This window comes from Narcine bancroftii, chromosome 1 (genome assembly GCF_036971445.1).
Source record: "Narcine bancroftii isolate sNarBan1 chromosome 1, sNarBan1.hap1, whole genome shotgun sequence".
In the NCBI taxonomy this organism is placed as follows: Eukaryota; Metazoa; Chordata; class Chondrichthyes; order Torpediniformes; family Narcinidae; genus Narcine; species Narcine bancroftii.
Genome location: NC_091469.1, coordinates 486,371,287 through 486,435,974, shown reverse-complemented (window position 1 = coordinate 486,435,974; position 64,688 = coordinate 486,371,287). Strand labels below are relative to the sequence as shown.

Below are 64,688 nucleotides of genomic sequence, written 5' to 3'. Positions count from 1 at the left end.
TTCGACTGCTTGGACCAGGACAATCATTAACAGGGGCATTAATAGTTCTTTGAATTGTCTATAAAAATCAGGTGGAAATCCATCCTCTTCCAGAGATTTATTAGCCTGTAGGGTTCCAAGGGCCTTTACAATTTCTCTTGTGATGCAAGAATCTAATTCTATACCTTCTCGTTCTTCCAGCCTTGGAAGTTTGTCATTCAGCAAAAATTCTTCCATTTTGTTCTCATCTCCTAGTAATTCTGATTTGTATAATTTCATGTCTAAAAATGCCATTAATTTCTTTTTGCTTATATACTAGAGTGTCTGACTCTGTTTTTATAGCATTTATCATTCTTGATGACTCCTGTTTTAATCTGCCAAGATAAAACTTTGTGCGCTCATTCACATAAATCATAGTATCGTTGTTTAGTTTTTAATATAGCTTTTTTTGTCCTATACGTTTGTATTGTATTGTACTAAGCCGATCAGTTAACATCAGGTTGTTAGGAGGATCGGCTGGTCAGTTTACACCATGTTAGTAGAGGATTGGCTGGTCATTTAACACCAGGTTATGGAGATTGGCTGGTCAGTTAACAGCATGTTAGGGGGATTGGCTGGTCAGTTAACACCAGGTTAGGGGGATTGGCCAATAAGTTAATACCAGGTTATTAGGAGGATTGGCTGATAAGTTTACACCAGGTTAGTAGAGGATTGGCTGGTCAGTTAACACCAGGTTAGGGGGATGGGCTGGTCAGTTAACACCAAATTTGGGGGATCGGCTGGTCATAACACCAGGTTAGGAATTAACATCAGGTTTGGGGGATTGGCCGGTCAGTTAACACCAAATTTGGGGGATCGGCTGGTCACTTAACACCAGGTTAGGGGGATTGGCCAGTCATTTAACACCAGGTTAGGGGAAGGAGCGGATGGTCACTTAACACCAAGTACATTAACTCTGAGATTCTTCTTCCTGAGAACGAGGCAGAATTACCACTTACTGATAGCGCAAAAAAAACTGTACATGACGTACACATGTAAACAAATAAAGAAATGTAAACAAACTGACTGCATTAGAGGAAAAAAATCAATAGCGTGCACAAGTCGGAGTCCTTAAATGAGTCCCTGATTGAGTTTGTTGTTGAGGAGTCTGATGGTGGAGGGGGAGCAGCTGTTCCTGAATCTGATGGTGCAAGTCTTGTGACACTGAACCTCTTTCCTGATGGTATCAGTGAGCGTGTGCTGGGTGGTGTGGATCCTTGATGATCACTGCTGTTGATGGCAACGTTCCCTGTAGATGTTCTTGATAGTGGGGAGGGTTTTGCCTGTAATGTCCTTTACTGTGTCCATTACCTTTTGCAGGGGCATTGGTGTCCCCATACCAGACCGTGATGCAGCCGGTCAGCACACTTTCCACCACATCTAGAAATTTTCCAGAGTTTCAAGTAAAGCAGCCGTTGGAGGTTTATTTAAAATCCTGCTATCGCGAGGCCGGTGCCCAAGATGGCAGCGCCTGTGTTCGGCAGCAGCCTTGAATGGTTGCAGACCCCGGAGAAGCAGAAAACAAGCAGGCACCAGAAAATGAGGAGCCTTCTTCCTGTTTGAAAAGGAAAAGGAAAGGAGATGACCAATGGGACAGTGACCATGACATCAGACCAGTGAAAGTGAAGGGGTCGGCGGCTGAAGGACGCACAGGTGGCGGACTGTTGGTGACCCAAGGCAAGAAACCCATGCAGGCTTTGTGATCCTGATGACTGCGGTCAAGGGATTTATGCCAGGCAGCGGGCTCAAAACTAGCTGAAGGGACACCAGGTATCAAGCGAGAGGGCACTTGAGGCTTCCTGATCATGTCAGGTTTGCATCGGGTCGCGGATGCTTCGGTTTGAAGGCTGTGCGGCTACGGAAGCAGCAGGTTCACTAAAAATGAATCAACAGACACTCAGTGACTCTTGGGGGTTGGGGGGGAGTAACTCTCTTGAAATATCATGTAACAATATTAGGTAATGCTTTTGGGAGGCACTAACCAGAAGGCTGAGTCCAGGGTTAATGGTTGGTTACTTAAGAGCGTGGATGAACAGAGGGACCTTTGGGTCCAAATCCAGACATCCCTCAAGGTCGCTGCACAGATTGAAAGGAGAGTTAAGAAGGCCTATGCCAGGGATGCAGTGATAATTTTTTAGGTTTCAAAGCTCACTGAAAATGGTGACAAGGAGGTGTCAGAACCGTCCCGTGAGGTGCCAGAGCGGCAGTCCAGTGAGCTTCAGCAGCACTGAACCCCTGGCCTATGGGACGCTGGGCTTCATTAATAGGGGGATTGAATTCAGGAGTAGAGAGGTCATGTTGCATCTCTACAAATCTCTGGTGAGTGCACTCTTAGAGCATTGTGTTCAGTTCTGGTCACCTCATTATAGGAAGGATGTGGAAGCTATGGAGAGGGTGCAGAGGAGATGGACCAGGATGTTGCCTGCATTGAGAAACCAGCCTTATGAGGCAAGGTTAATAGAGCTGGGACTTTTAGGAGTGGAGGAGGATTAGAGGAGACCTAATGGAGGTCCATCAGGGAGAAGCTGCAGCGATCAGGTCTCTCGCATGGTGTCTGGGGTTAAGAAGAGAAGGGAGAAGAGGCGAGCTGTAGTGATTGGGGATTCCATAGTTAGGGAGACAGATAAGAGATCTGTGGAAAAGATAGAGTATCTTGGATGGTATTTTGCCTCCCTGGAGCCAGGGTCTGAGATATCTCAGATCGAGTTCATGGCATTCTCAGGAGGGTGGGTGAGCCAGTGAGGTTAGAATAGGAGGATAATTCAGCTTAACACATGTCTAAAGACATGGTGCAGGAAGGGAGGCTTCAGATTTCTGGATCATGTGGAAGGTGGGACCTGTTCCAACGGGACAGTTTGCATCTGGACTGGAAGGGACTAATATCCTTGCGGGAAAATTTGCTGGTGCTGCTCCGGTGAAACTAGATTTGCAGGGGGATGGGAACCAGAGTTACAGAGCAGATAGAGAAGTGGAGGAGGGAAAAGATGATGTGAAAATCAATGGGTTGTACGTGGTGGAAAAGTTCTTAAGTGCATCTATTTCAATGCAAGGAGTATTTTAGGAAAGGCAGACGAGCTTAAAGCATGGATTGGCACGTGGAATTAGGACATTGTAGCTATTAGTGAAACTTGGTTGCAGGAGGGGTAGGACTGGCAGCTCAATCTTCCGGGGTTAGATTGTTTTAGATGTGATAGAACAATGGGGGGATGAAAGGGGAAGAGTGGCATTGCTCGTCAGGGAAAATATTACGGCTGTGGTCATGCAGGACAGATCAGAGGTCTTGTCTACTGAGGCTATATGGGTGGAGTTGTTGAATGGGTAAGGTCTGACCACACTCATGGGGTGGTGTATAGATTGCCAAATAGTCAACGAGAATGGAGGAGCAAATCTGTAGAGAGATAGCAGACAAATGCAGGAAACACAAGGTTATGATAGTAGGGAATTTTAATATTCCACATATTGATTGGGACTCCCATACTGTAAAAGGGTTGGATGGTTTAGAGTTTGTCAGATGTGTTCAGGAAAGTTTTATAAATCAATATTTAGAGGTATCAACTAGAGAGGATGCAATATTGGATCTCCTATTAGGGAATGACACCAGACAGGTGACAGAAGTAGGTGAAGGGAAGCATTTTGGGTCCAGAGACCACAATGCCATTAGTTTCAAGTTAATTATGGAGAAGGATAGGTCTGGGCCTCAGGTTGAGATTCTAAATTGGAGAAAGCCCAATTTTGAGGAAATGAGCAAAGATCTGGAATGCGTGGATTGAGATAAATTGTTTTCAGGCAAGGATGTGTGAGGTAAGTGGAGGACCTTCAAAAGTGAAATTTTGAGAGTTCAGAGTTTGAATGTTCCTGACAGGATTAAAGGCAAAGTTAGAATGATAGGGAATCCTGGTTTTCGAGGGACATTCGGGATCTGGTTCAGAAGAAGAGAGAAGTATATAGCAGGTATAGGCAACATGGAGCAAATAAGGTACTTGAAGAGCATAGAAAATGCAAGAAAAACATAAAGAAAGAAATCAGGAACGCTTAAAAAAAACATGAGGTTGTTTTGGCAGCTAACGTGAAGGAAAATCCTAAGGGTTTCTACAGGTATATCAAAAACAAGAGGATAAGGAACAAAAGAAGATCAGAGTGGTCAGCTTTGTATGGAGCCAAAAGAGACGAGAGAGATCTTAAATGTTTTTTTTTCATCAGTATTCACTCACACAAAGGGCACAGTTGTGGGAAGAGTTGAGGTGCTGCTGGAGCTCACTGATGCACCGCCCCAGCACTTCATCACTCCAGGCTGCCCCTCCCCCACTGAGCGCTATTCTGGACATACAAGGTAAGGTACCTGTTTCTTCCACGAGTGGTCGTCCTCCTTTCTTGTCCTATCATTCATTTTCATTTATACATCGCCAAATACAACATGGCGGCCACCGAGGCCAAGTCTCGTGAGACCTCGTTGTCGACATTTTTGGTGAACTCAGGCGCCTAAAAAATTAGCACTGCTCCCCTGGCCATGAAGTCCGGAAACCAAGCAGTGAGGCCATGGAACAAAACAGAGCAAATAAAGGCTGATAAATCCTCAGGGCCTGACATGATATTCCCTTGGTCCTTGAGAGAGGCTGGTGTAGAAATTGCAGGGGGTCTGGCAGAAATATTTAAAATGTCCTTAGCCATGGGTGAGGTGCTGGAGGATGGGAGGATAGCTCGCATTGTTCCATAGTTTAAAAAAGGCTCCAAAAGTATCCCTGGAAAGTATAGGCTGGTGAGTCTGACGTCAGTAGTAGGTAAATTATTGGAAGGTGTTCTGAGAGATCGGATATACAATTATTTGGATAGCCAAAGAACTGATTAGGAATAGTCAACATGGCTTTGTGCATGGTAGGTCGTGTTTAACCAATCTTATAGAGTTTTTCAAGGAAGTTGTCATGAAAGTTGATGAAGGAAAGGGTGTGGATGTTATCTACGTGGTCTTTAGTAAGAACTTTGACAAGATCCTACATGGGAGGTTAGTCAGGAAGGTTCAGACACTCCGTATTCGTGGTGAAGTAGTAAACTGGATTCGACAATGGCTGAATGGGAGAAGCCAGAGAGTAATGGTGGATGATTGCTGCTCGGACTGGAGGCCTGTGACTCATGGTCGGCCTCAGGGATCAGTGCAGGGACCATTGTTGTTTGTCATCCATATCAGTGATCTGGTTGATAATGTAAAATGGATTAGCTAGTTTGCAGATGACACTAAGATTGGAGGCGTTGTGGACATTGTGCATTGTGCCTTCTCAAAGCTTGCAAAGGGATCTGGTCCAGATGGAAAAATGGGCTGAAAAATGGCAGATGGAATTTAATGCAGTGAAGTGTGTGTGTGGTGAATGTCTGCCAAGCTGCCTATCTCCCCTCTGACGAGCCTTGCTGTACTAACATTGGCTGTCCATTATCTCTACTGTTAAGGATACTCCCCTTGGATATAACTGTATATGCACCTATTGTCTTTCATTATTGTATCATGAGTTTCTGCTAATAAAAGCCATGATTATTGTTTGACCACATCGTCTTTGTCTACTTCATCAACTGGCACTTCAGTGTGAGGTGTTGCATTTTGGAAGGACAAACCAAAAAAGGACATACATGGTAGGGGACTAAGGAGTGCAGTAGAACAGAGGGATCTGGAATACAAATACATAATTCCCTGAAAGTGGTGTCACGTGGATAGGGTTGTAAAGAGAGCTTTTGGCATATTGACCTTCATAAATCAAAGTATTGTAGTAGGAATATTATGATAAAGACATTGATGAGGCCAAATTTGGAGTATTGTGTGGAATTTTGGTCAGCTAACTACAGGAAAGATATCAATAAGATAGAAAGAGAGCAGAGATTTACTAGGATGTTGCTTGGACTTCAGGAACTGAGTTCCAGGGAATGGTTCAACAGGACTTTATTCCTTGAAGGGTAGAAGAATGAGAGGAGATTTGATAGAGGTATTTAAAATTATGAGGGGTACAGTCAGAGTAAATGTAGATAGTCTTCTTCCTCTGAGGGTGAATGAGATACAAACCAGAGGTCATGGGTTAAGGGTGAAAGGGGATAAATTTAGGGGGAACTTCTTCACAAAGAGTGGTGGGGGTGTGGTTGAAGTGGTGAATGTTGGCTCTATATTAACATTTATGAAGAATTTGGACAGGTACATGGATGGGAGAGGTATGGAGGGCTAAGGACTGGGTGCAGGCCAGTGGGACAGGTAAAAAAAAATCATTCAGCACAGACTAGAAGGACCGAAGAGGCCTTTTTCTGTGCTGTAAGGTTCTAGGTCTATAAGATTGTGAGAGGCATAGGAAAGGTGGACAGCCAGCACCTGTTTCCCAGGGCGGGAATAGCAAACACCAGAGATCATATGTACAAAGTGAGAGAAGAAAGTTTAGGGAAACAACAGGAGTATGTTTTTTTTTTACACGGAGAGTTGTGGGGGCCTGGAATATCTTGCTGGGTATAGTGGTGGAGACTGAAACATTAAGGGCATTTAAGAAACTCTTAGACAGGAATATGGATGTAAGAAAAATTGAGGGTTCCAGGGTAGGGAGGGTTTAGTCCTTTTTTTTAAAGAATATATGGATCAGTGCAACATGGAGTGCTGAAGGGCCTGTACTGTGCTGTATGTTCTATCACATTTTCTGTTTTATTATATTTCAATAAAATAATGTTGAATCTGAGAGGACTCTCTTTCACTTCTCTCTCTCTGATTGGAAGGAGCACCAAGCAACACGAATGGCGATTCTTTGTCTGCCTGACAGACAAAGGTAATTTCATGTAATGTTATTGTTTTATTAGATGGCTGAGACGTCGGGGAAATCATTCAAACAAAGGTGGGGTGGGGTGGGGGGGGGAACTAAGTGCTATGGAGGGTGGGGTGGTAACGGTTTATTTAGAGAGTCTTTGAACAGGTTTTTTAAGTGATTAATTTATTGTGAATAAAGTTTATTTTTGCAAAAAAAATTACATGACATTAACTGAATCTTGAGGAAAGTTTCTTGAGCGAGCAGTCCAGCGAGATATCTCATGGTAAGGCAGAAACAGAAGTACAAGAGTTACAAAGGGAGATGAGTTGGTACAGAGCAAAGCAACTCGCCGTGTGCATTTGATACTCAGTCACGAACGTGGAATAAAGGACAATTAGTGGTTTGAAATGGGATCTGAGATTGGAGAACTTCAGGTGAAAAGTTTTGACGCATGCGCATTGTAGGGATTCAGGGAGTCCTTCGTGCGCAGGCGCGGCCTGCAGGGTGCGCAGGCGCGGTCTCTTCGACAGTCGGCGTTGGCTGAGGCGAGTGTGCGGTGTGAACCGGAGTAAGTGACCGGGCCGGGAGGGAGGGACAGGGGCAGGGCCGGGGAAGGCACGACCCCACACGGTCCCCACCGGCACGGGAAGGAGCATGGGGAGCGGGGCGGGAGGGGCGGCCCGTCCCTGCTTGCTGAGACTCACCACGTGGTCCGGAGGGGGGAGGGGAACTGGGGGAGGGGGGAGAGGATCTGGGGGGGAGGGGGAGGGGAACTGGGGGAGGGGGGATCTGGGAGGGGTAAAGAGAAGGGGAACTGGGGGGAGGGGAGAGGTGAACTGGGGATAGGGAGAGGATCTGGAGGGGAACTGGGGGGAGGGGAGAAGGGAACTGGGGTATAGGGAGGGTATCTGGGGGTAGAGGAGGGGAAGAGGGGAGGGGATCTGGGGGTAGAGGAGGGGAGAGGGGAACTGAGGGATAGGGAGGGAAATGGGGAGAGGGGCACTGGGGGATAGGGAGGGGATCTCGGGGGGAGAGAGGGACGAGGGAGGGGAATGCGGGGAGGGAGAGAGGAGGGGAACTGGGGGAGAGGGGATCAGGGAGAGGGGGAAGGGGAATGGTGAAGTGAAGGAGATCTGAAGGGAATGGGGAGAGTGTCTGAAGGGAGTAAGGGCTTTGTCAGAGGAAGGGATCTGGATATAGTGTGTGACAGGACTGTAAGATGGGATCTAGAATGGCGGCTTGAATTGGGGGTCAGGAAAGGAGTCTAGAGGACGTGGGAGATCAGAATGGAAGAGGAAGGGGTCCAAAGGGAGTCAGGTTGTGAGTTCGGAGGAGGATGGGGTGCAGAGCGAGTCAGGAAAGGGTTGCTGGAGGTGTGGAGGGAGTTACGGGATGTCTTGAAGAAGGTGAAAGTGGGGAGCTGGTTCAGTAGAGTTTCTGGAGGAAGTAGAGTTTTCAGTGTGGGACCACAACCTTGTATCAGGATGAGTTAGTAGCACCTCAGATAAGTTACCATCACTTCCGATACCTAAATTTGAGGGAGAGCTCTGCAGTAGATCTTCTTGTGGCTTCTGGGATCTGCTCTCAGCATCACTACCTGACGGTGGAGGGTACAGGTGTTTAAGGTGTAAGGCAGAAAGGGATTTGATGCAAGGAGTTTCCCTCTGCTTCAGAATCTGTGTTGTAGGCCATTTCTCCAGAATTGTTGACCTCTGAGCTTCAACATCTGTGCCAAAGTAACAGCCTCTTTGGTGGCATTGACACTAGATTAAGGCCTTCCTGTGTGGGAGTTGTGATATCATGGCCACGCACCTGGGTGCCGTTGCTTCATCTGTTCCCACTCCTATTTGCTCTAGATTTGTTACTGAATTACCCATGAACAGCAGTACATTCTGAACAGATTCAGGTTTATATTGTGAACATGTATCGTGAAATTTCTTGTTTTACGGCAGCAGTCCGTTGCAGAACATTTCTGCACAACGGTTTTTATTTGGAGAACAGGTCATTTTTTAAAAACAGCCCAGTAGCAACTGGAAATCACTAGCAAAAGTGTTTAAACAACAACAAACAACAAGGGAAGGCTTTTTAAGTATTAAAATAATATTTAATTCTCACCAATTAAAGGCTGGCCACAGCTGATCACCGACACCTCCCCATAGAGGTCCCGCTTCAGTCTTGATGGGAGGCCGCTCTCCTTGATGACGCCGGGATTCTTCCAACCGCTTGCGGCTGGGAGACAGCGCCGTGCAATTTGAGAGGGAGAGTTGGAGAGAAAAGTCGATAGGGGAAGGTAAATAAGAAATGGAAAGAGAGAGGGGAGGGAGTTACCTGAAACGAGGGCCATCGTCGTTCTACTTTCATGTCGAGTTGAAATTTTTTTCAGTTTGACTCTGAAAAAAATTTCAGATAAATGAGGATTTCTGATTTGTTTTGGATATCCTATTTATCTCAAATTTTAAAAAGTTTTCGGAGAGATGAGGATTTTGGAGAATCTGATTTCGGATCATCGGACTTGTACTGTGTTACAAAATGATAATGAACCACAGACACTGCCTTTCTTTTGACTTTTTTTCGTGCACTATTTATTTATTTTGTCAGGAGGCTTATGTAAAGGATTGCAATGTGATAATGCTGCAAAGCAACAAATTTCCTGACGTGTTCATGATAATAAATTCTGATTCTGACAATTGGGTAAATACAAGATTTTTTTAAAAATGTACAAAAAGGAGAAAAAGTGAGGTAGTGTCTGTGGTTCATTGTCTGTTCAGGAGTCTGATGGCTGATGGGAAGAAGCTGCTTTTAGTAATGTGTCTTTTAGTATGTGTCTTCAGGATCAGACTCCAAAGATAGCTCAAAAGAATAAAGGGTGTTTTCAAAAATTTCCAATTTGTACAATATCCTCTTTGTACAAGTCTCGCCTGCTGGGCAGGTCCCAACACCTGCCAGTTAACAGCGCGTTGAACAGAGCGGGAAGGTCACTAGAACCAGAGAGTGCAACTGTGCTTAAACAGGCCCTTCGGCCCATCCTGACTGTGCTGAGCTCACAAACTCCTTTTGACATCCCCTCACCTATCGAAATGGAGCCGCTACTCAACACTATGGGCTTGGGATAGAACTGAAAACCCAGTTCCATTGAAGGGTCACAGACCTGAAGCATTGACTTTTTCTTTCCACAGATACTGTGTGACCTGCTGAGTTTTTTCCAGCATTGTTGGTTTTTGTTTTATGACAACAGGTTGGCTGCAGTTTGATTACTGCAGGCAGTTTTGGTCTCCCCGTTACAGGAAAGATGTGATCGTACTGATGCTGGTACAGAGGAGATTGAACATGTTGATACTGTCGCCCTGGGAAACAGATGCTGGGTGTTTCCCCTTCCCAAGCCTCCATAATCTTGTAGACCTCTGTAAAGTTACCTCTCATCCATCTTTGCTTCAAAGAGAAAAACCCCCAGCTCTGTTAACCTTGCCTCATGATCCCAACCCAGACGACATCCTGGTGAATCTCCTCTGCATCCTCTCCATAGCTTCCACATCCTTCCTGTAAATGAGGCGACCAGAACCAAACGCAGATGCTGTAATGTGGGAGAAAGAAAAATCCAAACCGCTGGAGGAACACAAAACCTGCAGATGCTGGAATCTTGAGCAAATACTGAGAAGCTTCATCACTCTTGATGAAGGGTTTTGACCTGAAACACTGAGCACAGATGCTGCCTGTCCTGCTGAGGTTCCTCAGGCTGCTGGAGGAATTCGGTGTGCAAAAGAGTATAGTCAGAATTTTGGGTTGAGACCCTGTCAGGGAGAATTAACTGAGTTCTACGTAGGAAGGACTTGTTCCTCTGGCAGAAGGATCATAAACTTGGGGTTGTAGATTTTACAAAATCTCCATTGAAAAAAGAGTACAGTGTGCAGTAAACAAGATGTCTGGAAAACTAGGCCAATACACCAAGTGCTGGAGGAACTCAGCAGGTCAGGATTATTGGTGTTCCGGCTGAAAGATTCAAACCTGAAGTACTTTTTGTGGACCTGCTGAGCTTATCTGGGTAGAGTATTAATTAGCTCAGTGCAGGGTAAAGAGAGCTTTCTACTTTCCTATTTTACAGTCTAAGGAGTTCGTACATACTCCCTGAGTTTTCTTCAGGGGCTCCGGTTTCCTCCCACCGTTCAAAACATACCGGAGGTCAATGGGGTATAAATTGGGTGGCGCAGACTAGTTGGCTGAAATGACCAGTAACTATGCAGTATGTCTAATTAAAATACAGTTCGAAGTTTCCCGTTCACTTGATGTAGCAAAGATAAAGATACATAACCAATGTTTCAGATTTGAGCTCTTCATCAAGGCATGAAAAAATGTAGCAGGGGCCTGAACAAAATGGTGGGGAGGAGGGGCAAGGGGAAGAGCACCGTCCCACAGGCAGGAGGTAATAGGTGGATAAGGGAGAGAGGGCACACCAGCAAGCAGGGGTTGGGGGGGTATGGCTCTGAATGGAGAGGGAAGGGGGTGGAGAGCTGGAGGAAGGGATGGGAAAGTGAGGGAGAATGGGGCGTAGGCTCGCAGAAACCGGAGAAGTTTATGTTAATGCCATCCGGTTGAAGGGCACCCAGACGGAAAATTAAGTGTTGCTCCTCCAATTTATGGGTGGTCTTGGTGGGATAGTATTCAGCAGGTCACACGGTATCCATAGAACGTAAAAAGCAGTTGCAGTCGACATTTTGGGTTTCGGCCTTTTGTCAGGAATGGGGGAAAACAGTGGGGTGAGAGAAGAAGGGAAAAGAACACAGGTAAGAGGCAATAATAGGTGGATACAGGTGGGAGGGTAGAGGGGAAATAAGCAATTGGTGAGAGGGACGAGGACTGAGAAGGGTGGCTCTCTGATAGAAAAGTGAAGGGGATGGAAGGTGGTGGAAGAGAGACAGGGGTAGGGAAAGAAAAAAATGGGGGAGTGGGTTTACGGAAATTGGAGAAGTTAATGTTGGTACCATTTGGTTGGAGATAGCTGACACTAAATATAAAGTGAAGTTTCTCCAATCTGTGGGGTTTGGCCATGCACGAGACCACGGACAGACATGTCGGCATGGTGATGCGGTGTGGAATTGAAGTGGTTGGCCACTAGGAGCTCCTTGCTGCAATGGACAGAGTGAAGGTGCTCAATGAAACGACCTCCCAGTCTGTGTCCAGTGCTCCCAGAGCAGTGGAGGCCAGATACAGTAAATGACCCCTACAGATTCACCAATGAAATGTTGCTTCACTTAGATGGTGCGTTCGGAGCCCAGAATAGTGGTGAGGGGGGAGGTGTCAATGTTGTCGGTGACTTTTATATGGCCGCTTTGTTACACATATACAGGGTGCAGATATGATTAAGCTAGCAGGATGTGACACTACCCAGGGATGATGTCAGTGCTAAGGCTGGTACTGCCTGGCTGAAGGATGGCTGCATTTCAAGGGGAGCTTATCCCAATGTATATTTTGGAAGCTGGCTGAGAGAGAGATTATCTGACTGGTGGACAATCAATCCTTTGTTTAATTCAGGATGGTTTGTTAATGGTACCAAGAGAAAGGATCCATCACGGCTGCAGATTTCTAATGCGTGTGTGTGAGTGAGAGAGCAATGCCTGTCATCAAGGAATGGGCAGATTAAGTATTCTTGTAGTGTCAACATCATTCCATGTGAAAAAGGGAGACTCTGTGGGAGAGGAGGAGGGTTTAATGATTATAATCTACACTGGAATGCATGTGACCATAAACATACATAAAAGAAGTTGCAGGGGTAGCAGATGAACCCTCAGACACACAACTGCCTTGCCCCCTCAGCTCCGCCTGGTTGCGATCTGCAGAGCAGGTGATGAGCAATAATGCTGTACATTTGAATCAAGTCACTAAACCGTGTCATTTTCTTCTCTCTTTATTCCCTTGCTGTCATTTGCCGGATAGGAAGGTGAGTACTTCTCAAACTGTTTTCTGTCTTAGATCTTTTTTCTCACACGTCTGCAGTGTCATGGGATTGTTCTCAATACGTGGCAATTTATAGCACCCTTCCATCACATTGGGCCCTGAGATTCTCCACTATCAAGGTTGTTGGACCAAGTCTGTTATAGTTATGACAGGACTTCTTTGAGCAAAGGTTGGTACCCCACCTATCAATGTTGTGCCATCCCCCTCCCCCCAGGGCTCTCCAATGGACTGGGGGAGGACCTCATTGTCATAACCAGTAGCATGGGGTTGCAAGTTGTCTTACATGTGTAGACAATAATACTGGGCAGAAATGAAAGTCCTATCTGTGTTAACTGGTTTCCCCTTCACACCCAAATCCCTCTTGCTTTGCCCCTATCTCAACCCTCATTTCACCCCTGTTCCTTATCTGTTCTTGCCAAACCTCGCCCATTACTCCCATGATCTGGCATTCCCATTCCTTGACCCTCATCCCTTAACACTTCTCACCCCCACCCCCAATCCCAAGAATCTCAACACAGAACTTTTTCATCACCCTGAAAGCCCTTATTCTGCTAATTCTGGTCCAGGGAAAGGAAGTCTTGTTCGTGATGTGACCTGAACCCTGTCTTTCTGATTCCCCATTTGACTTGAAATCTGTTCCTCAAAACTTGTTTATTCTGGCCTCAGTGATATAACTAAGTGTGAATGCTAGTTCAACAAGTACCATTGATACTTGTTTAATCATGGATACTGTGTAATCGTCGACCCCCCCCCTCCCCCCAATAGCCTAAAAATCTTGTGTTTTTGTATGATCCGTATAAAATTCAACCCCCTCTTTTTTGGCACTGACTACCCGTCATCCAAGCTCCTGATGCCCCAACCCTGCACTCTTGCCTAGGCCCCGACCACCCTTCCATCCTTGCTCCCACCGGCTCGACTAGGTTCTCAACATGGCTGCATGCCCACCGGAGCTCCCGGTGCCCGCAGATATCCACTCTAGCCACCCGGCCATCAGAGTTCCCGACACCCTGACTGCAGATCCTCACCCCAGCTGCCTGCCCACCGGAGCTCCCAACGCCCTGACCGTGGACTCTCACTCCCCCCAGCTGCCCACTCATCTGAGCTCCTGGCGCCCTGAATGCAGACTCACCACCCGGTCCTGGCCATCTGATCTCCCGATGCCTTGGATGACACATATACTTAACATGGTCAAAAGTTTGACCTGTGTAAAAGTCAGCCGCCCACCAAATTTGACCTGAAAAGTTGGTCCAAGACATTCGATGATTACATGAGTATATACTCTGTAAGTCTGCAGATGCTAGGGTTCAGTGCCATACATATACATGCTGGGGAAACTCAGTCGAGGGAAACCAATGTTTCTGGCGGGAGCCCTTCATCGAGGTATGAGCAAAAACTGGCAGGCTCTTGAATAAAAAGGTGGGAAGGAGGGAGGAAGAGCACAGGCTGACAGGTAAGAAGAGGTTACAGGTGGATGATGTGGGAGGGTAGAAGAGAAAATTGAGAATGATGGGGAGAGGGTAGCTCTGACAGATAGGGCGGGGAGCTGGAGGAAAGGAGACAGGCATAATCAGAGATGGTCTCGGGTGGGGGCGGTGGGAGTGGAAATGGGATAAGGCAATGGTAATGCCATCTGCTTGGAGAATGCCCAGACGGAGTTCCTCCAGTTCGCGGATAGCCTTGCTTTGGCATGGGTGAGGTGTGTGGAAATGTTTTTTCATTCAGGCACCTGCCAGTTTTTTTGCTCACACCTTGATGAAGAACTCGAGCCAGAAACACTGTACCCTTTGCTTCCCATAGATGCTGCATGGCCTGCTGAGTTGTGTATTGCAGTGCCAATGCTAGACTTGTATAAAATCAGTTGCCTTCGGAAGCAGGATTCAGGGACATCAGGAATGCGGGTTCTCCTTGAGGCTGGCGACTGCTGTGCCACATTGTCGGGTTACTGGGTGCTGGGTAAGCAGCGTTGCCTCCTTTCCTGTGCTTACTGTGAGCTTTCTTTCCCTCACCCCCCCCCCCCCATTGCTGCATCCTTGAGGATGACGACTGCAGAGCCCCGCTTCCTGCTGGAGACCGTGTGGATGGACAAGTGGAGGTTTGATGAGGCCGAGAGGCTGTTCTGGGAGGGTCAGACCATGCAGCCAGCACCCCCGCTTCCATCGGTGGAAGAGGAAACTGGGAGGAGGAGGAGGAGGGGGTCCAAGCCAGCACCCAGAGAGGATCCCAATTGGCGCCTGCCGGATGAGGCTAAGGTGGTTGTACCTGGCCGCGAGATCCGCCCTGCAGTGGCCTGTCACCACCTCATTGCTGGTGCTTGGCTCAACAAGGGTGTCTTTGACGAGGCCGAGCGCCAGTTTGTCATCCGGACTCAGTCATGGGATGTGCCTCGCTCCCTCCCAATACCCAGCCCCCAGAGAATTCCGATAGCCCAGGCCACCCCGGATGAAGGGTACGCCAGTGCCACTCCAGCCACCCCGATGACTCCAGGTTTCGCTGGCACCCCGAAGGGGGCACCCCACATGTCGATCTGGCACCCACTGGCGCGCGAGGTGTGGCTGGAGAAGCCGTTGTACAATGATGCCAAGCAACTGTGCTACAGGGTTCTGACAGCGGACCCAGCCCAGTGTGACCCCAGTGCCACCCATTCCCACCCTCCTCCGTCCCCTACAGGAGTTGTGTCTTCACTGTCGGTCAATCAGCAGCTGGTTCACAGGGACAACGAGCCAGTATGGTTTGATAAACCCACGTACGATGCCGCAGAGTTACGTTATCACCTGGATGGAATCCACAGAGCGCCCAGCAAGTCTCAGGAGCCAGTAACAGTGTCTACACACACACAGCCTGCCGAGAGACTCTCCCCTGCACCTCACGATAAGTAGGCTTGGATTGTATTTAATGTACTCTTACTCGACATGGGTTCCATGAAGTTTGCAGCATTTCCAGTGTGTTTGGTATATCCTTTAGTGGGCACCTGGTAAAAGTTGTATCTTTCCATTAAAGTGGTGGAAATGGGTTGGCGGGGGGGGTGTTGGTGGTGGTGAGGGTGGAGCTTAAAGCATACCTGAACTAGCTTTGTATTGATCACTGGGTAATGCGGCCTGCCTGACTCCCGGCTGCCATGTTAAGTAACGTTCCACATCACCATCAGCCCATGTGATATCCAAGCGGGGTTGTATTGCTGCTTTCCGACTCAAGGAACAGGGGCTATTGTGAATATTGGGGATGAATGCTTGGCGAGCTAGGAAAATCCAGAGAGATGGCTGTGATCCAACCTCATTTCCTGATTGGGAATGATGACTACATGTACTAACGACCTGAAGAGGTTGGGGGAGTGCGGCATCAGTGAGACTATTTTGTCTGCATCTGGAGTGCGACCCAGTGAGGAAATACGTAGTTGTGGCAGTGAGTTTTAGACACTGGACAGCATTCTAGCACTTTATAAATGAGGTAACAGGCAGGTATTTTAAAATTTTTGTTTAGACCTACAGCACGGTAACAGGCTCTTTCAGCCCACAAGCCCATACTGCCCAATTGACCTACAATCCTGGTACGTTTTTGTTGGGTGGGAGGAAACCATTCTGACACTGGGAGAACGTACAAACTCCCTTACAGTCGGTGTGGGATTTGAACCCCAGATGCTAGCGATGAAACTGCGCTGCACTAACATTAACGCTAACTGTGCGGCCCACTTTTTTTTAAAGTTTAATCTATTAACTTTAATAGGTTAATTTGCCATAAGGTTTCTTTGGGATGTGTTTTTTTGTGTTAAAATTATTTTCATTCCTGTGACAGAATATTACAGCACGAAAACTGGGCATTCTGTATATCAATTATTCTGCCCAGTCTCAATGATGTGCACCTGGACCATATCCCTCCCATCCATGTACCTGTCCAAATTTTTCGTAAATATTAAAATTGAGCCCTTGTTCACCCCTTCAGCTGGCAGCTTGTTCCACACTCTGTGTGTGACGAAATTTCCCCCAATGTTTCCGTCAGCTTTTCACCCTTGACCCATGTCCTAGTCTTAACTCTGGAAAAATCCTACTTGCATTTTACTCTATACCCATAATAGATTTGTACACCTCTGTCAAATCTCTCCTGATCCCCTTGGTAAGTGAAATGCTGTTAGAGTGCCAGTGACTCGGGATCGAATCTGACGCTGTCTGTTAGGAGTTGGTTCGTTCTCCCTGTGTCTGCATGGGCTTCCTCCCACCCTCCGAAAACATATGGGGCTTGTTGGTTAATTGGTGCATTTGGGCGGCAATGTGTCTAAATTTAAAAGTTCATTCTTCTACGTGCCACTGAATACATTCCAAACTTTTTTTGCCTTTCCCTGTATCTCAGTTCTTCGAGTCCCGGCGCAACGTGCCAACCTATCATCTGGGCAGCTGCACCAACACTGGGATTTAGCCACCATCTCCAGTGAATGTGGAGGGTTATTTTGAACCAGTGCAGCCAATCTGGCAGTGGGTTATGTGTTGTGGCATCCAGATTCTCATTGACCTGACCAGACCATACTCATAGGAGCTGTGTGTTTGAATTTGTGCTGAACTTTTACAGCAATCCCTCACCTTCAAGGCCAATTGTGACACCAATGTTTCAACCTAACCCTAACTCTACTGTTTGTTGTTGATGGTTGGCATGGACTTGGTGGGCAAAAGGGCTTGCTTCTCTGTTGCAGCACTCTGACCGTCTAGTTCCTGAGGATCCTTGCAGTGACAAGCCTGAGATGAGGGTGATTTCTCAATGATCTGTGTGTGCTCCTGGGGTATTTCCAACTAATATTCCACTTCCAACATCACATACTACAATACTACAATTCCCCCTTTTGAGGGGGAAATTATTGTATACAATCTGTAAATCTTGTCCCATCCTAGTGAGCTGCAGCCACAAAGAAACTGCATTGTGGACCCTGGTGATGGTTTAGTTCAGTGGTTCTCAACCTTTTTCTTCCCACTCACAGACCATCTTAAGTAATTCTTATGCCATCAGTGCTCTGTGATTGGTAAAGGATTGCTTAAGGTGGTCTGTGAGTGGGAAGGTTGAGAATCACTGCTCTGGACCCAATTGTTATTGAACTATTTTGCTTGAGAAAAATTGCCATTGGCCCATTTCCTTTTGAGTTATGAAACCGTGCACATAGCGAGTCAATGAGGGACGATTAAAACTGGTGGCTCAGGCATGATAGCCTATTTCTATGTCTTACGATCCATGTTGAGTGAGCAGGGGTAGACTTTTGGTTGGTTTCTTTGCTATGACTGACCTTTTAGGTTGAGGTGCCATCTGCTCCCATTTAATTTTACTTCAACAGTATATGAACCATAATTAGGGACTGTGATTTTGTAATTAAACTAGTGTCATGGCAATGGAGCAGCAAGTGTCTTGCATTGGGACAGCATTCAGCTGTTGGTCCAGATTTCTCTCTCGCACTGAGTCTGCCAACAGCACTGCATCTTGGAAAATTTTTAAAAACTTGGATCTTGCCTTTGACGAACGCCTTACTGTGTCTTTCGTTACCTTTGTCACCTAGGATCATGGCCATTAACCTTTTAACAAACGAGAATATCTGGTTCGATAAATACAAGTACGACAATGCAGAACTGCAGTATTACAAGCATCTGTCTGGATCGATCCCTGCCAATACCCCAGTGAAAAATACTGTGAAGAAATGTTCAGAGACACAGGTACGTTATGGCGCTCGGGTAAAAGACTGTGTGAGAGAGTGAGTGAGTGTTGTGCATTTTTTTAAGAAGTATAATGCTTACGGCTTCAAATATCTCAATTTATAACTTTAAAAAGTGTGAAATCCATGTGTGAGGTTGCATATCCCAGCTCATCAAACCAACTCTGATGTTTACTGGCCGATCATTCATATCCATTCCCAGGTGTCCCTCTCTTAAGAACCACAGATAACTCCTTGAATAGATTTGGTTTCAACTACATTCTTTGGTCAGAGAATTTCACATGTTCACCTGCCCCTGGGAGAAGAAATATCTCCTCTTCCCCCTTCGTCTAATCACAGTCAGATCCTTGGTCTTGCCTCTTGGAAAGTCCTTTCAAGCACCTGCATTGTGACTCGAACCAGGGGATGAAAATTCAAGATTCAGGGGAGTAGATTTGAGCGAGAGAGAGGAGTAAGAACTTCTTACAAAGAGTAGTGACTCTGTGAAATTGTCTGCCCAAGGAAGCAGGAGCTGCTGTCTTGTTAGTGTATACTCCATTGTATTGGACGACTCTCTACAGAATGATCCCCGTAATTTCCTCCTAAAATGTTGGTTTTGAGTGATACCCTCTGTATAAGACGACCCAAATCTGGCATTTACCGCTGACCAGTGGATGCAGTTAAGAAGCAAATCACCGTATTTTAATACAAATTACCATGCAACGGTTTTAACTTTATTAGCATATTTAAAAATAAACCACCGTGGGCACCTGTAACAGGCCGTTTAAAGCCTGTACAGAACCAACAGTAGTCGGACCAGGCAGATGGACTCCGCGGAAGAGCACTGAGAGTTTGCTGATAACTAACGGGGTATGTGCGAGATTGCGTCAGACCCGGCAGGAAGATGGCGGCGGAGTGGAGACTTCATCGTCGAGGTTCGGATTTTAGACCTGGCATATAGGACGATCCAAATTTAAGGTGAAATTTTTAAGTTTTGCAGATCGTCCTATATGGGAAATGTAGAGTTTTTGGAAGAATAAGGGAATTATGGGGAAGTGGAGCTGAGTCCATGGCCAGATTCGCCGTGATCTTATTGAATGACACCATAGACTTAACAGGCCAGATGACCAACTCCTGCTGTTTCTCAGAATTTCTGTCCTATTGACTTGATTTTTTTTTGTACATCAGTCTTAACATTGCCAGGCATCAGTCTGGTGAACCTTTCCTGAACTTCCTCCGAAGCAAGAATGTTCTTTCCCAAGTGACAGCTCAACACTGCACAAAATATTCCATTAAGGACACACATTGGACCAAGATACACCTGCTCCTGTAATCAAACCTCTTGTGATGAAGCCTAGCACACTATTTGTTATTCCATCGCCTGCAAACTTGCCTTCAGCAAATGGTGCACAAAGACCGCTCTTGTTCCTTCCCCCTCTCCAATGTACTGCCACTCAAATACTCTGCCTTGTTATTACAGGTAAAGTACACCCTATCTGAAACGCTTGGGACCAGACGTTGTTTGGTTTTTGGATGGAGGAACAGAGGGACCTTGGGGTCCAAATTCACACGTCCCTCGGTTCCTGCCTAGGTAGAGTGCATCATCCCCAGGGTCATCTGACATCTGCGTGCCAATTAGCGCAGTGTGAAAGGGACACAGACTATCCATGGACAAAGTAGAGATGCGTATTATGATTGTCACTCTATGTTCAGAGCCAAAATCTTCCCCTCTCCCAATCAATTCTTATCTTTCCTCTCTTGTCCTCCTATCCGTATCCAATTAACACCTTTTGTCTGCTGGTCTGTACTCCTCCCCCTGCCCCTTCTTCCCTTCTACTCAGCCTTTTAATTCAGACGCCTGTCTGCTTTATGCTCATACCTCGAAGAAGGGTTCAGGCCCGAAACTGCTAATGTAGCTTTACCTCCTATGGACGTTGCAAGGCTTGCTGGTTCCTCCCAGCATCTCTTTCACAGATTTTTCGTGTTTCACCCTCTCTTCCCTTTTCAAACCACCTTGATTTAGGGATCTAGGACAGAACCATTCTGTTTCTCCTATTGATGTTGCTCGACCTGCTGAGTTCCTCTGGCAGATTGTTAGTCGTTCCTAACTTGCATCGCTCCCATCTGCGAAAACAAAGATAAAGAGCAAAATCTCCCATCATCATCTCAGTAGAAATTGTAGATATCCCAGGTATAAAGTGCTTTAAACATTTCACAGTGTGCTCTATTGAGGAATGGTGTGAATATTTTAAAACCAAATTAATGCAGATAACACTGGGCAACTATTTATTTCAAAAAATTTTGCTTCCTGAAAAAAAAATAAACAAAGATAATTTCAGATTTGCTATATATTGCATAGGAAGTTTGGGAAATATTAAGTGAACTTTTATTGAATTTAGTCTGTTTAATCGCATAATGATGCTGAGCCGTTGCGTTCGCTCAACTGACCTAAAAATGTTTTGCCGCTGATTTTTGTTTGTACTCAGCATCTGATGCCTCTCGCATCAGTGTCCAACACTAGTCGGCCGGCATCAATGGATTCCAGTTGCCCTGATACCACTTCTCCATGCACACAATGTCCTGGTGAAACCTTTCACCATGTTCATCACTGATGGCACCAAGATCGGCAGGGAAGACGTCCAAGTGCAAGTGCAGCAAATGAATTTTCAATGGCACCTTGCACTTGGTGGGGTTTTTTTATGCTTGAAGCAGGTTAAAAACTATGGCAGGAAATCACATAAATAGGTTATATCTAAAAAAATTGGAACATGACAGGAAAATTTAATGGTGATTTTTGTGATCAGCCGTCCAAAGTCTTTAAAATACACCCAAAAGTAGAAGCAAAATCTTAGTTGCCTAGTGTTATTTTTGGGGTTGTTGATGCTGTGTTTAGTACAAGGAGTGTCCCTGCTGAAGGGAAATCCCAGTGTTGTGATTATCTCAGTGGATTTTCATTTAAATCTGCTTTGTTCTCAAATCTCACAGTGATTAGAATAGTGGTCTTGGTGACATTTCAACCCAGATAGTACATGGATGCTTGACCAGAGGGAATTCCTAGCATATGCAGCCTCCAGCACCTGTTAGTCCAACCAGAATACTGGACTAGCTTCAGAAGCCCAGCTCACAAAGGATCTAAGTTGTGTCTCCATTCCCCAGAGAACTGAGCTGGGTATCATCGAGTAGGTGAGCGTGAAGACCAGAATGCACCTGTCTGATGCACCTGGGGCTAATCACTAGGGCAACCATTCTCAACAGGGGCCCTACAGCCCTCCTCCGGGTGCTGCAGTGCACTGAAGCCATGTTTTTTTTCCACTCCTCGTGTACCATAAATATTTTAATACATTGGAGAGAAGTACGGAAGAAACCAAAACTTGACTGCTTCACAGGGAAGGGGGCCCATAAACTTTGAGCAAAGTCTTGGGGTCATAATCGAAAAAATATTGAGAATGACTGTTATAAATGTTTCTAAATGAGAGTGTTGGCAGTGTTAACTGTCAAACTTTCCTATCTGATCATTTAAAGCATTTTTTACGATTGTTTACTGAGTTATCTATATTGAGTTAAAACACATCTTTGAAATTATAATCCCTTTTTTTCCGTGCTCTGGAAATTAAATCTGAAATTCCTATGTTTCTTCTTTCCTGGGCCAAAGACCTGGTGCTTGTGAGGGCCCCAAAGGTGCTCTCTTTTGGCTTTCTGTGTCAATTCTGATTCTACATTCAATGGAAAGCAAATTTTTCAACTACTGGTATTATTAGAGTAGTGTTAAAATACTGAGTTTCTCCAGCACTTTTGTGTATTGCACTACAATCACCGCGTCTGCAGGCTTTCCTGTTTAACTCCTCCCCAAGTGGCGTTGTTTAACTGGCGCAAGACAAATTGTGTGTGACTTTACCCTCACAGCTAATCTATGTGTAATGCTCAGTAGTGAACTGAGAGGCTGATACTGGAGTAAAGTGCGCCTGGCGTTTGTGGTCACATGGCCCAGGAAGGCAGAGGGCTTGGGTATTCCTGTTAACACTGAAGTCAGCCTGCAAGTTTCAGTTGCTCGCTGCTTTGCTGCTTGCTCCTTCCTTCCATTGTGGGTTGCATGAACGAGAGAACGTGCCCTGATTAACAGCATTGGTTTCATTTGTAGCTCGGCTTACAACGGCAGTCCCTGGAGGTCTGTGAAGGGCGGCCAGGATGGTTCAGAGACTGTGCGGGCACTCCACTGTGACGTGGTCTCTGCTCTGGTTCACACAAGGATCTGAGCCTATGGTGGTTGATCCATTCAAATCCTCGGTCTGTATTGTTGCTGTTGTTTGACCGGAGATCAAGCATTTGACTAAATTCTCTCTCCACTACCTAGGAGAATGGAGCAAGTAACATCCTTCGAGACATTGCCAGAGCCAGAGAGAATATCCAGAAGTCACTGGCCGGAGTGAGTACCTGCTCCTCGTAGCTGGCCTCAGACTTGAGACGCCCCATTATAATTGCACACAAAAGCCTTTTCCCAAAAAGAAAGCTCCTCAAAGCTTGTGACCATCAGACAGATAGGTAACATTAGTATTGAGTACACACCACATTGTTTTAAAATGTATACATGTTAGAGCAAATGTTAAAGATACATAACCCAATGTTTCGGGCTTGAGTCCCTCATCGAGGTAGGGACGTAATATGGACAGACGGTGCCTGCCTACATTTTGCTCCTACCTTGATGAAGGGTTCAAGCCTGAAACATTGATTATGTATCTTTGCTACATAAAGTACACTGTTTAACCAGCTGAGTTTCTCCAGAATTTTGTGTTTTTACTTCAATCATGGTGTCTGCAGACTCTTGTGCTTCACTCCTGAAAACAAATGTTCTTTTGTCTCTCTGGTATGTGGTCAAATGGTCCAGAAAGTGTTATTTTCTTTTAAAAAGGGCAGCAGTGATAAGCCAAGTGACTACATTTTGTTCGGGTTCGTGTAAGTCCCACATGTTAAGAACCAGACCAAAGTGCACGTTTATTTCAGGGATGGAAATGGACAACAGGGTCAATATGTTAGGCACACACACACACCACACACACACACACACACACACACACACACACACACACACACACACACACACACACACACAATGAACTGGTACATGCCATGATCAGGGTAAAATCACTATGACGCCCCCACCACCCCTCGACTCAGTGCAGACCCGGCTCGATGCTACAAGGGACACTAATTAAACGCTCCCAACCCTTTTAACAGTGCACATCTTACCAACAGTTTCTCCAGCGCCCTTCCACATTTCTAGGCCTGGAGTGAAACAGGGTGGTCCCAAGCTGGCAGAGAGAGAGAGAGAACAAAGACCACATGGCAACTTTATAATGCTGGAGGGATAAGCCCATATCATTTACTGGGGGCAGTAGCTCAGTGGCAGGAGGGTTAATCTCATTACAGCAGCCAAAGGCCAAGTACAGGCAGGCTGGAGAATACAGTCCAGGTAATTTACATGTAACCAACAGCAAGGTGTGCACTAATGGGTGGGGTGGAATCCAACCTTGATTGGCAGCTGGTGTGTCCTCTGACCAGGTAGGGGGCAGTACTGTCACATGACAGCTGCAACCCTTCCCAATACACTATAGATCAGTGATGGGAAAGTTATTGGAATGGATTCTTTGGGACAAGATTTATCTGCATTTGGAGTGCCAAGGATGAGGGACAGTCAGCATAGCTTTCTGCGTGGGAAACAGTGTCTCTCTCAAATCTGAGATGTTTGAAGGTGACCAAAAGGATTGAGGACAGGACAATAGAATAGTCTGTGTGGACTGTAAGTCCTTTGATAAGGTCCCATGTGGTAGATTGGTCCAGAAGGTTAGAACACATGGGATCCAGGGTATATTAAATAATTTGGATGACAATGTAGATGGCATAATTAGCAGGTTTACAGATGACGCCAAAATTGCTGGTATAGTGTCGTGTGAAGAAGGTAGTCTACACTTACAGCAGGTGAAAGGATCACTGATAGATGTGTATGAAATGCTGCATTTTGGGCAGTTAATTCAGGGCAAGGATATTCACAATGGCTCTTGGGAGTGTTGTTAAATGGGGAGGCTTTGAGGTAGGGGTACAGAGTTCCCTGAAAATGGGAGCACGGCTGAGGAAGGTGTATTGCGTGCTTGCCTTCAACAGCCACTAAATAACAAGGATCGGGGCATCAATGTTGCAAGTGTTGGTTCAGCCACACGAGTGAGTCCTGGACACTGTACTGTAGAAAGGGCATGATTAAACTAACAAGGTGCATAAAAGATTCACATGGATGCTACTGAGAACGGAGAGATTGGATAGCCTGGGTCTGTCATCTCAGGAGCAAAGAAGACATTTTTGGTGACTAGAGAGGTATATAAAACTTTGAGATATGTAAATAGGATAGATAGTCCGCATCTGTTTCCATTGGTAAGGGTATGTAAAACTAGAGGGCATAGGTTTAAAGAGGAGGTTTAAAAGGGATACGAGGGGGAAATTTTCAGTAGTTGGAATGAGCTGGAGACAGAAACAGTAACACTGAATAACAAGACCTCTTGACAAGTACTTAAATAAGCAGGGCAGAGTAGAATATGGAATCAATTCAGCCAAGTAGGATTAGTACCAAGGGATGGGGCCACACTGTGGGCTGAATGGCCTATTTCCTGTTGAACAACTTGGAGAACAATTTCATCCAGCTAGGAATGCAATTCACTGTTATGTCAGAAATAAATTTCTTTTAAATAAAGCAATGAAACAAACATTAAAAGCAACCACACAAAATAAAAGCAGACTGCTTTTCCCTCGACTGGTTAAACCATGTGTTTAACTTGGCCATTGAGCAGCCTCAGTGGAAGGAAAAGAATGGTCAATGTTACAAACCAGAACCTTTTGTCAAGATTGGGAGGGCAAGGGGGAATTGGTGTGGGGGAGACAGCCGGCAGATGGGGGGGGGTGGGGGGGGAGAGGTGGTCAGGGCAGAGGGGAGATGAGATGGCTGGGGTAGAGGGTAGATGACCAGGGCGGAGGGGAGATGGCCAGGGCAGGTGGGGGGAGACAGCTGGGGCAGGGGGCAGACTGGAGACTGGTGCCGGGGTGGGGGAGCCACACTGGGACTGGGAACCAGAACTGGAATAGCCTTGTCCTGGTCATCTCCCCTCTGCACTCTCGATCCCGATGAACAATTCCGACCCGAAACGTCAACCGTTCTTTCTCTTTCAGTGATGCTGCTCATCCCATTGAGCTCCTCCTCTACTCCCCACCACCCCCCCAAAAAAAAGCAGGTTCTAGGTTAAGCTGCTTTAAAATTTGAAATTTCATGATTAAAATCTTGTCCCAGCATCAGTATTAGTGGTAGGATTTGGCCCTGGGAACATCCTCCATATTGTAGAGAAGCTCTCCACTGCCAAAATACCTGCCACATCCATGTAAAGTGGCAGTCCCTAACCCTACAGGACGATCGTCTCAAAGGAAATTAGTGCTGTGTTGGCTGTGATTGGTGCAGATTGGGTGAAAGGGATAGGGAGGTGCTTCACTCCCAAACTTGTCATTAACACCCTGTTGTAGAATACGACAGTCTGCAGACACTGTGGTTGAAGTAAAAACACAATCCTGGAGGAACTCAGCTGGTCAGTCAGTTCCCTTTAACAAAGATAAAGATACATAACCAACCTTTTGGGCTTGAGCCCATCATCCAGGTCTGACAAATGGAGTACAATGTTGGCGAATGTGAGTTTATCCACTTTGGAAGGAAGAATAGAAGATCAGAATGTTATTTAAATGGAATCCGATTGCAGTGTGCTGCCATGCAGAAGGACTCAGGAGGCCCTGTGCACGAATCACAACAGGTTGGTTGGCAGGTGCAGCAGGAAGGCAAATGGGATGTTGGCCTTCATCGCTGGGGGGATAGAATTTAGGAGCAGGGAGGTTCTGCAACTGCTCAAGGTCCTGGTGAGGCTGCACCTGGAGAACTGCGGGCATTTCTGGTCTCTTGACTTTGCTGCAGAGGAGATTCACCAGGTTGATTCCAGAGATGAGGAGGATTTCATCAATGAGGAGAGATTGAGATGTCTGCGACTGTACTTGAATTTAGAAGAATAAGAGGGGATCTTATAGAAACATTTAAAATTACGAAAGGCAAAGCTAAGATAGAGGTAGGTGAGTTGTTTCCATTGGTAGAAGAGACCAGAACTAGGGGACATAGCCTTAAGATTCAGGCTAGTAGATTTAGGATGGAGATTAAGAGGAACTTCTTTTCCCGGGGGGGGGGGGGGGGTGAATCTATGGGATTTGCTGCCCAGTGAAGCAGTGGCGGGGACCTCAGTAATTGTATTTAAGACAAGGTTGGATAGAATTCCACATAGTAGGGGAATTAAGGGATGTGGGGAAAAGGCAGGTAGGTGGAGATGAGCTGATCATCAGATCAGCCATGATCACACTGAATAGCAGAACAGGCTTGATGGGCCGAATGGCCAAGTCCTGCTTCTATTTCTTACATTTTTATGTTTAGGTAGCAAGTTTCCAGCTTTGCACAATTTGTATGAATTACTTGAAATCGGTGTCGCCTTACTTCGGTGACCAGAACTGTATTCCTGCAATGGCCTAGCTCTGCCATTCTCAACAGGGGTCCACAGCAAGTTAAAATAAAAGCCTTGTTTTCACCTCTCAAAACATAAACATTTTTCATTTTCTATGTGGTCGCTAGCAGAGAAATACAGGGGAAACCAATACTTGACTGATTCACAGGGAAGGGGGCTGTTTGTCTGGACTCCTCCCCCTTTCAGTCTTTATTCAGGCGCCTTCCTGTTCTTTGCTCATACCTCAAGCCCGAAACATCGATAACATATCTTTATCTCCTGTGGGCGCTGCGAGACCGGCTGAGTCCCTCCACCACCTCTGTGTGATTTTACTACAATCACAGCATCTGCAGACTTTTATGTTTCACTCTATAAATTTTGAGCGGAATCCTAAGGGGGCCATGGCCGAAAAAAGGGTTGATAATGGCTGACCTAGTTAATGTCTCGAGCAGTTCCAGCTGACCCCTCTTCTCTTGAACCCCAGCCAGTAGACAAAAACTGCTCACTTTTCATTCTGAGGCAATCTACGTGGGTAGTAATGAGGTTCCTATGTTTTTTACCCCTCACCTCCCTCTCTTGCATCTCTCATGGTTTTAAATCACGCCAGCAGTTAATTATTTTGTCAAGATGCAGTGATGTAGTTTGTTTAGCAAGCAGACCTGTTAGATATCGGATACATAGTACAAGCAAGACACAGTAACGGAGGTAAAAACACAAAGGTTGGAGGAACTCAGCCAGTCTCACAGTGTACACGGGAAGTAAAAATACATAACCGACATTTCGGGCCTGAGTTCTCTTTCGAGTTGTGAGCAAAAAGCAGACAAGGGGCCTACATTAAAAAGCTAGTGAAAAGGGAAGAATGAGAGGCGGAAGAGCACAGATGAACAGACAAAAGGTGTTAATTGGAATGGCAGAGTTACAGAGAGAACAGTTAGTGGCCCTGTCAATGGAGGAGGAAGGGGGTGGAGAGCTGGAGGAAAGGAGACAGAGGGAAAGGTGGGAGAATGGAGATTAGGTTAGCAGAAATTGGAGTTGATCTTCCCTCGTCCCTCCAGCTCTCTACCCCTTTCCCTCACCATTTGCAGAGCCACCTCCCTTCCCTCTCCATTCACAGAGCCACTCCTCCTCCCTTCCTCTCCATTCACAGAGCCACCCCTCCTTCCTTCCCTCTCCATTCGCAGAGCCACCCCTCCTCCTTTCCCTCTCCATTCGCAGAGCCACCCCTCCTCCCTTCCCTCTCCATTCGCAGAGCCACCCCCTCCCCTTCCCTCTCCATTCACAGAGCCACCCCCTCCCCTTCCCTCTCCATTCACAGAACCTCCCCTTCCCTCTCCATACACAGAGCTACCCCTCCTCCCTTCCCTCTCCATGCACAGAGCCACCCCTCCTCCCTCCCCTTCCCATTCACAGATCTACATCTCCTCCCCCCACTTGCTGATGTGTCCTCCCTCCCTTATCCACCTATTATCTCGTGCCCTTGGAATGTCCTTCTCCCCCACCCCTCCCCCTGCCATTTTGTTCAGATACCAGCCTACATTTTTCTCACACTTTGATGAAGGGTCAAAGCCGGAAATGTAGATTCTGTATCTTTATCTTTGCTATATAAAGAGCACTGCTTGACCTGCTGAGTTTCTCCAGCGTTGTGGTTTTTACTTCAACCGCAGTGCCTGCAGACTTTTGTGTTTTGCTTCTGGCAGGAAAGAAACTGTTCTTGAATCTGGTGGCGTATGATCTCATAATTCTGAACTTGATAGAGGGGCTCGTGAAAAAGAATGCAGCTAACCAGTAGTTCTCAACCTTTTCCCCAACTCACGTATCACCTTAAGTAATCTCGTACTAACCACAGAGCACCTTTTAATTTTAAATGTAGACATACAGCTTAGTAACAGGGCCTTTCAGCTCATCAACCCATGCCGCCCATTTCATCTACAGCCCCCATTTTGAAGTGTGGGAGGAAACCAGGGACCCTAGGGAAAACCCATACAGACATGGGAGAACTCCTTACAGACAGCGCAGGGTTCAAACCCTGGTCCCGATTGCTGGCGCTAACCACTACACCACCCTGTGTGTGTAAAAGGTGCCCCTTGGGCCTCCTAAGGCAAATACAAGCTGTTCCATCTTGTTAGGTAGGAATACCAGAATAGTGCACACTAATCCAGGTCCCATCACCAGACGCATATTCCCCTCTTCACCTTCAGCAGGGACCACTCCTTCTGTGTCTCCCTCGTCCACTCCTCCTTTCCCATTAATCGCCCCCTTGCCACCTGCCCTTGTGACCGAGGAGGTGCTCCACTTCTATCCACACCTCCTCCCTCATGACTATTTGGGATCCCAGACAGTCCTTCCAAGTGAAGCAACACCTCACTTGTGAATTTGCATGGGTCATCAACTGCATCTGGACTCTCATTGTGGACTCCTCTACCTCGGAGAGACTGGGAGATCACTACATTGAGCACTCAGGCACTCATTTCAATTCCCCATCCCATTCCAACGTGTCTGTCATGGTCTCATGCATTGCTAGTCTGAGACCACGTGTAAATTGGAGCAACACCTTGAATTCCGTCTAGGCACCCTCCAATCGAATGGCATTAATGTTGACCTCGTTTCCATTACCTCTTCACCATCCTCATTCCCCATCTTTCCCTATGTCTCCTGTCCTCTATCTTCTTTCCTTTCCCTCTATCTTCTTTACCCAAGCTTAGCATTCACAGATGCCCCTTTTACACAGAGCTGTAAAGCTGGCTTTTACCCACCTTATGAGCTGTGTAAAAAAAAATTTTTTTTTAAATCGAAGGCAGATTGGGGGATCTAGAATTGCCCGTCTTCGATCCACCTAGGTAGGTAGTCTCAGCGATGGAGCGCATTTGATTCATGGAGCTGGCATTTTTCGGTTCTGTGTGAATACACAAGCCAGCTTCCTAAGACAGGTCATGCCAACAGAAATACCGTGACTTTGCAGTATAAAATGGGCTGGAGCTTCCCCAGTCAATTCTCTCTCTTGGCCTCCTCCATATCCAATTAACACCTTAGTCTGTTGGTCTGTAATTCGGGTGCTTGCCTGCTTTTCATTTTTACCTTGAAGAAGGGCTCAGGCCTGAAATGTCCGTAATATAGTTTTACCTGCTATGGATGCTACGAGATCTGCTGTGTTCCTTCACTATTTTTGCAGTTTAATGCATTCTCAACAGAATCTTGTATAATTTGTGGTCAAATCCTTTGTCTTAACGGCCAATTTACCATTTGCCTACCTAACTAATTTCATTGGTGTTCACAAGATCTAACTCCCTCTGTACACCCAACATTTTTTATCCTGCGAAGGATGTTTTGCTTTTCTATTTTTCAAGCCTAAACTTTGTTTTTCACATCACTGTCTACTTTCCGAATATCCCCCTGCAGCTTCCTCCTAACTCACTGCCATAGTCTTCGTCTCACCAGCAAATCTGGATGTGTTACCCTTGATCCCCTCAGGCTGAGGGTCCAGAACCAACTCCACTCGCCCCAGTCTCCCACGCCAAAATGACACATTTATTCCCACTGTTTTCCATCCTCAATCTGCAACCAGCGTGTCAACTCCAATCCTTCCCAATCCATCCATCAGAGAGCTGCTGGCTCCCCCATCACTTCTAAGCTATTGCTTCCATCCTCCCACCTATTTCCATCCATTTCCTCTTGCCTGTTGGCCTGTGCTCTTCTTCCTCTCCCACCATTTTATTCAGGTGTCCATCTGCCTGTCTTTATCTTATTCCTGACGATGGACCCAGACCCGAAACGTTGGTTATCCTTTGTATCTCAGGACAGACTATTTTCTAAATGGGGAGAAAGTTGAAAATGCCTAGATGCAAAGGAGCCTGGGAGTCCTCGTGCAGAATAGCCTGGAGGAAGACTTCAGTGTGGTGAATAAGGTAAATGCAGTGTTGGCATTCATTTCAAGAGGAATAGAATAAAAGAGCAGGATGTGATGTGGAGGATTTATAAGGCACTGGTGAGACTGTACGGAGTATGGTGAGTAGTTATGGGCTCCTCATTTAAGAAAGGATGTGCTGACATTAGCGAGGGTTCGGAGGAGATTCACTAAGGTGATTCCAGGAATGAAAGGGTCATCATATGAGGAGCATTTGATGGCTCTTGGCCTGTACTCTTTGGAATTTAGAAAAATGGTGGGGGGGGGGGGGGTGAGGGAAACTCATTGAAACCTATCGAATATTGAAAGGCGTGGACAGAGTAGATGTAGAAAGGTTGTTTCCTATTGTGTGTGAGTCCAGGACAAGAGGGCACAACTGCATATTGAAGGCCATCCACTTTGAACAGAGACATGGAGGAATTTCTTCAGCCAGAGGGTGGTAAATCTGTAGAATTTGTTGCCACAGTAAATTGTGGAGGCCGGGTCATTGGGTGTATTTAAGGGAGAGATTGATAAGTTCTTGATTAGCCAGGGCATCAAAGATTACAGGGAGAAAGCCGGGCAGTGGGGCTGAGTGGGGAAATGGATCGGCTCATGATGAAATGTTGAGGCAGACTCGATGGGCTGAATAGCCTATTTTTACCTTCATGTAGGATATAGGAGGCTTTGGCCCTTCAAATTCACTCCACCATTCCATCATGAGGTGATCCATTCTCCCACTCCCCATAACCGTTGATACCCTGATGATTCAAATACTTCTGGATCTCTGCCTTAAATACACCTAATGACCTGTCCTCCACAGCCAATTCCAGAACTTCACTGCTCTCTGGCAAAAGAAATTCCTCCGCATCTCTGTTTTAAATGGGCACCCTTCAATTCTGAACTTGTGCCCTCTTGTCCTCAACTCCCCTACCTTGGGAAACAACTTTGCCACATCTTCTCTGCCTGGGCCTTTCAATATTCAAAAGGCTTCTACGAGGTAACCCCTCATTTGTCTGAACTCCAAGAGCCGCCAAACGTTAAGCAGCTTAAGCCTAGAGAGAAGAGGGCTGAGGGGCGATCATGTGAGACTTTATAAAATCTTGGAGAACGTGGATAAAATGAATACTCAGTATTTTTCCCAGGGTCATTGATTTTAAAATTGGAGAGCATAGGTTTAAGGGGAGAAATTTAAGGGTGACCTTAGGGGCAACTTTTCACTGAGTTCTCTCTATCAGGAACTGTCTGCGTGGATAAATAATTGGCTTTTAGGAAGGAAGCGGAGAGTAGTAGTGGAAGGAAAGTATTCTGCTTGGAGGTTGGTGACTAATGGAGTGCTGCAGGGATCTGTTCTGGGATCCCTGCTCTTTATGATTTTTGTAAATGACCTGGTTGGATGTTCAGTAAGTTTGCAGATGACATGATGAGTTGTGGATGGAGCTGAAGGTTGTCGAAAGCTACAAGAGGATATAGACAGGATGGGCAGAAAAATGGCAGATGGATTTCAATCCGGATAAGTGTGAGGTGATGCATTTGGAAAGGACAAACCAGAAGGCTGAGTACAGGGTTAATGGTTGATTACTTAAGAGTATGGATGAACAGAGGCACCTTAGGGTTCAAATCCATACATCCCTCAAGGTCGCCACACAGGTTGATAGGATAGTTAAGAAGGCCAGTGGGATGCTGGGTTTCATTAATAGGGGGATTGAATTCAGGAGTTGATAGGTAATGTTACGACTCTACAAATCTCTGGTGAGACCACACGTAGAGTATTGTGTTCAGTTCTGGTCACTTTGTTATGGGAAGGATATAGAAGCTATGGAGAGGGGGCAGAGGAGACTGACCAGGATGTTGCTTGGACTGGAAAAGATGAGGCAAGGTTAGCAGAGCTGGGACTTTTCTATTTGGAGCGTAGAAGGATAAGAGGAGACTTGATAGATGTCTACAAGATTATGAGAGGCATAGATAGGGTGTACAGCCAGCACCTGTTTCCCAGGGCAGAATCAGCAAACACCTGAGGACACATGCACAAAGTTAAGGGAAGGAAGTTTTGGGGAGACAGGGGTAAGTTTTTTTATATAGAGAGTTGTTGGTGCCTGGGAGACCTTGATGGGGATGGTGGTGGAAACTGAAACAGAAACATTGGGGGTATTTAAGAGACATGGATGAAAGAAAAATAGAGGGTTACGAGGTTTAGTACTTTTCTTTAGGAAGGAATATATGAGTCTGAACAACATTGAGGGCTGAACGGCCTGTGCAGTGCTGTTTTGTTCTATGTTCATCCACGAGAGCAGATATAATTTTGACATTACAAAGTCATTTAAATTGATGGAGTGATTGCAGGCAAATGGGACAAGCATTTCTTCAGCATGGAAGAGTTGGGGTGAAGGGCCTGTTCCGGTTTTGTGATAATTGAGCAATGCAAGGTCAGGTTTCCTGATTTGTTGTGGCCTTGGGGAGGAGCAACCTGTAACCTTCCACGGACCTTTACCATGGCATGATGTAACCTCCCAGTGACCTTTTACCATGATGAGGGAGGCCACAACTTCTCTTTGTCAAACAAGATCAGGAGTCTGGCCAAAAATGAAGTACGGGGATGTTGGGTATATTAAATTAGAACATACAGGCCCTTCAGCCCACTGTGTTGTTCCGACCTATGAAACCTGTCCACAACAATCTAACTTCCCTCCCTCACACCTATAATCTATTTTTTTTCCATTCATGTGCCTGTCTAAGAGTCTTTTGAATGTCCTTATTGTGCCAGCCTCCACCACCACCCCTGGTAATGCATTTCAGACACCCACCACTCTGTGACTCCCCTAAACTTTCCTCCGCTCACCTTAAACAGGCGTCCTCTGTTATTTGCTATCGTCACTCTGGAAAAGTAGTGCTGGCTGTTCACCCATCTAAGCCACTTAATCTTATACACCTCTATTAAAGTCACCTCTGAATTTTGTTCATATTTATTTCTTTATTTACATTTCTCTCTTTATCTTGAGTACAATTTACAGTTAGCAATAGTAGAAATTCTGTCTGGCCCACAGGAAAAAAAATCTCAAGGTTGTATGTGATGCCATGTATGTACTCTTCACAATAAATCTGCTCTTTGAACTTACTTGGGTATATTTAAAACAGGTATGCAAGTAGGAAGAGAATTCATGGTTATGGGGAGAAGGCAGGAGAATGAGGTTAAAAATGATAGGGAGAAAGGTTTAGGGGATACATCGGGTATGTTTTTTAACACAGAGTTGTGGGTGCCTGGAATGCCTTGCCAGGGATGGTGGAGGAGGCTGGAATAATAAGGGCATTTAAGAGACTCTTCGATATATGGATGAAAGGAAAATAGAGGATTATGAGGTAGTGAGGGTTTTGGTGTTTTTTTGCTAGGTATATATGGGCCGAAGGGCCTATACTGTTCTGTAAAAAAGAATATCTGCCATGATGGAATGGAAAGGATGGTCTAATTCCATTGCTATGTCTTAGGGTCCTGGGTTTGAAGGGACTGCTCTAAAGAGAAATCTCACGTGTATATGAGATTAAATGAAGACAGCTTCAAAATTATGTAAGATTTTAAAACAGTTTTAAGTGATGGGTTAAAACAGTCACCCCCCCCCCCCCCCCCCCTCCTTGGACTCACCGGTACATGAGGGTGTCTATCAGGAAGGACAGCTCTGTTTTTTTGGAAAAGTGAATACCCTTTCATTAAAAGTAGTGACCTCCTTAATACTGATGAAAGGTCACTGAAGTGAGGAGACTGATTCCCACCCAGTTGGTGAGGACTACAATGTTGAATTGGCAATGGGAAGGCTTTGTGTTGCAATTAACTTGGGCAGTGCCACCTTGCATATACCTGACAGGAGGCAAGGTTACAGGAGATGAGGCCCATTTGGGGTTTCTGGCGTGGGAGCGCTCTCGCGCAGCTGGAGGAGCAGTCGGGGCTTGTGGAACATTGTGACCATCATCTCCCGTCATCCGTTTATTTCCATAACCAGATCTCGTCTGACGCCAACACGGAGCGTTTCTTTGGGATTTCTGCCGGCCTCCCAGTCTCAGGCCATGTGAGATCCCATGGCAGTGCAGGCCTGGATGTTAGGCGACCTGCTGTCCTCCTAACCATCTGCCACATGACTAATCTTTGTCACCATTTGCTTTGCTCTCAACAATTAAAATTCATAGTGTTGGCTTTAGTAGTAAATTGTGCATCATGTGATTTTTTGTTGCATTTTTAAATATTGCTATGGCATTTTCATCACATTGCAAGGGTATTATTACTGCCTCTGCCTCTTGCTGCGGCCGTTGATCACCATGCCGTCCGTATGTTTGTGCATTTTCGTGCTGATCTCTTGTTGCTTTCATTTGAAAATGTGTGTTTGAATGCCAAGCTGTATCATCTTCACAGCTCTGTGTGGCCTTTGCTGTGCTCATGCAGAGTGTGATTTAGCGTGAAGCTGTGTGAGAGACGATTGCACTAATTTGTATCCCCAAACTACTAAAGTTTTTTTTTATTTCCCCCACCCCCCAAAAAAAAATATTCAGCATCTGAAAGTAAGTATGCTTGTGTGTGCCTTCGCATTTGGTTGAAACCCTCACCCCCGCCCCACCCCGCCTTTGTCTCGGTCTGCTTCTCTGCACTACAGCTCCTTTTCTCAGGGTAAAGCTGCCTCTCCCTCTTCCCGGCTGCATGCAGAGGCAAAGCGCTGCCATCTGCTCATCAATTAGGTGCTTGTCCTGCTGGGGCGAGGCACTGGAAGACCAACCACTTGCCCTTTGCAATGTCTTTACAAATCCATCCCCTCTTTGGATGTTCAAGCTGGAGTCTGTGCCAAACCAATGAGGTGCCACAGACTTGTCATGAAATCAGGGTGTGTCAACTGCTCTCCCCATCACCTTCAATGGTGCCTGGCCAAGCAGTGGACCAGAAATACAGCTGACGTCACACCCTATACGGTTCAGTGGAAACGTGAACCGTAACTGCAGGCCCTTTAGCTTGTGCTGCTGTGTTAATCTTTCTCCTGGGGCGAGAGTACAAGCACCAGAGGACATCTGTTTAGGAGGGAAGATTTTTATACAGAGTGATGGGGTGCCTGGAATTCATTGCCCGGTGTGATGCTCGAGGCTGGCTCAATAGGGACGTATAAAAGACTCTTGGACAGGCACATGGACACAAGAAAAATAGAGGGTTATGGGTGTAAGGTAGGGCAAGTTAAGTTTGTTGGGTAGGCTTCTATCAGTCGGTACAACATAGAGGGTTATAGTGGGCCGATGGGGCTGTATTGTCATGTTATATGTTCTGAATGTAAACCTCCACAACAATCTCATTTTTCTCTCCCTTACACCAATAACCCTTATTTATCTTGCATCCATGTGCCTGTTTAAGAGTCTTTTGAATGTCCTATATGACCCAGCCACCACCACCCTGGCAATGCATTCCAGGCACCTGCCACACTCTATGTAAAAAAAAAACTTATCTAAACTTTCCTCCATTCACCTTAAATAGTTGTAGTCTGGTATTTGCTATTGTCACCCTGGGTAAAAGGTGCTGGTTAGCTCAGCCCCTCATAATCTTGTACACCTCTATGAAGTCACTTTCTATCCTTCTTATCCACTACAAAATAGTCCTTGGACATTCCACATTTTTAAGGAGCTATGATCTGTGGATTGAGGGTCTTGTCTGGGAAGGTGGAGTCGCACCATGGATTGGTCTTTTAAATGGGCCAGACTCAAGAGGCCAAAAGTTATCGCCTATGTTGAAAAGTTTCCAAATTGGTTTCTTGAATTGCTACAGTATGTTTCCACAGAGCGGGAAACCTGCCATTAAGGCGCTAATCGGAAAGCATTGGCCTGTTATGATTCATGACCTGTGTTCCTGAGAAGGGAGTGTGCTGTGCACAAAGTGCTCTTGGTGGCTGACTTTTTAACTCAAGGGCAACATGAGCAATGGCTTCTCGGTGATGAGAAATGATCGGATGCAGACATGAAAGGTGTGGGGTTGATGTTGTGGCCTGGCCATGTGATTGCTTCCTGCTTACCTCCTTGGGTTTCTGTTGCTTCTTACCTCTGCTCCACCCCCCTCCCCCCGCAAAAAACCTGGTAAGAGCTGCGGTCTGGCCTCCAGTTCTCCCAAGTTGAGTACCCAGGAACGCCGTAGCTCCTCAGTCTCTTACCAGTGGGGAAGGAAGCCACAAACCTGCCTTCTGGAGGGGCTTTACCCAGCGCAATGAACTAACAGTAATCTCCTTTTAGCAGAGCGCCATGCAGGGTGCAGATGTCGAGCTGTGCTCCCGGGTCACGACCTTGGAAAAGGAGAACCAAAGCCTACACAAGGGTGAGGAGAGGGGCTCAAAACATTTCTCATGTTGATGCTTTGTCACTGGGAAGTGGGGGTGGGGGGGGTTGTGGTGACAGTGTCACTCCTGTATGCAGTTGGAACTATTGTAAACATAACCATATTCTTGCACTGGGGCAGGATATCGGGAAGCAATCTACTGGAGGAACTTGGCAGGTCAGGACAGTTAGCATTACGGTTGAAGACACAATGCAGAAGAAACACAGCGATCAAAAGTGTACTTTAGCAAAGATAAAGATACATAAGCAACATTTCGGGCTTAAACCCTTCATCAAGGTGTAGGCAAAATGGAGGCAGGCGCCCAAACAAAATGGTGGTTTGCACCTACCTCCATTTTTCCTGTACTTTGACGAGGGGCTCTCGCTTGAAACGCTGGTTATCTTTATCTTTACTACAGTCCTATGGCGGTATGCCACAACGAGCAATGGAGGTTGGCCGTGTTGAGCAAGAGGTATGAAAGAAACGAGCCGAGCTCAGCAGTCTCAGCACGAACTCCTTTACTCAAAACCAAAAACTCGTGATCCAAAAACTCGTGATCCAAACGCCCTCTTTAACCCTGGTTCAGGCGGATTGGAAATGACATAGGCTTCCAGTGTGAGGCTCGCCCCGCATCTAAAGTCCCACTAGATGGCGTTGGTCACTTTCCTGCCCGAGACTGCATAGGTGAGCCATGTGTTATGCTACATGACTCCCCTCCCAGAACTGGCGACAGCAGTGGCAGTGGTCGCTCGATCGCCCTTTTTACAAGGTCTGCCTCATTTGCGAGGAGTTAGTCAATAACTGACCGGTTTGAGGCAGTCCACCATGGCCCCCGTTATCCAAAACATAGGTCATCCCGTTGTGCTGAATTATTTTATAAGGCGGCCCTTCATTTGGCCATTGCAGGGGTGTCCTGTGCAGTTCTCGACATTAGTCCACCCCATTGCAGGCCGTCAGGTACATATGATAGTATTATAACAATATAACAGTTTACAGCACGGAAACAGGCCATATCAGCCCTTCGAGTCTGTGCCGGTTCACTTGAACGACTCCAATAGTTCCCCCCTCCCACTAAGGACCCTGACACAACTATCTCCTCAGGAAGATCATTCTGCCACCACTCTGAATGAAGAAGCGTCCTCTAACATTTTTCCCCCTTACCCTTAACTTATCCCCTCTTGTTCCAACCTCCCCTGCCCTCAGGGGAAAGAGTCTACTCAGTCTAGTCCATCTGTTCCCTTCATAATTTTAAATGCCTCTATCAATTCCCCTCTTAACTGTCTACGTTCCAATGAATAAAATCCCAGTCTCCTTAATCTTTATCCGTACTCTAGGTATTTTAAGCCAGGCAACATCCTTATAAATCTTCTCTGCACCCTCTCCACCTTATCTATATCCTTCCTATAATTTGGAGACCAGAACTGAACACAATACTCCAAACCTGGCCTCACCAATGCCTTAAACAGTCGCAGCATCACATCCCAGCTCCTAGACTCTATGCTATGATTTATGAAGACCAGCATGCCATATGCCTTCTTAACCACCCTGTCTACATGGGAATCCACCTTCAAGGAACTCAAGATCTCTGTTCCTCTGCATTCCTCAATGCCCTCCCCTTAACTGCATATGTCTTATTTTGGTTATTTTTTCCGAAATGCATCACCTCGCTCTTGTCTACATTAAATTCCATCTGCCATCTTTCAGCCCACTGTTCCAATCAAACTAAATCCTACTGCAATCCAAGAAAACCTTCCTCACTATCCACCACTCCCCCTATTTGCTTACCCAGTTAACCACCCCCTCATCCAAATCATTAATATAAACAACAGGGGACCCAGCACCGATCCCTGATGCACACTGCTCGTCACAGGTTTCTATCCTGGCAGACAGTTGTCCACCATGACTCTCTGCTGTCTATCTTCCTGCCACCTTTGAACCCATCTCATTATCTTTCTATTAATCCCTAGTGACTGAACCTTCCTTACTAACCTTACATGTGGAACCTTATCTAAACCCTTACTAAAATCCAAATAGATCATGTCAACCGCCCTACCTTCATCCACTTTTCTTGTCACCTCTTCAAAAAAACTCAACAAGATTGATCAAACATGACTTTCCCTTCACAAACCCATGCTGAGTGCCCCTGATCAATCCTTACCTATCCAAATATTTGTGAATACCCTCCATAACTTTCCCAATCACCGAAGTCAAACTTATTGGCCGATAATTAATTGGCCTGCACCTTGTGCCTTTTTTAAATAATGGAACTACATTTGCAACTTGCCAATCCCGCGACACCACATCCTTATCCAGTGATTGTTGAAAAGTCACAGTCAGAGCCCCTGCTATGTCCTGGGAAAAATCCCATCAGGACCAGGAGACATCCAACTTTATGGACCCTGGAAGCTACAAAACCCTCTCTTTTCTAATTCCTATCCTTTCCATAACTAAGCCATTTGCCTCACTTATCTCACATAGTCCAACGTCCCTTTCCCTCGTGAATACAGATGAGAAAAAAAATCATTCAATATTTTCCCCTTCTCATATAGTTCCACACATGGTCAACTGGTCACATCATCCAGTGGACCTACTCTATCCTTGACCCTCCTTTTACTATTCACGTATCTGTAAAAACCTTTAGGATTCACTTTCATCTTACTAGCTATGGACACCTTATACCTTCTTTTTGCCTCTTTAATTTCCCTCTTAAGGTTCTTTCTGCAATCTAAGTAATGATCATACATCATATCAATCTTTTGTTTCTTATATTTAGCTTAGGCCTCCCTCTTCCTAATTTTTCTAGAAAACCACGGCTCCCTTGAACTTTTGGTCTTGCCTTTCAGCCAGACTGGAACATAAAGATCCTGTACTCTCAAAATCTCACCTTTAAATACCCTCCAATTTTCCTCTACATCCTTTCCGGCAAAAAGATCAGCCCACACAACTCTCTGCAAATCCTTTCTCATTTCTTCAAATCTGGCCTTTCCCCACTCGAATACCTTCAACTTCAGACCCGACCTATCCCTTTCCATAATTAAGCTAAAGCTAATGGACCCATGATCAGTGGATCTGAAGTTCTCCTGAACACTCACCTCTGTTACCTGCCCTATTTCATTCTCTAACAACAGGTCTGCTCCCCCTCTAGTGGGCACCTCCACAAACTGCTGCAAAAAGCAGTCCTGAACACAATGTATAAACTCTAAGCCATCCTGCCCTCTTACTGGCTGTGTTTCCCAATCTATGTTAGGAAAATTGAAATCCCCAACCAACACCACCCTATTTCTACTGCACATTTCAGCTATTTCCTTACACATTTGCTCTTCTAGTTCCCTCTCCCATTTGGAGGCCTATAATATACCCCTATAATAGTAACCTCACCCTTCTTATTTTTTAGTTCTACCCACTCTGCCTCCCTCGATGAGCCCTCCAATCTATCTTGCCTCTCCACTGCTGTAATATCTTCCCTGACAAGTAATGCCACACCTCCCCCTCTTTACTCCTCCAATTCTGTCACATCTAAAGCAGTGAAAACCTGAAACATTTAACTGCCAGTCACAACCTTCCTTCAACCACGTCTCGCTAATGACCACAACATTATTCCATGGCGTGATGTGGGTATCGGGGCTAAATTCCCTAGCCTCTCCCTGAGTTTTGTGAGGATCTCCGTTGGTGTGTCCTCTTGCTTGTGAGATGCTTTCCCCAGAGGTGCTTGATTGTAGTGGAGAATTCAGATCCGTATGATAGGTGAAGTTGCTGGCGTGCAGACCATGGGTCAGACACTTTAGCAAGCACGAAAGTTAGTGGTTTGTGATCCGTGAAGATCGATAACTCCCGACCTTCGAGAAAATACCGAAAATGTCAGATTGCCAGGTACAGCGCCAGCAACTCCCTGTCAGACACACTCTATTTCAGGGGTGTCAAACTCAAATTCACGGAGGGCCAAAATTAAAAACTTGGACTAAGTCGAGGGCCGAACTAAATATTTATTGAAAATTTTCAACAACATCTGCATGTTTTCTCTTCTTTCAACATATGTAATGTTAAACTTTTTCTTATTAAAATAAATGTTTAATAATAGTTTTGGATAAACTCTTTCCAGAAGCATTAACAAATGAGAAATAAAATATTCAATAAATAATATTTCTCTATAGAGGATTTGTCAAATGTTGCTAGTGTGCTGTCGAATAGTAAAATCTGAGGGCTATTGAGAATGTGGGAGAATAACATGATTCCTGAAACAATCAAATGGGTGACTGATTGTGGGCATGAACTCTAGCAGGGTTATTTGCCATGCCCTTTTTCCATTGGTACAGATATCCTTTGATTTACACACTTTTCAAGTTTTATTCCTAATGAGCTTGTATCCAGGTGCAGGACCATTTTTAACCAGGAATATATTTATCACTGTGACATGAAACTATTGGAAGATCGTTTTATCCTGAGATTAAAGTTCATAATACTTACTCAGGCCTGTGTGCGGGAGGGCGGGGTTTGCGGGCGATCGGGTTGGACAACGACAGTGCGGGGGCATCGGCTCTCGTTGCAGGGCGGCATCTTGGCGGATCAGCGGCCCCGTCACCGTGAGTCGCGGGTCGGCCTGCAGCAGGGAGGGGGAGTGGGCAACGGTCCTGGCGAGGTCAGGCCCCCCCTGAGTTTCTGCCGGACCCCCCTTGACCTGCTGAGTTTCTCCCGGACCCCCCTTGACCTGCTGAGTTTCTCCCGGACCCCCCTTGACCTGCTGAGTTTCTCCCGGACCCCCCTTGACCTGCTGAGTTTCTCCTGGACCCCCCCTTGACCTGCTGAGTTTCTCCCGGACCCCCCTTGACCTGCTGAGTTTCTCCCGGACCTCCCTTGACCTGCTGAGTTTCTCCCGGACCTCCCTTGACCTGCTGAGTTTCTCCCGGATCCCCCTTTGACCTGCTGAGTTTCTCCCGGACCCCCTTTTCTTTCCGTGCCTGTGTCCCAGGACCTTTCCAGGGCAGTCTCCGTGCTCAGGACCGTGCTGGGATCCCGGTCAGCGGTGGAGGAGCAGGTGAGCGCAGCTAATCCCGATCCAGCCCACGCCACTCCCGAGACTGGTGGGGGGTTTCCACCCTACCTGCCCGACCAGCCTCGCTCTCCACGTGTACTCCGGGCACCCGCCGCTGCTCCGGTGGGAAGACGCAGGGCGGCCGGCGCCCCCATCGCCCGGTGGGGAGCCCCAATCTTCCCTCCGGCGCCCCGACTCCATCTGCAGCTCCAAGAAACGCTGTGCCACTGGGGTTCCAGGCGCTGGGAAGCGGCCTTGGCTTCCCCTGACACCGGCCATGCCGCGCTGCGGTGGGGGGGTGGGCGGGGGGACACGACAGCGTGTTTATAAAACCACCCACCACTACTTTTCAAGGACCAGGATTTTTCTCTCTCTCTCACCCTGGGACACAGCGGTTACTGTGCATGCGCTATACTGGCGCGGCAGCCAGCGGGCCACCTCTAATACATTTTTGATATGATCTTGCAGGCCAAATACGGGCCAGAGTTTGACATGTGTGATCTATTTGATCTCCGGGGGTCGCAGGTACCAGCTGAAAAAGGCTCGTGGCTTCCATTGGCCGTCAACCAACTGCTCCAGAATGCCGCCTACTGACGCTTCAGAACCATCCACTATGAGGGCCATAGGAACAGCTACTTGTGGGTGGACCAGGAGCATAGCTTTGACTAGGGTGTTTTTGATTTCATTAAATACCATTGTCTCCTCATCTGACCACTCGACCTCTTTGGATTTAGTGGATATCAGGGAGAAAAAAGGTCGCATGATCCGGGCTCCAGGTGGAATAAACCAGTGGTAGAACTTAACCATACCGAGCCTTTAACTGCGTCAGGCCTAGCGAATTGTCGGATGGCTTGCACCTTAGCCGGTATTGGTATGGAACCGTGGCGGTTGATACAATGTCCTAGAAAATCGATAGTTAACAACCCGAACTGACCATTTGCCAGGTTGATTGTGAGTCCAAAACCTGTCCCAGACATACAGGAGGCTATCCTGATGGCCAGCCACCGTAGCCAATGGCAAAGGTTTGCCTGTTCATTTCCCGGAAACAAGTGCGGTGGTCGGCATCTGCAGGCCCCGGATCCCTACCTTCAGTGGTAGAAACACCAGCTGGAATTGTTGTCGTCACTGGTTGTTGGCGCTGCCGGTCTTGTCGCTGGGGTGCACTGCAATTGTGTCCTTGGACATGAACCAGTACTAATTTCAGCACTGGTGTTTGCAGTGTGGCTTTACGCGTCAGAGGACATCTGGATATGCGGCTCCCCTTCATGGATCCGTGAAGTCCTTGTCCGATAGGAGGAGGTGGATATGTTCTGGCATCTGCGCTAGAAAGATTTCAAAAAGCAGACATCGTCTATGGCCACCTGCCAGCTCCAGCATATCACCCAAGAACGCTGACAAGTGTCCGGTGACCCAGACCGTCCATACGGAGTAATCATGCGGCCCGTTAGCGTCGTGATAGATCAAATATCTCCAACAACAGGGCCTTGAGTGCTTCATACCAGTTGTTTTCTGGATGCTGCGTAAGAAATCGACGATTCGACCTGCTGTTTCTTGGTCCAGCGCAGCCACCACGTAATAATACTTGGTTTCGTCTGCAAGGATGTTCCTGGCCCGAAATTGAGCCTTTACCTGCTGAAACCATCCCAGTGGCTGAGAATACTGGCAACTTCAGGAAAACTGCACTAAGATTGTTCATTTTCTTTTTGGGTTCAAAAACGTTTGAACCGCCGGGGATGGCGACATGCCACAGAGAGCAATGGAGGTGGGCTGTGTTGAGTGAGAAGTGTGAAAGAAACGAAGCTGAGTCCAGCAATGACTCAGTGTGAACTCCTTTACTCAAAAACCCATGATTCAAACACCCGCGCCCCTTCCCTTTAACCCTCCCCCGGTCCGGTGGGGCGGAAGTGACGTGGGCTTCTGGTGCAAAGCTCGCCCCGCATCTAAAGTCCCGCTAGATGCTGTCGGTCACTCTCCTGTCTGTGACTGCTGGGGCTGGCTCGCTCGCTGAGTAGGTGAGCCGCACTGTGTAGGTGCTGGGGCCGGCTCGCTTGCTGAGTAGGTGAACCGCACTGTGTAGGTGCTGGGGCCAGCTCGCTCACTGAGTAGGTGAGCCGCACTTTGTAGGTGCTGGGGCCGGCTCGCTCGCTCGCTGAGTAGGTGAGCCGCACTGTGTAGGTGCTGGGGCCGGCTCGCTCGCTGCTGAGTAGGTGAGCCGCACTATGTAGGTGCTGGGGCCGGCTCGCTCGCTGCTGAGTAGGTGAGCTGCACTGTGTAGGTAGAATGCGACGGGACACTGTTTGATCGGCTGAGTTTCTCCAGCATTGTGTTTTAACTTCAATCACGGTGTCTGCCGGCTCTGATGTTTTACTACTAGTGTAGTGGTTGCAGCACTTTTATAGCTTATAGCACCAGTGATCCATGTTCAAATCTGCCACTGTCTATAAGGAGTTTGTACATTCTCCCCGTGACCTGTGTAGGGTTTTCTCTGGGTTCTTCCACGTTCAAAATATGTGATGGTAATAGGTTCATTGGTTGGCAAAATTGGCTTCTACTGTGTTGTAAAAATGTTTAAAATAAAATGTAAAGACATGGAGGGTTCCGGTCCAAAATGTCTTCCTCCATGGATGCTGCTCGACAAACTGAGTTCCTCCTGTAGATTGTGTTTGGCTTCACATGCCAGCATCTGCATTCTCTTCTACCTTTTTCGATATCCTCTGAAATTAGCCAGCAAGCCCACCAGCAAGAGGACATTTAGGGGTTGGCACCTGACCGTCCTTGTTCAGATCCTGAACAGTGAGGTTTAGATGATGCCAAGGCTGAGCAGTGCTGTTTTGTGTGGTTAGATGTTGTACTCTGAGATTGCTCTCTTTCCTCCTGGCTAGAGGTGGAACAACTACGATTAATGCTCTCGAAGTTGGAGCTTCGGATTTCATCTGTGGAGAAATCGGCTTGCCCCACACCCGTCGTCTGTCCACAAGCCCAGCCCAACAAGGTAAGCTGCCCACGATTTCCTCCAACCATCCCACACCCCCGAAGGAAACACATGTCATAGAGTGGGACAGGCGCAGGAAAAAGGGGGGAGTAAGTGGAGCAAGGGTCACGGAAAGGGGCTGAAGATGCTCCTGAGATACCAACTCCCTGTACAGGTAGAGGACTCCTGGTGTTCCAACTCCCTGTGCAGTTGGAGAACTCCTGGTGCACCAATTCCCTGTGCAAGTAGAAAACTCCTGGTGTACCAACTCCCTGTGGAGGTAGAGGACACCTGGTGTTCCAATTCCCTGTGCAAGTAGAAAACTCCTGGTACACCAATTCCCTGTGCAAGTAGAAAACTCCTGGTGTACCAACTCCCTGTATAGGTAGAGGACTCCTGGTGTTTCAACTCCCTGTGCAGGTGGACAGGTTACACCTATCCTGGGCTCCAGGTGTGGTCACTACCTGTGTAGGTGGATGGGTCAGACCTGTCCTGGGCTCCTGGTGTGGTTGCTACCTGCATAGGGTGACAAATCAGCATCCTGAGCAGTTTTCACTCATTTATCTTGTGCCCACTGTTCTCTCCTTTCCTAGCCTGACGCCAATAAGCCCAAGGAGGTGGATGGTGACGTTGACGACATTGACCTCTTTGGGAGCAGTGATGAGGAGAGTGCAGAAGCTGAAAGAATCCGGGAGGAGCGACTGCGTCAGTACGCAGACAAGAAGTCTAAGAAACCCGCTGTCATCGCCAAGTCCTCCATCCTGCTGGATGTAAAGCCTGTAAGATGCCTGCCTTCCACCCAACCCTGCCCCTCACCCTTCCTCTGGTCCAGGTCCCATCCCCACTCGTCCTCCGCCTGGCTGGGGAATACATCTCAGCCTGGTGATGGGTCAGGGAGACTTCCCGATCCCTTCCCCAATCTTCCCCCTCTGCTCTAACTATCAAGTGTGGGCCTGTCCTAGGCATCGATGCTAGGAGATGCTGAGATGTTTAGACTGGGGAACGGGTCTGAGTGTTGTTTTGCCAAGACACCCACCTGATCCTGTTGAACAGGGAGGAACTCCTGGGACTGCTGTCTGGTGAACTGGAAGGACAGTTGGCTCGCCCTTGATTGTGTGTCTGGATTTGGTCCACACGTGTGTAGAAGAATGAGGGGAGATTTGAAAGAGGAATTTAAAATTATGAGGGGTGTAGACAGTATAAATGTAGGTAGGTGAGATGCAAGCTAGAGGACATGGGTTAAGGGTGAAAGGGGAAAGGTTTTGGGGGAACTTCTTCACACAGAGGGTGGTGGGAATGTGGAATGAGCTGCCAGCTGAAGTGGTGAATGCGGGCTCAATTTGAACATTTAAGAGGAATTTGGATAGGTACATGGATGGGAGGGGTATGGACTGGGTGCAGGTCAGTGGGATTGGGCAGATTAATAGTTTGGCACGGACTAAAAGGGCCTGTTTTCTGCGCTGTAATGTTCTATAGTTCTGCGTGGCTTTAACCTCCCAACTGCAACCCCTTTGAAGAGTCACAGCAGCTGGAATGGATGGAATCTGCTCATTGTGGGCGACCTCTCTGGGTCCGATTCATCCTGTTAAAGTCAAGTCTTTCTGTCTTTTGAACGCTGACCTTGTGACCACTTCTACAGCTTACTCTGGCAGCTCAATCCATGTATGGACCACCCTCCAGGTTCTTCTTAAATCTCTCCCCTGTCACCATAAACCCATGACTGGGGTCAAATGGCTGTGAGCATTCACTACCCATGCCTCTTGCAATTTTGTAAACCCCTAAGGTCATTTCTCTGCTCCTTCGCTCTCATCAATAAAAAGCCCAACCAAACCAATGTCTCCCTCGAACTGTTGAAACACAAACGTCTGCTGTGACTGTAGTAAAGACGCACCAAAATGCTGGAGAAACCCCGCCGGGGTTCAGGCTGAGTCCCTCCAGCAGAATCTGAATCTGTTCGGAAGGGATCCAGCCCGAAACGTCGGCAATATCTCTTTATCTCCTATGGACATAGCAAGACCAACTGAATTCCTCCAGCGTTTGGCTGTGTTTTTTACTCCCGAGAACTGTTGGCCTGGTTCTGAGTCTGAGCTGCAGACTGCATAGACCATGGGACCACCAGTGTTCAGGTTTATTGTCACTTTGCACTTAGTACAGTGCAACGGTTCCTCTGAGCAGTCAAAGGGGTCAACTTTAACTTTCACACAACCGTATGAAGTAGAAGAACAAGACCACATCACAGAGTACATTGCTACAGTGAAAAGATCAATTTGTGCCTAGCACTTGTGGGGTTCATTCAGGAGCCTGATGGCTGCGGGGAAGGCCCTGTCTTTAGGCCTGTTGGTGGGCAACTTCACAGTCTTCAGCCTTCTCCCTGACGGGAGCAGGTGTGTCCCGATTGTGACAGGTCCTTTGACTGCCTTTCCAAGGCAGCAGGCAGTGGTGATGGAGTGAAGGGAAATTTGCTTGGGGCTCTGAGATGCAGCTTCCAGTCTTGAGCAGAGCAGCTCCTGTCCCACTCCATAATGTATCCAGCAAGCATGAATGGATCTCAGAATAAGGGGTAAGCCATTTCGGACTGAGATGAGAAACTGATGGAACTCCCTGCTGCAGAAAGTTGTAGATACCAGTCCGTTTGTCGAAAGAGAGTTGGATATGGCTGAAGGGAATCAAGGGGTCTGGAGAGAAAGCAGGAATAGGTACTGAGGTTGCATGGTTAACCTTGATGATATTGAATGGCGAAGGAATGAGGGGCTGAATGGCCTATTTTCTGTTTCTATGGTGCACCTGTAGAGGTGGTTTGGGGCGAGCTGAACTTCTTTGGTCTTTCTGGAACATTATACCACATTACAGTCCTTTCAGCCCTCAATATTGTGCTGGCCTGTATATTCCAGCCCAAAAATAAAGGGGGTTGTTGCGTTGTGTCAGCAGACTTGGTCCAGGGACGGGGGTTGGTTTGCCTGTAACATTTGCCTGTTCCCTGCAGTGGGATGATGAGACGGACATGAAGAAGCTGGAGGAGTGCGTGCGCACGGTGAAGATGGACGGCTTGGTGTGGGGCGCCTCCAAGCTCGTGTCGGTTGGTTATGGCATCAAGAAGCTCCAGATTCAGTGCGTGGTGGAAGACGACAAGGTCGGCACTGACCACCTGGAGGAGGAGATCACCAAATTTGAAGACTACGTGAGTGTCGAGATTCTCCTCTTGCTAACTCCTAGAACATTGAGCACTTTGGCTCTGTCCGCTGTAATAACATGGATCTCCCAGTGGCTACCCATTTCAATTCGCTGTCCCATTCCCATGCCAAATTGTCCATGATCTCATGTACTTCCAGACTGAGACCATCCACAAATTGGAGGAACAACACCTCACTCTACAGTCTGGACACCTTCCAACCAAAGGCATTAACATCAACATCTTCATTTTCTCTTCAGAACCCACACTGTCCCACCTATTATTCCCTGTCTCCTTTCCTCTAGTTCTCGCTTTCTTTTTCTTTCCTTTCTCCTCTGTCTCCTTTCACGGAGCCAAAATCAGTTCTCACTTTTCCTCTTATCATATCCAATTAACACCTTTTATCTTGGTCTGGGACCCACCCCCCCATTCTTCCCCCCCATTCTTCCCCCTTTGTCTTTCCAGTCTTTATTCAGGCATCTGCCTACCTTTTGCTTATACCTTGAAGAAGGGCTCAGGCTGGAAACATCGGTAATATATCTTTACTTGCTTATGGATGCTGTGCGACCGGCTAAGTTCCTCCAGCGTTTCTGTGAACTTTTATAAAATCACAGCGTCTGCAGACTGTCGTATTTCCCTCCTCATCTCTTGTGTGCCCGTTTCCTGTCTCCCGATCTCTGAAAAATATTTCTACCACCACTTTAAATACTTCCAAAGATCCTCTGAGGTAAAAATTCCAACAACTCACCACCCTTTTTGAGAAGTTTTCACGCACTTGTTTTAAATGTCTGGCCCCTTACCTTGAGACTTTGTCTCTTTAAATTTGGAGAGAAGCAGCATAGGTAACAGGCCCTTCTGGGCCACGAGCCCGCGCCGCCCAAATGCACCCATGTGCCTCATCAAGCTACTAGCCCTGCCCATCTGGAATGTGGGAGAATGTACAAACTCCTTGCAGGCAGTGCCAGATTCGAACCCAGGTCACTGGTGTCGACACCCCGCCTTGTCTCAATAAATCTGAAAACTGAGACTCTTGTGGGAACATTCTCAGCATCCACTCTGTCAAACCCCCCTTAATATCTTGTTTGCTTTAATAAGATCACTCCTCATTTTTAACCCCAAAAGAGACAGACCCTCTCATCTCAGGAATTAGCTGGGAATCTCTTTTTTACTGTATCCAATGCTGTCCTTTATTGGTGGTGGGGGGTTGGGGCACAAAACTGTGCCAAGTTGCTACCTTGTAAAATTGTAACCCACCCACATGATTTCTAAACTCCCGATCCTTTGCAATTAGCGTCACTACTCACCGCACCTGCCTGCCAAACTTTATGTTAGAACACTACAGCAAAAAAAAACATGCCCTTCGGGCCATCTAGACTATGCTAAACTATTCTGCCTTGTCCCACTGACCTGCACCTGGGCCATGCCCCTCTCATACATGTACCTGTCCAAATTATTCAAGAAGAATTTGTCGTAATTGAGCCCACTTCAGCTGGCAACTCGTTCCACACCCCCACCACCTTCTGTGTGAAGAAGTTTCCCCCTAAACCTTTTCCTTTTCACTTTGAACCCATGTCCTCGAACTTTTATTTCACCTACCCTCAGTGGAAAAAGCCTGCTTGCATTTACTCTATCTATATCCATCATGCTTTGTACTTACTCCATTAAATCTCCCCTCATTCTTCTATGCTCAGGGAATAAAGTCCTAACCTGCTTAACTTTTCCATGTAACTCAGTTCCTCAAGTCCCAGCAACATCCTATTAAATCTCCACTGCACACTTTCAATCTTATTGATATCTTTCCTGCAGTCAGGTGACCAAAACGATGATGAGTTTATTGTCATACACATTATACATATTTAAATTTAGACATACAGCACGATAACAGGCCATTTCGGCCCATGAGTCTGCGCCGCCCAATTTACACCCCATTGACCCACAACCTCCGCTATGTTTTGAACTGAGAGAGGAAACCAGAGCCCCCGGGGAAACCCATGCAGGCATGGAGAGAACGTACAAACAGACAGCGTGAGCCTCGAATCCTGGTCCTGTTCGCTGGCACTGTAGAGGCGTTGCGCTCACCACTGCGCCATCCGTGCTGCCCTAAGCACTGAAATTGTTACTTTCTGGAGCTGAATGGGGGTTTTTAAAAAAAGTATTCTTAATTTAATTAAAAAGAGACTAAGCTATATATAAAAAAACAGATAGACAAAATAAATATTATCTAAGTTTCTCCGGCATTGTGTTTTCACTTCAACCTCAGTGGGTGCAGACTATCGTGTTTTACATAGATCATTGGGGAGTATGGTTAGCACAACATTGTTACAGCACCAGCGACCGGGACCGGGATCTGTAAGGAGTTTGTACGTTCTTCCCGTGTCTATGTGGGTTTCCTCGGGGGGCTCTGGTTTCCTCCCACCCTTCAAAACCTACCGGGGGTTGTAGGTCAATTGGGTGTAATTGTGCAGCCCAGGCTCGTGGGCCAAAATGGCCTGATAACATATCTAAAAACTTTGAATGAATATTCCCAATTACCATTATGCAAACAGAAAGCGACTTTGTAATGGTGTTGGAGCAGTCCCTGATCAGTCTCACGTGCCCTCCAAAGTCAAATTCAAGAGATGTTTTGTAAATGAAGGAAGCACAGTGGGGTCGGGTGCAGAAGTGGTGTTGACATCAAGGATCAGCGAAAGGTGGGGGGAGATATAAGCCTGATGTTTGCTCCTATTTCTCCCGTTCAAGCTGGCAGAGCCTAGCCCACTACTCATCGAGGCCCACTGTTTCCTGAAATTACCATCTCGTCTGAGTGTCTCCATGTCACTCCGCCTTGGAATGGTGCTGGTCAAAATCCAAAGATCGTGACAAACTGTTCAAAAGCTGGTTATTGCCCTTAGACCCAGGTACCACGTAGACCCAAGTAATGAGTAGCTTTCCTCTGGGACTCAATGGGTTATGTGCAGTATCTGGTTGATCACCATGAGTGGCATGTTTATTGCCTTTAAACGAACTTGAATTAAATTCCACGGAAAGTAAAACATGAAAGTCTGCAGACACTGTGATTGAAGTAAAGACACAATGTTGGAGAAACTCAGCAGCGTATAAAGTTAGTCAAATGTAGACGTACAGCATGGTAACAGGCCCTTTCAGCCCATGACCCCTGTGCCACCCAATTGACCTACAGTGAATTTTGAAAGGTGGGAGGAAACCAGAGCCCCCCGAGGCAACCAACCCATGCAGTCACAGGGAGAACGTGCAAACTCCTTACAGACGGCACCTGATTTGAATCCCGGTCCCTATAGCTGACGCTGTAACAGCCTTGCTCTAACTGCTACGCCAACTGTGCCGTGTATAGCAGAGATGAAGATACATAACCAACATTTCAGCCTTGAGCAAAATGTCGGCAGGTGCCTGAACAAAATGGTGGGTGGGGAAGGGGTAGGGGGAGAAGCATAGTCCAAGGGCAGGAGGTAATAGGTGGATAAGAGAGGGAGGGCACAGCAGCAAACAGGGGAGGAGGGATGGCTCTGTGGGTGGAGAGGGAAGTGGGTGGAGAGCTGGAGGAAAGAAGACAAAGGGAATGGGGAGGGAGAATGAGGAGTGGTCTGGCAGAAACCGGAGAAGTCGATGTTGATGCCATCCAGTTGGAGTTAATCTCCAGATCATAGATTCAAACGTCTGGATTATTAATTCAGTCGGAGAGCCACTGTGAGATATGCCAATTCAGCTGCCCTTTGTGAGGTTCCCTCCACCTTCCTACCCTCTCTTGCGTTCGGTTGACTGACAACCAGGCTTTTTAACATTAACCTGTGTGTTCTCCTGTCGTTTCCAGGTGCAGAGTGTTGACGTTGCTGCCTTCAATAAAGTCTAAAGTCTGCTGCTTTGAGGAATAAAGGGATTCTGTGCAGAAATCAACCCTCTGTCTTCATCGGAGCATTTTGTTTTTATTTATTCTTGAGGAGCAGTGGTCAGTGGGTGCACTTTTTTTGGAATATTTTCCTTTTGGTTTTTATGGATTCATAAATTCACAAACAAAATACAATCTCTTCCAACACCCGTTTAACATCCAGAATCCGTACAATCTCTTTCAACACCCGTCTAACATCCAGAGTCCGTACAATCTCTTCCAACACCCGTCTAACATCCAGAGTCCGTACAATCTCTTCCAACACCCGTCTAACATCCAGAGTCCGTACAATCTCTTCCAACACCCGTCTAACATCCAGAATCCATACCTTCTCTTCCTATACCCGTTTAACATCCAGAGTCCGTACAATCTCTTCCAACACCCGTCTAACATCCAGAGTCCGTACAATCTCTTCCAACACCCGTCTAACATCCAGAGTCCGTACAATCTCTTCCAACACCCGTCTAACATCCAGAATCCGTACAATCTCTTCCAACACCCGTCTAACATCCAGAATCCATACCTTCTCTTCCTATACCCGTTTAACATCCAGAATCCGTACAATCTCTTCCTACACCCGTCTAACATCCAGAATCTGTACAATCTCTTCCAACACCCGTCTAACATCCAGAGTCCGTACAATCTCTTCCAACACCCGTCTAACATCCAGAATCCGTACAATCTCTTCCAACACCTGTCTAACATCCAGAATCCGTACCTTCTCTTCCTACACCCGTCTAACATCCAGAGTCCGTACAATCTCTTCCAACACCCATCTAACATCCAGAATCTGTCCAATCTCTTCCAACACCTGTCTAACATCCAGAATACATACAATCTCTTCCTACACCCGTCTAACATCCAGAATCCGTACCTTCTCTTCCTACACCCGTCTAACATCCAGAGTCCGTACAATCTCTTCCAACACCCGTCTAACGTCCAGAATCCGTACAATCGCTTTCAACACCCGTCTAACATCCAGAGTCCGTACAATCTCTTTCCACACCTGTATAACATCCAGAGTCCATTTTTATTCCTCCCTTTCCTCCCCCTCACCCCCTTGCTCCGATACAACTAAATATAAAGTTGTATAAATGATACAGATTCGAAAAACCCAAATATCGATGGGGTCAACAACCCCTACAGAAACCCAGGAAAAAGCCTAGGAGAGAGAAATAAATTATCCAAGGTAATTGGATAACCAAAGGTAAGGAATAAAAAGAAAAAAATGACTAATAAAGCACGTCGTCCACGTTACGTCCCACTTCCTGATCCCAATCATTTCCCTGTTTGGACGGATTGTTTCAGTACACTTGTTCTGAAGGGGGACAGTCATATCTCAGACCCATATTCTGCAGATAAGGTTGTCACACTCTAACGAATGTGTCATATTTTCTCCTTAAATTATACGTGATTTTCTCCAGAGGAATACAACTGCATTTCCATATTCCACTGTGTAATGTTTAGTTGAGAGTCGGACTTCCACGTTACCGCTAGACATTTCCTGACTACCACCACGGGGACCTTCACAAACTGAATTTAGTACCAGGACAGTTTAAAATACACGTCCATAATGTTACCCAGAAGATACAATTCCAGATCCTGTGGAAAATCCACCTTTGTAAATTTTTTCAGAATGTTCCCCAGGTCCTCCCTGAAGGATCTCCCCTTTCTACACAGCCAGGTTGAATGGATAGAGGTTCCAATCTCCACACCACACTTAAAGCACATTTTCGAGATTTCTAATTTAGATTTGTCGATTTTGAGGTACAGTTAATGCAAGAAATTCAGTGTATACACTCAGCACCATTGACATTGAGGGAAGGCCTGGTAAATCAAGAGGCAATGGTTAAATTTAAGGTTATGTGTCTCAAAATGCCGAATGCAGTGAGAAGGCTTCTCATGTTCATACAGATGTGTAAAGAGGGCAATCAATTTGCACTGTGTAAGGCAGTGGAGAGAGCACTGTCATGGGGTTCATTTAGGAGCCTGATGGCTGCGAAGAAGAAACTCTCTAAGCTGACCACTGCACTCTTGAGCCTTATCCCTGACAAAAGGAGGGAAAAGAGAGAGTGTCCTGGTTGTGACAGGTCCTTCCGCGTTCAGCTGCCTTTTACCAGGCGGTGAGAGGGTGGACAGAGTCTGGGGGTGGGGGGGGTAGTTTCCGTGATGTCCTGAGCTTCATTCACTGCCTCCTGTAGCTTCTGACCTCGAGGAGAGCAGCTCCCGTCCCTCGCGGTGAGATGTGCCCGGCAAGTCTACTCTTGATGGTACACTTGTAGAAGTTGTTGAAGGATATTGGGACATGCCAGACTTTCTAGACCTCGGGAAAAAGAAGAGATGTTGGTGATTCCTTGACCATCATGTCAATGTTCTTGTCCCAGGTCAGGTCACTGGAAGGACGTGAGGCCAGAACTTAGAACTTGAGATCAAGCTTCTCAATAGCTTTTGCACTGGAAGTTCTACTGTTCTGGAGATGTGAAGCAATTTGAAAAAGCTCTCGCTTCTGGATGACTCCCTAAACCTGTAAAACCTGTCCTGACGTGTCAGTGATTCAGTTGTGATGCAGTTTGGACCCAGAGGCTTGAAATTCAAGACTTGAAAGGGAGGGCTTGTTTAAGAATCGCAGCAGGACATAGCATGGTTTTAGAAAGGGAAGATCTCGTTTGACAAACTTGTTAGGATTCTTTGAGGATATAATGGGTGCGGTCGATAGAGGGGAACAGGTTGATGTCTATTTGGATTTCCAGAAAGTGTTTGATAAGGTGCTACACAAGAGACTTATCAGTAAGTTACAGGAAAGTGGAGTCCAGGGAAGTCTATTGGCCTGGATTGAAAATTGGTTTTCTGACAGGAGGCAGAGAGTCGGGATAAATGGGAGTTTTTCAGGTTGGCAGAGAGTGGTAAGTGGGGTGCCGCAGGGGTCAGTGTTAGGCCCACAACTGTTCATCATTTACATTGATGACTTGCAGGAGGGGACAAAATGTGGTGTCGCCAAGTTTGCGGATGACACCAAATTGAGTGGAAGAGCAAATTGTAATGAGGATGTGGAGAGTCTGCAGAGGGATAGAGTTAAGCTGGATGAGTGGGCAAAGGTCTGGCAGATGGAGTACAATGTTAGTAAGTGTGAGGTGATCCACTTTGGCAAGAAAAATAAGAGAGCTGAATATTATTTAAAGGGTGAAAAACTACAGCATGCTGTTGTGCAGAGGGGCTTGGGAGGGCTTGTGCATGAATCGCAAAAAGTTGGGTTGCAGGTGCAGCAGGTTATTAAGAAGGCAAATGGAATGTTGGCCTTCATCGCTGGAGGAATTGAATTCAGGAGTAGGGAGGTAATGTTGCAACTGTACAAGGTACTGGTGAGACCGCACCTGGAGTACTGTGTCCAGTTCTGGTCTCCATATTAGAGGAAGGATATACTGGCTTTGGAAACGGTCCAGAGGAGGTTTACTAGGTTGATCCCTGGGATGAAGGGGTTGACTTATGATGAAAGATTAAATCGTCTAGGATTGTATTTGCTCGAGTTCAGAAGAATGAGAGGAGATCTTATAGAAACATAGAGGATTATGAAGGGTATGGATAGGATAGATGTAGGAAGGTTTTTTGAGCTGGCCGGGGAAACTAAAACAGAATCTCAAGATTCGGGGGAGTCGATTTAGGACAGAGATGAGGAAAAATAGTTTTTCCCAGGGAGAAGTGAATATTTGGAATTCTCTAACCAGGGAAGTGGTTGAGGCTGCCTCATTAAACATATTTAAAATTCGGTTAGATAAATTTTTACATGATTGAGGAATTAGGGGATATGGGGAGATGGCAGATAGGTGGAGTTAGGTCATAAATTAGATCAGCCATGATCGTATTGAATGGCGGAGCAGGCTCGATGGGCCATTTTTGGCCTACGCCTGTTCCTACTTCCTATGTTCCTATGTTTACTGCCAGGGTGTGGTGAATGAGTTCACCCTGGTTTAACCCAGGGAATATAGAAAATCACACCACAGTGCAGACCCTTCAACCCACACTGCTGACCCATGTAAACCTATATACTGGGACCCATGCAAGATGGGAACGCCCTATCAAGTAGCAGACCCTCAAATCCTGAAAGTGTTCAATAAGCAAAATTCCTCCTCATTTCATGATGGAGAAAAGCACAAGATTAGTTGCATTTGGGCCTGGGTGGTGCCCGACGTTGGCCAGTGGCTTGTGTGTGGGTGGAGTGAACAGCAGCCTGTAAGTAAATGACTGGGGGTTCTGAGAGCATAGGGTTAGGGAGTACAGTTAGCCACACACTAATTCTGGGTAAGTGATGATTTGACATGGACAACTGGTGATCACCTTCAAAGGTTCCTTTTATTGTCACATAATACATTAAAAATGTAATATACATGATATACAGTAAAACCTCATTAGAATGTGGTAGTTGGGGTCCAAGATTTCATACCATGTTACAGTCGAGTGGCGGAACAGATGCATATATGTCAAACCCAAATATTACCAGTTTTCGAAGGATCCATGATCTATAATTAACAATTTCAATGAAAGAAAGCAAGCGTGTTCTTTTAATATTGGGATTCTGAATTTTCATCAACTTATTTGCAAAGTTTGTGGTCCACAGATCCCCACGCTATAACCGATTCTGCGGATTAATGAATCGCGTTCTAATGAGGTTTCAGCATATTTCAACTTCTGTCTGCTGTAAGGCAAAGAATCGCCGTGAGCATTGTCCGGCGCTGCTAACAATAGGAGAAAGAGAAGCAAAAGAGATTCCTTCAGAGGCGCTGAGTGTCCAAACCTCTGACGCAATCAGGAAGCCTTCAGCGCCCAAAACCCTTCAGGGGCCCTTCTTGCCTTCAGCACCTTCTCGAATACCGGCTCTGATCTGATACCTAGTTCCTGTGAGCCAGTTTCCAGCAGACCATGCGGGTCCCCCAGCTGCACGTTGCCAGCAGCCCACAGCCAGTGTGGATCCTTCAATCACAGGTCAGCTTCAGCCGCTGAGCCCCTCACTGGGCTGCCTCCGGGGGGAGGAGGGAGTTCTCTGGGTTATCTGGTAACCTGCGCTGATCTGCTACTACCCGGGAGTTCTGAACCCTTCGTGGTCCACTGCCCAGCACAGACAGGCAGGCCAACTTGGCTTGCACAATTGCTCGATTTGTTCTGGTCCTACCCAGAACAAGCCATGGCAGATGCTATTAACAACTCATTGTAAAGAACATCAGCCTCCCCCACAGATGCTGCTTCTTAACCCGCTGGGTTTCTCCAGCACAGAACCATGGTCTTGGGGGTCCCAGTTCCACCCTCTGAAGCTTCCCTTCCCAGCACAGAACCATTGGCTTGGGGGTCCAATTCCACCCTCTGAAGCTTCCCTTCCCAGCATTTGGCTTGAGGCTGCAGTGCCCAGCTTGAGGTGGGCGAGCACGAAGCACGAGACCACAGGTGCAGTAAACGCCCCTGTTTGGGACCACCCCCCCCCCCCCACCAGTCATCACCTCAATGAGGGGCAGGAGCTTTGGGGATATCTGCATCCCATGATACAGCCATGAGAGCTAGGTTTTGCTAGTGTTGTGTCCACCATCGCTCATCCTGGACTAACCACTGCATTGAGGACGATAATGAGTAAAGGAACAGAAGAAGGCCATTGCGTCTGCTCCGCAAGTCCACCCTGAGCTAAACCGCTCTCGTGTCTCGTTCCAAATTCTGCCCTTTTTCCCATATCTCTTGATACCCTAATTAGATACTTGCCAATCTCCTCCTTAAACTCCCCCAACGATCGGGCCTCCACAGCTGTACATGACAACGAATTCCACAAATCCTCCAAAATTTCTACATGTTGCAGCTGCGCAAAAATTCCAGCGAGTGCAGCCCCAGATGACTTGATGATCTCTCTTTAGAGGCCAACCCCCTCATCTCTGGAATCAACCTGGTGAACATCCTCTGCACTGCCTCAAGTCAGGAGACCAGAACTGCCCTCAATTCTCCAGATGTGGCCTCACCTTGAGTTTAAATTTTTAAAATTTGAATAAACAGCACAGTAACAGGTCCTTCCGGCCCACGAGCCCGTGCCGCCCAATTAACGTGCAATACGTTTTCAAGAGTGGGAGGAAACCGGAGCCCCCGGGGAAATCCCATGCAGACATGGGGAGAATGTACAAGCGCAGGGTTCGAACCCCGGTCCCGATTGCTAGTGCAGTAAAGATTTTACGCTAACTGTTTTGATTATAATGATTTCAAGAGAGAGACTGAGGAGGGATTTAACAGAAATGGGAGAATGATATCAGGCAGCATTAACATCGACCTCCCATTTCTGTTAAACCCTTCCCCGGGTCTCTCTCTTCCCTCCCCCCACCCCCATCCCTTGGTCTCCTTTCCTCCAGCTCTCCACCTCCTATCACTTCTTGCCCTTCTTTTTCTCTTCTACCCTCCTGCCTGTATCCACCTATCACCTCTTACCTGTTAGCCTGTGTTCCTCCCCCCCCGCCCCACCCCCCACCAGGCCTGAAACATCAGTTACCCTTATGGACGCTGCTTGACCTGCTGAGTTTCTCTAGAACATTTATGTCCCTGCATGTGCAGACTTTCTTGTTTAATCCCAGAGTCTCTACCTCTTAATAACATCTGCCAGTCTCAGTTCCAGAATGCTCTGTGGAACCCACAGCTGGGTCACTGGAGCTCTCATGGAGACGTGCATGGCGGAAACAGATCCTTCAGCTCATTGACTCTGTGCTGACTGCCAACCACCCATTTACACAAATCCGACATGAATCCTGTCTCCATCATCTCCCCCTGGTTCTTCATTCACTGCCTCGGTTCACAGTGGGCCAGTTAAACCGACTAATGTTAGGTCTGCTTTGTTCATGAATGAGTGAGTCAAACACCAGACTGAGTCGAAATCAAGGTTCTTTGTTCTTTATTGCCGGATTGTAACACTTGCAACTAACAGTGTTAGTTGGAGAAGGCGCATTCTGCCGTTATCAGCAAGTGGTGTTTTTTTTATACCTCAGGATACGTACTAAATAGAATAATACCTAGTGTCGCTGAGAATATTCTCCCAGAATCACAGTGCGGCTTTCGCGCTAACAGAGGAACCACTGACATGGTCTTTGCCCTCAGACAGCTCCAAGAAAAGTGTAGAGAACAAAACAAAGGACTCTACATCACCTTTGTTGACCTCACCAAAGCCTTCGACACCGTGAGCAGGAAAGGGCTTTGGCAAATACTAGAGCGCATCGGATGTCCCCCAAAGTTCCTCAACATGATTATCCAACTGCACGAAAACCAACAAGGTCGGGTCAGATACAGCAATGAGCTCTCTGAACCCTTCTCCATTAACAATGGCGTGAAGCAAGGCTGTGTTCTCGCACCAACCCTCTTTTCAATCTTCTTCAGCATGATGCTGAACCAAGCCATGAAAGACCCCAACAATGAAGACGCTGTTTACATCCGGTACCGCACGGATGGCAGTCTCTTCAATCTGAGGCGCCTGCAAGCTCACACCAAGACACAAGAGAAACTTGTCCGTGAACTACTCTTTGCAGATGATGCCGCTTTAGTTGCCCATTCAGAGCCAGCTCTTCAGCGCTTGACGTCCTGCTTTGCGGAAACTGCCAAAATGTTTGGCCTGGAAGTCAGCCTGAAGAAAACTGAGGTCCTCCATCAGCCAGCTCCCCACCATGACTACCAGCCCCCCCACATCTCCATCGGGCACACAAAACTCAAAACGGTCAACCAGTTTACCTATCTCGGCTGCACCATTTCATCAGATGCAAGGATCGACAATGAGATAGACAACAGACTCGCCAAGGCAAATAGCGCCTTTGGAAGACTACACAAAAGAGTCTGGAAAAACAACCAACTGAAAAACCTCACAAAGATAAGCGTATACAGAGCCGTTGTCATACCCACACTCCTGTTCGGCTCCGAATCATGGGTCCTCTACCGGCACCACCTACGGCTCCTAGAACGCTTCCACCAGCGTTGTCTCCGCTCCATCCTCAACATCCATTGGAGCGCTCACACCCCTAACGTCGAGGTACTCGAGATGGCAGAGGTCGACAGCATCGAGTCCACGCTGCTGAAGATCCAGCTGAGCTGGATGGGTCACGTCTCCAGAATGGAGGACCATCGCCTTCCCAAGATCGTATTATATGGCGAGCTCTCCACTGGCCACCGTGACAGAGGTGCACCAAAGAAAAGGTACAAGGACTGCCTAAAGAAATCTCTTGGTGCCTGCCACATTGACCACCGCCAGTGGGCTGATAACGCCTCAAACCGTGCATCTTGGCGCCTCACAGTTTGGCGGGCAGCAGCCTCCTTTGAAGAAGACCGCAGAGCCCACCTCACTGACAAAAGGCAAAGGAGGAAAAACCCAACACCCAACCCCAACCAACCAATTTTCCCTTGCAACCGCTGCAATCATGTCTGCCTGTCCCGCATCGGACTGGTCAGCCACAAACGAGCCTGCAGCTGACGTGGACTTTTTACCCCCTCCATAAATCTTCGTCCGCGAAGCCAAGCCAAAGAAAGAAAGGATACGTACTTAGTAAATTATCATACCATGACATTGTCCAATGAATAAACTGTTGCTGTCCCTCTCTGCTAGCCTCCTGCACATCAATTTGTCATCCCCACTCTTATCTTGAGAGTACAAGGTCACAACTGCATCTTGTTACGGCCCAGCACTGGGTGACTCCCTCTACATTCCCAGCTCATGATGTTTTTACCTAACACTAACCAGCATATAATTGGGGTGTGAGAGGAAACCAGAACCCCCAGGGGAACCCACACAGTCAAAGGATGGAAAGTGTGCTGACCGGCTGCATCACGGTCTGGTATGGGGGACACCAATGTCCCCAAGTCTGGTATGGGGGGCACCAATGTCCCCAAGTATAAAGTCCTGCAAAAGGTAGTGGACGCAGCTCAGGACATCACAGGTATAAACCCTCCCCACTATCGAGAACATCTACAGGGGACGCTGCCGTCAGAGAGCAACAGCGATCATCAAGGATCCACATCACCCAGCACATGCTCTGTTCTCACTGCTGCCATCAGGAAAGAGGTACAGGGGCCACAAGACTATCACCAGCAGGTTCAGGAACAGCTGCTCCCCCTCCACCATCAGACTCCTCAATGACAAACTCAATCAGGGATCCATTTAAGAAATTTTCTGCTTTATTTTTCCCTCTGTGTTGCAGTTTGTTTACATTTCTTTATTTGTTTACACGGACATTGAGTACAGTTTTTTGCACTGCCAATAAGTGGTAATTCTGCCTCGCCCTCAGGAAAAAGAATCTCATGTGATATCGTGTACGTCATTCCCATTCTGACAATAAATCTGAGAACATGAAAATTCCAGGCAGTGCTGGAGGTGGGGAGTCACGGGCTGAGAGGCAGTAGTTCTGCCAGCTCCGTTGTTTAGCAGGCCTGTCTGTACACTGTCAAGGTCATTACCACATCCTTCCAGTTGTCAGTGACCAGAGAGATTAGTCTATGTGTACACGTCCACCAGGAGAGGTTCAGTTCTGAATTCTGCCCATCCATAACACATTCTACAGCAATATGTGATCTTCCAATGGCCACCCATTTTAATTTCCCATCCCATTCCCTTGCCGACATGTTTGTCCATGGCCTCGTGCACATTTGAGGAACAACCCCTCATCATCCATCTGGATACCCTCCAATCGGATGGCATTAACATTGACTTCTCTCACTTTCATTAGAGCCCCCCCACCGTCGCCTTCCCCAACTCTGTCTCTCTCCTTTTTCCCTCTGTCTCCTTTCTCACAGACAGCATTAATTCTCTGCTCTTCCCTTATCATACCCAATAAACAAGATTCCTCCCCCAGCCAGCATCGTCTCTATTCTCAGATTTCCTGTTTTCTGCTTATTCCTTGAGGAATAACGGGGGGCAATGCACATTGAAGTAAAAGCCTCGTTTTCCTTGCACCTCGAGTATCATATGTTTTATGTAGTTGGTGGGAGAGAAGTATGGAAGACTAGTGGAGGGGCCGCAGGGATCTGTCCTGGAACCCCTGCTCTTTGTGATTTTTATAAATGACCGAGATGAAGAGGCGGAAGGATGGGTCAGTAAGTTTGTTGATGACACAAAGGTTGGAGGAGTTGTGGATGGAGCTGAAGGTTGTCGAAGGCTACAAGAGGATATAGACAGGATGCAGAGATGGGCAGAAAAGTGGCAGATGGAGTTCAATCCAGATAAATGTCAGGTGATTCATTTTGGAAGGACAAACCAGAAGCCTGAGTACAGAGTTAATGGTTGGTTACTTAAGAGTTTGGATGGACAGAGGGACCTTGGGCTGCAAATCCATACATCCCTCAAGGTCACCACACAGGTAGATAGGATAGTTAAGATGGCTGTGGGATGCTGGTCTTCATTAATAGGGGATTGAATTCAGGAGTAGAGAGGTCATGTTGCAACTCTACAAATCTCTGGTGAGACCACACTTAGAGTATTGTGTTCGGTTCTGGTCATCTCATTACAGAAGGGATGTGGAGAGGGTGCAGAGGAGATTTACCAGGATGTTACCTGGATTGGGAAACAAGTTTTACGAGGCAAGTTTAGCAGAGCTGGGACTTTTCTCTTTGGAGCATAGAAGAATGAGAGAAGACTTAATATTAGTACTTTTTAAGGAATATATTGGTTGGTACAATGTCGAGCTGAAGGGCCTGTACTGTGCTGTAATGTTAAGAAACCAAACCTTGACTGCTTCACAGAGAAGGGGGCATAAACTTTGAGCAGACTCCAAGGGGGCCACAAGGTTGAAAATGGCTGGCTCGATCATTCAGCTGGGTTGATGACACTGTTTTCTATCGCCTGTAAGAAATCCTCCAGGCCAGTTGGAACTCATCGTCCTGAATCATCGGGGGCAGGGGTAGGAGTCGCACAGTGCAGAACAGGCCGATCAGCCCAACTTCTCCATGCTGGTCAAGCTGGCATTCTGGGCTTGTCTTGATGACCTACATCTGGCCCGTCGCCCTTATCAACTTGTTCCTTCCATGTATCTGTTCAAAAGTCTTGTAATTGTGCCTGCTTCTACAGCTCAGACCACCCTCTGAGAAACAGCACCCCCCCCCCCTCAGGTCCCTCTGAACTCTTTCACCTCAAACCCATGCCCTCTAGTTTGAGAATTGCCTACTGTGGGGAAAGGACTGAACATCCACTTTATCCATGATTTTATAAACCTCCGTAAGATTATCACTCCACCTCCCTTCCCTCCAGGGAATAAAGATCAAGCCTGTCCAACCTCTCCAAAAAACGCAATCCCTCCGGACCCAGTCACATCCTAGTGAATCTTGTCTGCATTCTTAGTGACGTTATTTCTACAGCTGAACGACGAGATCTGCACGCAGTTCTCCAACTGAATCATGGCACCAACTTTTGTACTCAGTTCGCCGTCCAATGAAGGCCATTGTGTCAAACACCATCCTCACCACCTTAAATTTAAATGTAGACACACAGCACGGTAACAGGCCATTCAGCCCATGAGTCCATTCTGCCCAATTAACCTACACCCTGGTACGTTTTTGAAGGGTGGGAGGAAACCCACGTAGATGCAGGGAGAACATACAAGCTCCGTTATAGATTTGAACCCTGGTCGCTGGTGCTTTAACAGTGTTGCCTGTGTCCACCTGAGTTACCATTTTCAGGGAACTAGGCACCTGTTCCCCGACGTCTCTTTCCTGCAACACCCCAGGGCTCTGACATTCACTGTGGAAGTCCTGCCCTAGTTTGACTTTCCAAAGTCCAATACTTCACAACTCTACCACACCTCGTCCCGCCTTCCCAAATGGTCCAGACCCTGCTGTAAACTTCCTCACTGTCCTCCACACCAACAATCTAAAAGGCCGCGGGGAGCAGAGACCCTGCAGGGTCCAGCCGCCCAGTCTGAATGCCATCAACTCCATGCAGGCTTTGAACGGCCTGTTAAAGGAGCCGACATTGTTTCTATTTAAAATCCTGCGACCGCGGGGTCTGCACCCAAGACAGCGGTGACTGCGATCGCGAGCAGCCACGAGGGCTGGTGTATGGTACCAGAAAACAGACCACATACCACACCCCCCCACCTGCCCAGTTTGAGAAAGAGAAGCAGAGGAGGTGACCCACAGGACGGTGACTACGGCAGTGGATCAGTGAGGGGTTCTGCCACTGAGCCCAGGCGGAGGGCTGTTGGCAACTCGAGGTGAGGAACCTAAGCAGGCTGAGGACAAGGGACTCGCACCAGGCTGCGGATGGGCTGGAGACAGACCCAAGACAGGCTGAGGGGGCACCAGGTATCGGAACCAGGATGTGTGAGGACACTGAAGGTTACCTAATTGTGTCGGAGGTTTGGATCTGGAGCTCGGGTTGCCGTCCGTTTGGACGGACTCCGTGAGGCTGCGGCAGCACTGGAGAAAAATCCATGGACACTCGGTGACTGTGGTGGGGTGACTGTGGTGGGGTGGGGGGGGGGG

The 64,688-nt window shown here is 47.0% G+C and overlaps 1 protein-coding gene across 7 annotated transcripts; it reads left to right on the top strand.

The window, feature by feature from the left end:
* The first annotated feature begins 7,256 nt into the window (after positions 1-7,256).
* On the top strand, positions 7,257-52,234 carry eef1db (eukaryotic translation elongation factor 1 delta b (guanine nucleotide exchange protein)). Of its 7 annotated transcripts, none has more exons than XM_069914971.1 (9): positions 7,257-7,347; positions 18,256-18,409; positions 22,739-22,810; positions 34,824-34,889; positions 37,078-37,156; positions 45,068-45,177; positions 45,750-45,935; positions 48,140-48,334; positions 52,152-52,234. In XM_069914971.1, the coding sequence occupies exons 2-9, from the start codon at positions 18,260-18,262 to the stop codon at positions 52,188-52,190; spliced, it is 897 nt and encodes a 298-aa protein (XP_069771072.1). In that variant the 5' UTR covers positions 7,257-7,347; positions 18,256-18,259; the 3' UTR covers positions 52,191-52,234. The 7 variants fall into 7 exon arrangements, with proteins under 7 accessions (XP_069771072.1, XP_069771073.1, XP_069771067.1 ...); XM_069914972.1 differs by lacking the exon at positions 7,257-7,347 and adding an exon at positions 8,913-9,069; XM_069914966.1 differs by lacking the exon at positions 7,257-7,347 and adding an exon at positions 15,394-15,600.
* Positions 52,235-64,688: the final 12,454 nt, after the last annotated feature.

What these genes read in the sequence shown, in the direction of transcription:
- eef1db (XM_069914971.1), top strand. Translation starts at nt 18,260, where the DNA reads ATGGCCATTAACCTTTTAACAAACGAGAATATCTGGTTCGATAAATAC. An exon ending in AGAAATGTTCAGAGACACAG is followed by an intron (nt 18,410 to 22,738) that starts GTACGTTATGGC and finishes TCCACTACCTAG; the next exon opens with GAGAATGGAGCAAGTAACAT. An exon ending in TCCTGCTGGATGTAAAGCCT is followed by an intron (nt 45,936 to 48,139) that starts GTAAGATGCCTG and finishes TGTTCCCTGCAG; the next exon opens with TGGGATGATGAGACGGACAT.